Genomic DNA, 72,089 nt, shown 5'->3' on the forward strand with positions numbered 1-72,089 from the left:
ATGAAAGAGACAATGAGATTTTGAAATACTCTCTCTGTTCCAATTTAACTGTCAACTTTGAAGAAATTTTTTTATTTATATTTAACTGTCCACTTAGCATTTCAAGAGAGCATTAAATGATGTTTTTACATATAATGCCTTTAACAGAACAATAAATGAGGAGAGATAATACACACTTTAAAGGGTAAACTAGGAAAACAAGTCTCACTTTTTCTAAAAATCAACAAAATTAATTACACCCTTAATATGTGTGCCTCCACCCAAAGTGGAAAGTTCAATAGGAACGGAGGGAGTAATAACTTGGAGAAAGAAATTTATAATAAATTAAATAAGGGTAATTTAGGAAAGTGAATAAATTCTTTTACAAATTTATTGCTTGTAACTACTTTTCTTAGGGTCCACCTAATATGCACCACTTTTTAGTGGTGTAACTTTGCACCACTATATTAATTGACCATTTTACCCCTGTTCAAAAAATTAATCCCATTAAAATCCACCCGGTAATACCAATATTTTTTTATTTTTATAAAATAATTTTTTTAACAGGGGTAAAATGGACAATTGGTATAGTGGTGCAAGGTTGCACCACTAAAAAGTGGTGCATATTAGGTGGCACCCTTTTCTTAAACTAAGAGAATTAAGTAAAATGAACTTATATATATATAGAAACTAAATAATGACCTGCGAGAGCCAATGCAAACTATTGGAGGAATGAAATAAATGAATGTAATTATTGGGAGAGAGGCTCCCATAAAAGTTCAAGCATGGTCCAATATTGTCTCCCTTCTCTTGTGTCCTTTGGTAGAAATTAGGAAGTAACTTGAAGATGCCATTAAAATCGTTCCCAAATAAATCATTAAGAAAAACTTGGAGTATAGACGCCCCACAATTTAAGCTCAATTTAGTTTTGTTGATGACAGTCACTATATTGTCCACAACCAAAAGGGTATTTGGTCTAGAAGAGCAGCCTAAATCAGCCACTTTCAAATTACTTTTAAAAGTTGTGTGATGGAAATCGAGTGATACTTTCTTCTAGCAAAGGCTTTATTTCCAATATCATTTTTCTCTAGAATAAAAAAACCATTTAGTAGGAACAACAATAATAATAATAATTAGCTAAATGTTAGCCAAACATCCTTAGGATAATAAAACTTCAAAAATAATGAATTTTGTGTAAAGCAATTTTTTTTTTCAATTTTGAATGTAATAGATATTACTTTTTAATAAATAATTTATATTTTTAAATTTCTTAATCCCTGCCCTAATAAAGTGAAGTACTTCAAGGGAGTATTGAAGTAAGAAGAAGGTAAAACAAAACAAAAAGACAATGGATATAACAGAGTATAACATGCATGATTATTCAAAGAATTCAGAGAATCTAGAGAGAAAGGTAGAAGATGAAGTAGAAACGTTTATTTGATTATTCAATCAATTGAGTTCAATACACTGAGTTTGGTGATTTATACTATGCTAATCCTTTAACTGATTTGCCAGATGTATGACAGCTAAGATAACAAACTAACTAATCAGATGACAAACTAACTTATTAGAAACTAACTAGTCTAATTATTACAAAATGGTCCTTGTAGTTCCTTCTTTATTCCAGATCTGGTCCTTGATCTTTTACACCCACAAAATGGTCCTTGTAGTTCCTTCTTTATTCCAGATCTGGTCCTTGATCTTTTACACCCTCCCTCAAGCTGAAGAGCGAAAGATGTTGACCATGTCAAGTTTGGCAACAAACCCTTGGAAAGCTTGTGGTTGAAGGGCCTTGGTGAATATATCAGCCACCTGAAGAGCAGTAGGGATGGCAAAAGCTTGAGCACGCCAGCTTGCAACTTCTCTCTCACAACATGACAGTCAATCTCGAGATGTTTTGTTCTCTCATGAAACACAGGATTAGCTGCAATGTACAATGCACTCTGATTATCACAGAATAAAGCTGGAGTTTTGGAACAATTAATCTGCAAGTCTTTAAGGAGATAGAGCAACTATTGTAGCTCACAAGTAGCATAGGCCAAAGCTCGATACTCTGCCTCACTTGAAGACCTAGACACTGTGGTTTGTTTCTTTGCTTTTCAAGAAACCAAAGACCCTCCCAGAAAGAAACAATAACCAGATATGGACCTGCGTGTGTCAGAACAACCAGCCCAGTCAACATCTGAATAACCTTGTAGGGTAATAGGTGTGTTCCTTGAGAAGAAAAGACCTGAACCAGGAGAAGCTTTCAGAAATCTTAATACCCTCAATGCTGCCTTAAAATGAATGTCCATGGGATTACTCATAAATTGGCTTAGTTGTTGTGTGGCATAGGATATATCTAGCCTTGTAGTTGTAAGATAAGCAATTTACCTACAAGCCTTATATAAGCAGCTGCATCTTCATAAGGTGTGCCTTGATCAGAAACTAATCTAGAAGATGGATCTAGAGGGGTAGAAACTGGTTTACTACCAAGCGTTCCGGTGTCTTGTAGTAAATCTAGACAATACTTCCTTTGACAGAGTGAAATACCCAGAGTTGAGTGAGCTACTTCTAGTCCAAGAAAGTATTTTAAAATGCCTAGATCTTTAATGCCAAAGGCCTGATGCAGGGAATCATTTACCAACTGAAATTCTGCTATCCAGTTTCCAAAGAGTATCACATCATCAACATAAACTAGTAATCCAGTGAAATGATCACCTTGAAATTTGACAAATAATGAATGATCTGAATCTGTTTGATGATAACCAAGACTCTTAAGATGCAAAGATAATTTCCCATACCATTTTCTACTAGCTTGCTTGAGGCCATATAAAGACTTTTGCAGCTTACAAACTTGATTAGGCTTTACTGAATCTACTCCTGCTGGAACACTCATATACACATCTTCATCAAGAGTACCATGTAAGAAAGCATTATCAACATCAAGCTGATGTAAATGCCAGTTTTGTGTTGCTCCCAAAGCTAAGACCATTCTGACTGTAGTTAACTTTGCAACTGGGGAAAATGTGTCAAAATAATCCAAGCCTTCTATCTGTTTATAACCCTTTGCTACAAGTCTGGCCTTATATCTTGCAAGGGTCCCATCTGCATTTCTCTTTATTCTATATACCCATTTACTTCCTGTGGGCTTGACTCCTTCTGGTTGATCCATTAATGTCCATGTTCCATTCTTCTCCAAAGCTGATATCTCTGCCTGCATAACTTCTCTCTAATGAGGATACTTGCTTGCTTCTGCAAAAGTAGCTGGTTCTTGATCTGTGGAAATATTCAGCACATATGTATTATGAGCAGTAGACAATTTATCATGTGAATAATGTTGTGCTATACTGTGAGCTGTGCTGGTTCTGGAAGGTAAAGAGTTGCAATGAAAATCTTGTAGATATGCAGGCCTCTTGACAACTCTGGTAGCCCTTCTAGGACTGTGAACATCTGCTGTTACTTGGTGATCAATTGCCCCATCCATAGCTGCAGCAGACTGTTCAAGTTGCTGGGTTGGAAGAATTTGTTCTGCTGGTTGTGATTGTTGTATAGCATCAGATTGTAGCATAGTCTCAGAACCAGTAGCAGGTTCTTGTGTTCCTGACTCTGCCCCTAGTGTCTCTGTCCTGATGCTTCTCTCTGAAACATGATCTTGTGCCTGTAGATCTAAACATGTCCAAGAGGGTGAAACTGTTCTTCTGTAAGGTAGAATGTGTTCATGAAAGACCACATCCCTAGAAACAAAAATTTCCTGAGAGTTCAAGTCCAACAACACAAAACCTTTTGTTCCTTGCTTAAACCCCAAGAAAACACACTTTCTTGCTCTTGGTTCTAACTTAGACCTGTTAAAAGCTGTGGTGCTGGCAAAACTTAAAGAACCAAAAACCTTGATTATCTCAAGTTCAGCTTGCTTTCCAAAGAGTAACTCATGAGGAGATTTATTGCCTAATAACCTGCTTGGAATTCTATTCATAAGATAGACTGCATGAAGAACAGCATAAGACCACATTTTCTTAGGCAAATTGGATTGAAAAAGTAATGCTCTAGCTATATTAAGTATATGTTGATGCTTTCTTTCCACCCGCCCATTCTGCTGAGGTGTGTAAACACAACTCCTCTGATGAATGATACCCTCAGAAGAATAAAAATTTGGTAGAATAAACTCTGGACCATTATCACTTCTGACCACTTTAACTGATTTTCCAAACTGTGTCTTAACTAAAGCAATAAAATTCTTGACTTGCTGTTGTACCTCACTTTTGTTTTTAAGTAGAACAATCCATACAAAACGACTATGATCATCTAATACAATCAAGAAATATTTATGATGATGAACAGAAGTAATAGCAATTGGTCCCCAAACATCCATATGCACAAGATCAAAACATGATTTAGCATTATGTAAACTGTCTGAAAACATCTTCTTCTTTTGTTTTGCCAAATGGCAGATATCACATACAAGCAACTTGCTTACATCAATAGAAGGATAAGAATCATGTAACACATTAATTCTCTCCTGTGATAAGTGGCCTAGCCTAAAATGCCATAAAGCACTAGGAGGAATAACCTGTCCTGTGCTTTTTATTTCAGTAGGTACATGTGTAATGGTGAAACAAGTACTAGAAGGTCCAGAAACCATTAAATGGTACAGCTCGTCCTCTTGCAAGCTGTCCAAACCAATCCTCCTCTTGGTTTGAACCTCCTGAAGAAAACAAGTGAATTCACCAAAAATCACTTCAAGATTATTCCCTTTAGCCAGTTTATGTACTGACATCAAATTGTATGAGAATTCAGGAACAAATAACACATGTTTGAGTAATATCAAACTAGTAATCTTAACTATGCCTGCATAAGATGTCTGTATAGAAATACCATTAGGAAGCTTTACACTGACAGGTTTTATCTTACTAAGTGTATCAAAACACATCTTGTTAAAACAAATATGGTCACTAGCTCCTGAGTCAATAATCCAGTCTCTACTATCATATTTTTGTGAACAAGACAAAGCCAAATGCTTACCAATCTTTGTAGCCTCTGCCTCACTGATTGTGGATTTGATAACATGATTTACAGAAGCCTTTCCTGTATCTGCAACTTTCTGTGAAATTCCAGCTTGTTGAATCATGGCCATGATTCGTTTATATCCAGAAATATTTTTAGCATGACTCACACTATTTGTACCATACTTTGGCTTAAAAGTTGTTGGATAACCATGGAGTCGATAGCAAACTTCAATAGTATGCCCTAGTTTCTTGCAATGAGTGCAAAACTTTCATGTACTCTTGTAACTGGAACTAGCAATTGTTCCTCTTCCATAAGATTTCTTTCCTTCCACTGCATTAACCAGAACCTTAGAATCTTTAGTTTCTTCAAAATCAGATTGCCTTTCATGTTGTATAGCCAGAGAAACCACTTTAGTTATCGGAGGAAAAGGATTAGACATCAAGATTTGTGACTTCACAACACCAAAATTCTCATTCAATCCTAACAAAAATCTTATTGCATTATCTTGTTCCCTGAACAATTTGACTTGTTCTATAGCCTCACATCTACAAGGCACTGCACATCTGCACTGAGGAACAGGACGATAGTTCTCTAATTCCTCCCAAAGCATTTTCATTTCAGTGTAATAATCATTCACTGAGAGTGTATTCTATTTCAGAATGCTTATTTCATTTTTCAATTTAGAAACCCTAACCAAATCTCCCTGAGAGAATCTATCACGCAAATCCTTCCAAGCATCACATGCATTTTCAACAAAAACAATGCTATTTGCTATAGAGGATGTTACTGAATTGAGAATCCAAGAGTGGATTAGATGTTGCAGCGATCCCAGGCTTCGAAATTTGCATCTCCAGGTGAAGCAACTGGAATCTCTCCATTGATAAAGTACTTGAATTTGTTCTTCGCTACCAAAGCTCGTTTCATCGATCGAGCCCAAGCGTTGTAGTTCTTGCCATTGAGAGGCGGTGTCACCATTGTTGCTGAAGGATTTTCTCCTGAGTGTATGTAGTAGGGTGAAATCGGATTCTGAGCCGGTTCCAACACCACTTGCTGTTGTTGATTTCCATTGTTGTTGTTGCCCTGAGCTTGACGCACCATGGCTAGCGGAAGCCTGTGATGGCAGAGCCCAAACTAAGGCTCTGATACCATCAAAGAATTCAAAGAATCTAGAGAGAAAGGTAGAAAATGAAGTAGAAACATTTATTCGATTATTCAATCAATTGAGTTCAATACACTGAGTTTGGTGATTTATACTATGTTAATCCTCTAACTGATTTGCCAGCTGTATGCCAGCTAAGATAACAAACTAACTAATCAGATAACAAACTAACTGATTAGAAACTAACTAGTCTAATTATTACAAAATGGTCCTTGTAGTTCCTTCTTTATTCCAGATCTGGTCCTTGATCTTTTACAATTATTGAGCAGGCTCATCATTTGAAGCGGCCCATCTTCTTTCTGGTTTAATAAATGAATTAATTGGATACAGTGCGCGCTGACCATGGGCGAAGGATTAGTCTCACGGCTGTCGGCTATGGGGATACCTTAGTCAAGACAAAAAAAAAGTATCAGCTCACTTTACTTACTTACCAACAAAGATTAAGGTGGCTTGAAATACAGAAAGAAAAATAGAGAAAGAAAAAACAGAAAGAAAGAAAATACTTGAAATGTAGAGTTGTTTAAGTAGCTTTTTTCTCCTATTCCACCCTTCATGTGAAGGACTTGTTCGGTTGACATTAGAAATGGATACAAATGTTGCACAAAGAAGGCCATGCATGGTTTACATTTTAAGGGCAATGGGTAATGATCGGAAAGAGGAAATAATAATATAATAAAGTACAAGTCACAAGTGGAAGAGACCAATCTTCATAAGGGGAACTAACGGAAGAGACGACAAAAACGAACCCCAGCTATCATTATGCTAATCATGCAGGAACTTCAAAATCAAATCACATAATTATTGGGCATCGTTTTTGTCAGATCCCCAACTTTGGAATGAAAAACAATAAAATTGCACATCCCAAGAAAATCTAAATAAAAAAAACAATTATTTCTTAGTTTGATTTGTCAATTGCAAATCCCACGAAAATCAACATAAAAAAAATATATTTATTTCTTAGTTTGATTTGTCTCTTCCTTGGCCGTCAATCCGCCAGTTTTGAATGACGCACGCAGGAACGTGGAATCAACAACAACGGATGGTCCAATTATGAGAGGTTTCCACAACAAATAAAAAATGAATTTAGGATAAGCTCCGATACCATATTAGAAATTGAGAGGCCTATACTCAACCACAAAAGCTAGCTCAAGAGTTGAGGTTTGCACTACCCTTATAAAGGTTATTTATGCTCTATCTCTAGCCAATGTGGGATTTCTAACAGGGAAGAGGAGACGACGACAGCGGGATGGGATACTAAATCATGATGTCATGTGTCTTTGAATAAGCCAAAAAAATCATTGAGTATACAATGAACATAATCGACCTTTCAACATATTGTGTTTCAAAGCTTCTCATATTTTCCATAGTTGCTTTCATCAACATTTGCTATTTCTATAATACACACTCTGTTTGAAATGGTTGAACGTGAAGGCATTGTTATGACAAATATTTGAGTTTTCCTATCATAATAATTTTGAAGAACAGTGTATGGAAAAAATTGAAAGGTTAGAAAGAGAGGTATTTCTAGTGTTGGGAGGAAAGTTTTAATTAAGGTTGTAGCACAGGAAACTCTTTCATATGTTATGTCTTGTTATCAATTGTCTAATGGTTTATGCTCGAAGGTTGAAGCCTTGAAGGAATGATTTGTAGATTTTATTGGGGTGATGACACTGAAAAACGTGGCTTGCATTGGTTAAAGTGGGGTCGCCTCAATTATTCTAAAGCTGATGGGGTCTCGGTTAATGTGACTTTAAGACCTTCAATACAACATTGGTGGCAAAAAACTGATGGCGGGTTCATACTAACCCTCTTTCTTTGGTTAGCTGAGTCTCTAAATCGATTTATTTTCCTCTTGGTAAATTTTTTGAAAACAAAGAAAAGGTATTGGTCAAGCTTTGCTTGGAGTAGTACTTACAAAGCGAGACAAGTTATGAGAGAAGGTAGTGCTTGGTATATTGGAGATGGTTGTTAAAGTTTGGGAAGATTGCGGGTTTCTACAATGAACTTCTCTAGTTTATCAAGAGGAGGTTGCCCAAGAACTAAATATCACATAGGGGCGTTTGATAGAAGGTATCCAAAAACATTTCCGGGAATGTATGTGTGGGAATGTTGTATTTCCGTATTTGGTAGAAGTTTTGTAAAAATATTGCCAGGCATAATTTATTCCTAGTAAAGTTAATACACACACTTTCTCTCATTTTTATTCCCAAGGTAATGGGTAAGTTATGTTCCCATGGGAATGGAAGTTACATTTGAAAATAACTTCTCATTTCTACAATTTCATCACATGTTTTTCAATTTTTTTAAATTTAAATTTTTTTGAATTAAACAAAATTTGAAAATATTCTCGGGAATGTAAAAAGCCTACCAAACACATTTACACAATTTACCCGGGAGTAAATTATACCTAGGAATATAGCATTTCCAAGAATATAATTTCACAACGTCTACCAAACACCCCCATGGGTTGCTGATTTAATGGTTCCTTATTTTTAAGCTTGGAACCACGAGTTTTTAGAGTTTATGTTTTGACCTTTCACAGCTCTAGGGGTAGTTTTTCCTCTATCATTACATGGTCAGGAGGATATCTTTTTTTTATCTCTCTCAGTAGATGGGCAATACACTACAAAAAACAGGTTACCATTTTATGGGCGCGCGACCTTGCCATCTTCATCGGGGTCGACCCCTAACCTGCACGTTGAAAAAAATTGTGGAAAGCATACTCTTTGCCATGTGCAAGGAGACAACTTAGTGTGCCTGTTTGGACCTCCTTCTGGTGCCATCTAATCTAAATAGTTGTGGGATGGAATGGATCTATTGTGTCCGTAATGCCTTGTCTTCCTTGAAATGACAGACCATGCGCTTTGTAGCATCCCGACTTGATTACTGGCCTCACGATAACAACACGAGTATTTCCAGCGTGCTTTGTCCTCACTCGCGCACTTCCTGGGAAAACTTCTCAGGAGGTCACCCATCCTAATATTGCTTCAAGGCAAGCACACTTAACCTTTGAGTTTTAATGAGTTGGGCTCCCAAAAAGAAGATGCATCTTGTTATTATGAGTAGTACAAATCAAATCTTATATGTCCTCCTCAACTATATAGTCTCATACCTATACAGTCTTGAAATACCTCTTTTTCGGGTGTGACATCGGTTCAATCATGTTTCCCTTCGCCTAGGTGGTCATTATGTGCCCTCGTCAGCCTCGGGTGTCACACGCTTTTATGATGTTCTGTCTTACAGCCTATTTGGTTTTCTTCATGGCTTCATATTAGAGTGGATAGTATTATCTCTATGCAGGTGTTTATGTGTGATGTTGGCAGTGCAAGTACTCTCATATATTTTTTCTATTCCATTTGGGAGGACTATAATACTATGTTGTTCCACCATCAACCTGCTGCATCGATGGTTTCTCGGCTTCAACATATTGTTGGTTTGCGTCCTTCCCTAGTGGTGACCAACCCTCCAATTCAGCCAGCATCTAGCGAGCTTCCTTCTTTTTGGGCGAGACCTCCGCATGGGTGGTGAAGGTCAACTTTGATGCCTTCATCTTTGCGTCTGATTCAGCTAGCTTTGACTTTATTGAACATGATGCTTCTTGTGAGGTTCGTGCAGCAACGGCTTCATCTTCCCTTGCAATTTTATCTCCTGTTCTTGAAGAGGCTATGTGTTTTTGATGGGCTCTTTAATTGACTTACTATCTATGTTTCCGTCGATTATGTTTTGAGACGATTTGTATGCTCCTTTTCGAGGCTTGGAAGATATTGTCTGAGGGACGCTCTGACTTAGATTCTATTGTTTGAGATTGTCATGATTTAATTTCTTCGTTTAATTGTGTTTATTTAGCTTTTATTCGTAGAACTGGTAATTCTATTGTTGATGATTGAGCTTTCTTTTTCTTCGGGTGAGTATGCTTGGGTTGAGGAAGTACTCGGTGATTTACTTGGTCCAGCTTTGATGTATTGGCCTGTATGCCTAACGATTCTTCATAATGTATTTAATTTTGAATAAACTGGCATAATGTTTTATATACTCACTCAGCTAGTTTTAGAAGATAAGACTATATTGTGCTATATTTTGCACATATTTTTCTCTACTCATATTCTCTTTTCTTTACTCTTGCTTCTCTACTTCTCTTCTCCCAAATATAGTGTAAGATGTAAATTTTTTCTAGGTTTAAAATATCATATAATTTCGGGTGCGTCTAACGGGCACCGCCCAATTAGGTGGTGTATCCATACACCACAAAAATTAACCACAGGATATAATATTAAAAAAATTAACGGTAAAGATTGAAGTAAGATAGGAGATTTAAATTACATCCATACCCTCTAATAATAAAATGAGAAAATGGTTGGGAAGAACTTCATAGGCGTTGTTGCGGTGGGAGGTGAGCGGCGGCGACATCCACTCTTCATCCGCCCAACTTTGTCACACCCAAGTCCCATCACATGCTTCCCACCCCATCAACAGTTGCTTGCTTTGTTCAATGGATTAAGAAGGTAGCAAAATCTGATAAAGAAAAAAACTAATCACACCATGATAACAAAATGAATTCTTTAAAATTCAATATAGCGTGATGATCAAAATGGTTTCTGAATCAAAGCCCGTTGAGCAAAATAAATTCAAATGAGGATATGTAGAAAAATGGTTTCTGCAGCCTCTCTTCCTCACGAGTTAAGTCACTTGACCACCTCCGCCATTGTCGACAATCTCTCCGTCGCTGACCTCACTACAGGGCTCGACGATGCTGAATAAGCGACATCGCCCAGCCCACCACTGACGGTGAATCAACAACGCCCTGACCACCTACAAGACGAAGCAGATCTGGCGGATACTATGGTTGTTGAAGTTCCTGATACTCACAGTGGTTCTCATCTTTGTTTCCACTTCTTTTCTGTTCTGGTGAACCAATCTCACCTTGGTCCTGTTTCCCAAAGTCGCGCAGTTATGGGTCGATTTACCTCCCTCGCTTCCGCGAATTGCACCAACAGCAGCCAAGGGGCCACCACCGCGAACTCCACCGCATTGACCTCGCCGCGAACGACACACTAGCTGGAGGCGCTCAAGTGGCTCTGTGTCGCAACATTGGGAGAAGGTTGGTGTCGGAGATCCGCATGAGCTAATTGCAATGAGGAAAGCTCATTATTGGCCACAGGTTTGAAGGTGAGGAGCGGTGAGAGCAATGGAGGCTGATTGGGTGGAGGCGAATATGAGATTTGGCATGATGCGACGGCGGGAGGGAGCGGTGGTGCAAAACTAGGGTTAGATGGTAGAAGACAGGGACAACCTAGTAATTTCCTACAAAAATTTGATGGTGTATGGATGCACCACCTAATTAGGTGGTGCACGTTAAACACACCCTATAATTGCGTGAGTCACATCATATTTATTTCAGATTTAAATTAAAAAGGTAATCACCAAGTTCGGTAATTTCACTGTCAGTGACATTTCCAAATATATGATTTACTTTATTTTTAATAAAAGAAATGACAGATTTGATAATTATCCATCCCATCTGGGATGGAAAAGGCCATATATACAAACAACAATGATTTATAAACTATTAAATAGTGCAGACACTTCCGAACACTTTTTTTCTTTATCTCTCTATAACCGTTTACCCTCTTTGAATGCTCATCAATCTTTATTCATATACAAATCCATTTGTTTTTCCCCTAGACAAATTAAGTTACCTTTTCAGAGGTAGCACAGGTTAATGGATATTTGGCGTACACATGTGTGATATGTATCAGTAAATAAGTCAATTTTATTTCAATGATATAATATTCCAGCAAATTGAATTTTTTTAATCATAACAAATGTTACTATTCCTACCCCCACGCTTGTATGATTGGTTTCAAATGATGTATATATATATATATTTTTTTTAAAGATTCCAAATTCATGTTTTATATATGGAAAAAACTCTCGCTAAATATGGATGTTTTCAATTTAAATAGAATAGCATTTCGTGGACAATACTTCTATTGAAAATGCTCCTTGACACAATTATTTTACACGACATCCTCCGTGATAACTTCAACAAATTCATTAATATTTATTGATTATATTCTCACATTTTTTATTTGCTAAATGAAAAACAGAGTTTAACTATATCAAATCGTATGGAAAATGTCCCCGTAGGATAGCTCAAGTAGTAGGAGCTGTGGGATATATGGGTTGGGTAAGGGAGGTCCAGGGATTAATTTCCGGCGGGTACAATTTATCTTTCCAGTGTAAAAAAAAATGTATGAAAAATGCTAATCTGTACAATATAGACGACATTTTAGGTTTTGTATAATATGTATAATATAAAACTTGATTATATTAGGTTCAAATAAAACTTGATAAAAATTTAATATTATATAACATTTGATCATATACAATATAACTTATCATATCATTTAAATGGATACAATCATCTATTTGGTGGAAGGATTTCATGGTAATGATTTTTTTTTTTATAGACAAATGTTAGCGGTTAGTTGTTAGTAAGTTAGAAAATCCCTTCAAATCTCCCTTCCAGGATTCGAACCCTGGACCTTCCCCTCCCAACCCTTATGTCCCCTAACTCTTACCACTTGAGCTAACCCTCGTGGTAATTATGATAGTGATGGTAGAGATGGCAGTAGTGGTGGCGGCAGTAGAGGGTGGTAGTTGTGGCGGTAGTGGTGCCAGCAGTAGTGACAGTGGTGTGATGGTGTTGTGGCGATGATGGTCATGAGAAAGAATGAAAGATGGAGGCGATTGTGACGGGTAGTAGAGTTGGTTATGGTGATGGCAGTATTGCTGTGTCGTGGCAGTAGTGAAGGGTTAGTGATGGTAGCAGCAGTGGCAGTGGTGGTGGTGGTGGGTGGTGATAGTAGAGTGGTAATAATGGTAGAGGCGATGGTTGTGGTGGAGGCAGTGGTGAGGATGGTGGTGGGGTGGTTGTGGTGGTGGTAGTGACGGAAGTGTTGTAAAGCGGGAAAAGGGTGGTGGCAGTGGAGTTGGTAGTAGTGGTAGTGACGATGGGGCAGTGGCAGTGGTGGTAGGGACGGTGGTGGAAGTGATGGCGGTGGCGATGTGGCAGTGGTGGAGGGTGCTGGTGGTGGTTGTGGCAGTGGATTAAATGATTTCAAATAGTTTATACGTCATAATCTTATATGATCTTATTCATCATTTATAATGTAAATTAAATAATTTATCATTTTAATGTATGAGGGTGGATTTAGAGATAAGTTTGTTTAATACAATGTTAGCATCAACTTATAGATAAACTCATAATCTATTGTGTAAGATTATACTATAATTTATAATACGACATATCAAACTAGCTTTAGTGATGTAGTTAACTCTGTTTTTTATTTAGTCAATAAAAAAGATGAGAATAGAATCAATAAATATTTACGGATTCATTGAAATCGTGCACGGAGGATGTTGCGTCAAATAGCATTTCTCCTTGCATGTTCACCTAAAAATGTTACAATTACTAATGAAATTTTAGCTAATTAATGTCATCATCATTCTTATGTCATTTTTTCCCTTCTATTATAAATCCATTGAGAAAACGCATCAACCCTCAAGCCCAGATCCTCCTCTCTTAGTGAAGATGAAGATGAGAATGAGAATGAACTTGTATTGGGGAAAAGATGCCATAGTACTTTTTTCGGAGTGGCCAAACCACAGTGTTGGCATGTACATGCTAGCTATCTTGCTTGTGTTTTTCCTTGCCATGCTTGCTGAGGTTCTGTCGAACCAGCCTCTCATCAAGCGCGGAACAACTCCCATTGTTGGAGCTTTAACTCAAGCTACCACCTATGTGTTTCGCATCAGTTTCAGTTACTTGGTGATGCTTGCTGTCATGTCCTTCAACTTGGGAATCTTCATAGCGGCTGTTGCTGGCCATGCCTTGGGATTCTTTTTTGCCCAGTCTCGTGCTCTTGCTCTTGCCAATAAACAACAACAACAACAACAACAACAACAACATTTGTCCTCTGATACTGATAAAGTTTGATTTGAATTACATTCTACTAAGCTTATAATGCTATTGCATAGTGCGTACCTTACTCTACATAAGTATTATGTTTTATTAATATAATAATATATATAATGTACCCTTCACCTTAGACTTAGAGCTTTAATAACTGCTTGCCGGTTTTCTAAGTGATTTGTTAGTTTAAAGAACGTCTAAATGCCATCAAATGTCCAGTTTGAAACTAGCACAAGTTAAATATCCAATAAATCAAAAGGGTGTTTCTAAAAAAAATGTCATACTACTTCGATTATTCCACTACTCTTCTTTTTAAGTGTATCTGAATCTTAACTTCTTTGTAAATCCTTTACTCTGGTTCTTTTATTTTGGTACATACTCTGGTTCCTTTGTAAGTTATATGAATAATTAATTCAATTATTTCACAATTATTCCATTACTCTGGTCATGTGTGGAGCATTTTCATTTTTATTGTTTTTACTCTGGTGTTAACACTATTTTTTTGTTAATTGAATTTGTAAGTTTTTATATAAGAGTAATTTTGAAAAATTAATAAAACTTTTTACAAGCTTATTGCTAACAAGAACTTTTCTAATTCTAGATAATTAGGTAAAAGTGACTTATAAAAAAAATTAAATTAATAGAATTTACAATTTTTTTGGTAGATAATATGGTATAAGTGACTAATAAATAGAAACAGATGAGAGTATTATTTAACTTTTAGGTGTGTGCTTATTCTGAATTTTAGATGCCACTTTCCTGATGCTCTTGCTATTGTTATAAGTACTTATAATTGTTAAATTGATGAATAAGTTAGCTTCATTTGTCTTCCACCATCAAATCCTAAAAACCAGTATCAACAGCTATTATCTTGATTATTGAGGGATTGTGAGACCAAGCAAACAAAAAAATCGTTCAAACTAAAGAGAATCAGAAAACCTTCATCTACTGCAATTGAACCTGTGGTGTTTGATGAAAAGATTATTATGTGTGGGCAGTAAGGATGTAAACCTGTCTTTATACTAATGTTCTAAGTGCAGCAGTTGAACAGTAATATCAATTTCACACCTCCCCAATCTAACTCTTGCTCAAATTAAAGACAAGAGCAAGACTGAGTGTGTATACAGATTTTATGCACCACATTGCATTTCTTTAGGATCCCTCATAATGTTTTTTCTTAGGCACTATACATTTTACAACAATTATTCCTTCTCTCTCCAACAAGTTACATGTCTCTCATTACAAAATGTTCCTGAAATATGAAACCTACAAGAAACAACCCCAAGATACTGAGCACTTTTACCAACTACTTCAACTGGTCATCCCCTGCTATCCTAACAACTAGATTTTACTAATAACCAAATATGTTTTAGATGGGAATGTAAAATGAAAAAGAAAAAAAAAATACTTTCAGCACATTGTGTCCGGGTGACAAAAACATTACAAATGCCTGAAACTCTCTTCTATAGTGACCAGGTATGCCTCCTTTTAGAAATTGTATTATGGCCAACTATCACAAGCTTTATGTTAAGACTATAGTATGGAACATCTTTGAAGCCCAAGAGATGAAAGAAGTCTTCTACCAGGAGTCCAAAAGAGAGAGAACCAACTCGCTCCATGTGCATCGGGTGCGGCTTCGTGTGAATCCTCTGAATTTTCTCCATCGGAGTCCCCATGTACTTCTCTGTTGTTCTGGCTTTTCCTTGTTAACTGATCTCCATTTTCATCAGCTTTTGCTTCTGCAATTTCTCCAGGCTTCTTGTCAAATAGCCCTTTAAATTGTTTCCGCGCTTTCTTCTCAACTTCCTACAAATTAATCAGTATAAGAATGAAATCTTGTTTCCTCCTATAATGTTTTCAAGAACATAAAGAGAATAACTGAATTCAAGCCCACCTGCTCCTTCTGCCTCAGCTTTTGAAGAGCTGCGGTTGCATCTGATTCAGTTGACTTGTCGACTTTAATCATCTAAAATAGAATGCAGGTGACTTTAGAAAGTGAAAGCTGATATAACTTGTATGCTAAAGCCATTATAAAGATTCCTACCATATTGAAATCAGCCCTTGCTTCTTCAAAGTCTCCAGCAGTCATGTACGCCATTCCACGACGATAAAGGCCTTTGACATGTGCAGGATTTGCTTCCAAAACCTGCATGGTTTATTGGAAAATACATGATAAGAGGTAAAATTATACAAAACATAAAACCAAATGCTTGAATGCAGATTAAGACAGAAACCAAAAAAGACCCACAAAGAGGGCCTTGATAAGCATGAAACAATAGCAAAGAGATAAATACCAACTCCTTCAGTATTCAGAAAAACCCCATGGATCCTTTGCACAATACAATGACTACTACATCACCAAACTAAAAGCACCCACTTTTTATTACTTCTGATTATATTTGAAACCCATACAGAGAAATTAATCGAGTCATTAAAATTAAAGCACTAGCTCAGAAACTACTAGTTAGCAAGGGTCATCAAGCATACCTTATTGCAAGTCTCAATGGACTTTCTGCATTCTCCTAACTTTAGATAGCATGCAGCAACGTTCAGGTGTAGCAAATTCTTCAATCATAGAGTGAAAAAGAGATAAACATTTAGTCTAAGAAATCAACCTACCAATGATAAGTTGGATTATATGCTTCATTTCTAAAGAATATAAATAATAGTATATTGAGAAAGAGACACATGACCACTTACACGTGTATCTGCAAATATTTTTCCTTCCTGGTCATCATGTGGATTAACATGATTAAATTCTCGAAGAACCTGGTGCCAACTACCACACAATGTTAATAAGTTCGATGGCATAGTGGAAATCTAAGAGCCAAAATCAAAATTCAAGCGTTCATCATGGAATGTACAACAGAATTCCAATCCAAGTAATATAAAATTCAGTCCTTTAATAAGGTTCAGATATTCCAACAGAAACAAAATAAACAGAATTGAATAGCATTCAAATCCTACCAGTGCAAATTTGCTAAAATTGGATCATAATAGATACAAATATCAGAAATGTTATTGAAGAATTCCCCCAAACCTGAGCAGTGAGCTCAGTATCAAAAAACAGAAGAACAAAGGTGAAAAAATGTGACAACAGATTTCTCCAGATGTTGAGAAACCAAAGATCTATCTCCCAAATTCCACTCCATTTATATCCTATAGATCTCACTCTCTAACTAATTATCTAATCAACTAACTAATTACTAGCCACTTTGAATGTGTGAATAAAGATAACAGAAGCAAAATGTCAAAATAACAGTAAACTATTTTACTGTTAGCTGATACAATTTTTATCAAAGAAATACAATAGGCCCTAGGGACATTGGGAAAGAAGTAGCAGGGATTTATAATGTGGGAATCAACTCCCTAGCCTTATAACACCAAGGTGTGTGCCATTACACCTCCATCTAGCTAAGTACAATTCAATGACTGATATTTTTTATTTCAGCATGTAATAATTAGCACCCACAGCTGCTGCATCTAAAAATTATGACATCAATGCAAAATTAGTTTTTGCACAAAAAGATGACAACCAAAACAGGAAAGAAAGAGAGATGAATACCTTTTCATACTTTGCCTTTGCAAGTTCATATTTTCCTTCTTTGAATAATCTGTTACCCTGAAAACAATAACAGCATAAGACATCCATCTTATTCAAAACCAAAACCAAAACCGATCATGTTGTATAAGAGGGAAGGTCCAAATAATGAGTATTAACCAAATAAATCACAAAGAACCCAGAAATCTGTAACCTATACAAGAGGGCAAGATTTAAAAGAAATTGAGGACACTTTACACAGGAAAGAATCAATCACTATCTATAGCTAAAATACTAATCTTAACAGAACTCTTTCATGGCTTTGATCAGATATGTGATATCTTTCCATTCAAGTGAATATGCATTTTGTACACAATTTAAAGATTCTTTTCAAAAGGATTAGCCAATCAGTTCCTTGTCTCATACTGTGCTCAAAACACATAAATCACGTGGACATGCATGTTTGGCAATCAGGTCTTGTACCATCTAGACACCAATAGTGGCTTATCAAAAATAAAATCTAGACTCCAGTAGTAGTAGCAAACTGAGGATCAAACAGATAGAAAATTTAGCAGGTTCATTGCATACCGTATTTCTGATATTTTCAGCATCATTCATTATACTATCAAAGTCCAATCCAGTCCAATCCTGTATAAGGAATAAAGTCCATAATGCATTAGGCATAGTAATAAGTATATCGTCCACAACATGTCAAAGAGAAACCAAGAGGGGTTAAGGGTTATAAAATGGTGTGAGCAAAGATAGCACTTAAGGTGCACAAAATGAGTTTCCGCGCATCAATACACGAGGAATTTAATAAGAACCTTTAGGAGAACCAGACCACAAATGCTAGCCATTGTAGTTGGAGAGCCCAAAGGCCTTAGGAATCTCACACCAGAATCCCATACTTCTAATATGGGACTCAAGTCTCATACCTTGCAATTGGATCCAAAAAGAATCTCACCGGCTGTATTTGGTTACATAATTTTACAAAGTGATACTGCAACAGAGCTGTAGCATAACGGTGACTCTACACCACCACCAAGTTCCTGAGCAGACCTAGAGAAGATGAAGCAGATGAACCTGGGTTCACGGTGCGAGGGTTGAGATGGAGGAGGGTTAGGGTGCTGGCTTGGCTTGGCTTGATGGAGGAAGAAGATGGAAGCCTATGTGTATGAAATGTTGCAGAAGTTCACTGATTATTGCTCTTTGCAGCACCCAGAAAATGAGCTCTAGCAAGAAACTTTGTGATTAAAAGACCCTTTCAAGCGGGAGGTTTTCCATTATGACTTTTCTGACAACTTCAACGATAACAATGGGTTTTTTCTCAATACAGCTCCTTTATGGAGCTATCTGACATGATATTGGAAGATTTCAACCATGGAGGGCGCGCTTCCTTTCCTAAATACGTCACTTTTATTTGGTAAACTCTCGTTAAATTTCACATAGGAGTTCTACAGTAATAAAATAATTTTAGAGTACTCCATTTCCAACCAACTGCACTTTTTTTGTTACGTTATTACTAGCATACAAAATGTGACGATCCTTTGCATCCAAATTTCACCATGTAGTCTAAGGTAACATGTAAATAATCCAATCCATCTGTTTCTTATAATATTAAATTGATGGTCATAGATTTTGTGGACTGATGCACAAGAATTCCCAGTGCATCAGTGCCACCATAAGCTAATTATGTATTGTTTGAAGAAGGAAATATTCAACTCCACATGAATGATTTATCATGAGCTGTTTCATATAATTATCATAGTTCACCCACGGATCACAATCATAGAGCAAGTGTACTTCATCTAAACTTGAAATCTCTCATTAGAGAATATTTAAGGAAACTAACTCAACCATAAATGCAAACATAACTTGATCAGCACTCTGCCAAACTTATTTTTGCTATTGTTGGTATTTCACTACTAACATTTGCTATCACGAACAGTCCTGGTCGCATAATTAATACATGTAAAAATGCAATTACTAAAGTAAATGCCTTGAATTTAAATAATGAATTTCTGAAGTACCTTGGGCATTTCAAAACCTAGAAGCTCAATTTCCCATTGAATATGAGCACCCTCAGGGACATTTGAAGGTCTGGTCAAAAAAGGAGAAAGCACACCAATGATATCATGAAGCATACGAATAGATCAGAACGACAATAGATGCAAGGATAGAAAACATATTCAATTGATGAATGCCTGCACTGAAATGATTCAAGAAACCTAAATTATTGGTTAGGCAGTAAAAGAAGTAAGCTCATCAGCAACCTTGGAAACTTATCATAAGCATAGTCAGGTGGACATGTGACAAGAGCTGTCTCTCCAGGAAGCATCAGACGAACAGACATCTCAAATCCCTCTGGTACCTAAAACAGAAAGAAAATGAGATTCCAGAGCCACAATCATGTATTTGCATGAATGGCATGAACATACGTGGAAGACATTCTAAACAAACAATAACAACCTAAGGAATTTACAGACTGCAAAACCTTCAACAAAATAAATGATAAAGACGAAAAGGGGGGAAAATAACAGAGCTTGATTTTATTTATGCTTAAATTGTAAACTCACGAGCCCTTCTCCAGAACAGAACTCCAATGGTTGACCATCATTATCAACTCTTGTATCATAGAATACACTTTTTTCTTCATTGAGAACAGTACCCTTGTAATGAAGGCGAAGTAGACTGTCATGGAGGGGGCAATCCATTGGAAACTCACCTATTTTTTACAAGCAAAATACAAAATCATAACAAGACGTTGAACAGAAATAATGAACTGAAACTTAAAATATGTTAATGCATGCATAAGAATAAAAGATTGAGCTCAGTCTCCTACGTACTAACACAAAAGAAAAATAACTAAAATTTGAAAACCAAAAATATGTTAACTACAGAACTCGAAATATAATAACAACATCTAGAGTATAATTCAAGCATGAGCCAAGCATTTTCCACAACTTTCTTTTCTATTCCTCTCCTTTTACAACTGTTACCATTATATAACTCAATCGGAGCTCATTTTAAGATTGTTACCAGTATATAACTCTAGATTCTAAATCCACACCTTTTCCATCACGAATCCGGCGTTTTATTAGGCGTCCATCTCCAAGCATGTCCCTGACCTGTTGATTAATTACCAGAATGAAATTTTACTCGCTCAATGTCTTAGTCAGAGAAAAGAAACAAAATAACAGAAGCACATGTTTCAGTCACCACAAATAGTAATACAATGAATAAATCCCAGGTCTCTGAATATGTCTATCAAGACAGCAATCACAGTACATACAAATTTAAGTCCCTAATCTCAGCAGAATCTACATTTCATGTTCAAAGTGATTGATAAAGCATTGATGTATTAATATCATGAATTATTCATAATTCTCACAAAAAATCTATAAACATTTAATTAGATGAAGAAAAAATAAGTGAAAAGTAAAACAAAAATAGAAAATAAAATTAAAAAACAAGTCTTGAAGATGAAGAGTCAATCAGGTAAACCCGATACCTGAGCACTTAATTTAGCTTTTGAAATATGAAAAAATTGTGAGTGGTACTCCAATATGGCTGCTACACCCATACTAAAAGCATATCTGGTAGAGCTACTAATTAAGTCACAGCATGACATGAGTGCATGCTTGGAACATGTTAGGTCTTCCTACACTAAACCACATGGGAAACACAAGGGGCGGAAGCGGGATTTGGGTTGTAGCAAGCTTGCCTCCATGGCAAGGATGGTAGGAATGAAGCTGAAACAGTTTGAAGTGATGACAAAAAAGAAGGTAACATAGGGGAAAGGACATCATTCATCGAATTTTGGAGCCTTTGGGCAGAGAGGTTTGCAGACCTTGACAATATTTTGGAACTATGGAGGATGGATAGGGATGAAATGGAGGGGAGTCGGAAGGATAATATGGTTTTTTATTGTTTTCATGGATTTTTTTAAAATATGATTGAATGGAATGGATTCCTTTACACTCAATTCCTCATTTTTCTTCTCCTCCAGTTTGGGGAGTGTGAGATGAAATAAGTCTTTTCTTTTTTCCAAATCCATCGTAGATTTATCTAAATAATAAAATGATAGCTTTATTTTATATAACCTGTCATAGCATATCCATACCCTAGCTTTTAAAAATATTTTTCAACATATTGGATTTTTCATCTAGCCCAACATGACCTTATAGTTCCTATTATACAAACTCATATGACAGGTTAAAAGAATGCAAACACAACCATGTAACATATAGGTCAGAAATCAGTTATAAATGGAGGAAAGAAAGATGAATCTAAGAATGCCTAGGGAACATTAGTAAAGCAGATAATGAAACGAGAATGCTGAGAAAAATCCATTCTTCATCATACTACAATGTATATGTGACACAAGAACAAAAAAGTTCATTAATAAATGATGATTTCTAGTGAGGAAGATCAAGCTCACTTGAATAAAGTGAACAAGCTCCACTTCAAATTGGACTTCATCATAATCTTCTACTAAAGGCATCAAAGGAGATTCAGTTAAATACTGACTGGTAACATATATAACAGCCTTTTCTTCCCGGACCATCGTTCCAATCCCCATTTCAAGACCTTTAGGTACCTGGGAGTATTAGCAGGGTAATCACCAAATGCAAAGAGCAGAAATCGATATCAATAACAAACAACAATTCCTACGAAATAATACATGCTCTTATCATTTTAATTTATTATAGAGAAGCTTCAAGGCTTACTGGCATCAGGAAATAAAACTATGGGCACAACCATATCAGATCATGGCTGAAATATTTGGCATACTAGGAAAGACAAACTAATTATCAGTGCAAGTTATTCCAAGGAAAAATTGGTCTGAAGTTATTTAACTACCTCTGATTTTCCAAATGTAAAGAAGTATGGTTCTCCTTCTGTATGTGACATGATCAATTTCCCAGAAACTGTCTTTGCTGAAATCCTAGAATATCCAAACAAAATATCATCAGAGACTTCCATCAAGACCAGTTTACAGCCTGACAAGAAATAAGTTAATAAGGATTTTTTATACCAGGCTTTCACTTCATAAGGTTCTCTTGGAGATTCCCAACCCTGCCCTTCACATACTACCTGTACTCATGAGAATTAACTGACGAATCATAATGTAATAAAACTTTCCACTAAAGGGGATGTCTTTACAGATCCAGTTGAGTTATCGAATCCAAGATATACAAATGAAAAAATAACAAAAATAAAAACATATAAAAGTGACATAAATTTTCCTAAACTTTACAAACAAGTTATGAAACAATTACAAGTTTCTCAAAGATTCCATATGAATACTTAAGCTTCAAATCATGCACTCTGTGGTGATGTGAAATACGAAGGTTTATAAAGATTTCTTTCACAAGATATTATAAGGAATATGCACTCAAAGATTCCTCCATGAAGAAGCAATTGTGGTCACAACCATGAGTGCAGAGGCAATATTGTTGAGGAGGCATCTGCAATCATATCTTAATTCTTAACCCCAATTACAACCAAATTGGCCAGAAATTTATGTAACTGCAACTTAAAAATCACAATATGAAGCATAGGCACTCCATAAAAGGGAGCCATTTCTAATTTTCCATGTTTGAGATGTATTGAATAATTCTCTTCTAAATTTGGGCTGGGTGTAACTCAATACCTCATGAGGCGAGGATTGTTCAAGCCTGCACAAGCACTACTTTGGTCATATCTAGAGTGACAGGACAGTATGGTTGTTTTTTTTGAGGGGGGCGGATCGCGGTCCCAGGTTCTGCAACGGGGAATACTGCAGGGCTAGGTTGAGTTGGGGGTCATCAAATATCAGTTATGGGATAGACATTGATACCATCTTGAATTTGGGTTGGCCCTAACTCAACCGCAAAAGCTAGCTCAGGAGGTAAGGATTGCACAAGCCTTTATAAGTACTACTTTGGTCATATCGTGAGGTGATGGAGGATCAAACAGTATCAAACAAAATACAACTCTGTTTCATCTTTTGGTTTGACATTCATATTTCCCAGTAGAGCCATCCAAAATGATAAGAACTTGTGCAAAATTAATTTACTAAATATGCAGCAATACATTTTGGACATTTATACCTTTTTCACAACTCCCAAATCATCAGTAACAACCTGCAAATACACACAAAAGCAAGAAATGAGTGTTAGATCACAGAGGTCAGGCACAAGTAATAGCTAGCTCAAAGAGAAAAATATTCATATAAATCTAGAAAACCAGCACAGCAGAACTGGGGAACACAGCAACAATATTAATGAAGATTAAAATAAGATGAACAAACACTAATAATCAAAACAAAATAGTGTTGAAAAAGATAGTTTCAAAAAAAAAAAGTGTTGAAAAAGATAACCAAATCTAAAGGTTATTTTTTGGTCCATGAGAAGGATATCTTTTTAATCAGTTAAAAGAACCACAATCAATAATGTGAAGCTATAAGTGCCAAGAGTAGATTGAAAACCAAAATTCGTCAGGATAAGAAAGATAGAGAACATAAACAAAAAGAATAAAAACAGAACTCAAAGCTCACATCCTTGCCTTGGCTTTGAAAAATTCTATCAGCTCAATTTCAAAATGAAGTTCATCCTCCTTAGGAAAACCATCAGGAGCAGAAATAGGACAATCATCCTCACCATAATGCAACTGAGGCTTCATCTTGAACTGCATGAATAAATCAATCAATAAATAATACAATCAAGCAAATAGAAAAATAATTCAGTATAGTCAGAAATTTCTTTTGCAGTGAAAATAAAAACAAATTGAAAAGATTTAAAATCACAAAACAAAGGATAAGATACCCACTTAATAGAAAGAGAAGAATAGAGAGGGGACATGAAGAAGAAAACAGCTTAAAATTGTCCTCATATATTAGTATCTAACTAGTACCTCAAAAGAAAACAGTGGCAGATCCCACCATATATAAGTATCTGACTTTCATTATTCGCACATGAGTGTTGACCACTCATTATTAATATGCTTAAGAAATAAATTCAAAGATGATCCATCAAATACATAAGAAGAGCCATAGACAGAAGTGGTCGAAAAATAAAGCAATGAAAAAAAAACTAAGGACCTATTTGGTTTAAGATAATTCTTTTTGTTTCCATTTCTTGTTTTCACTAATGTGATACGGTTGCTGATTTTAGGGCATATTTGATACATTAGGTTAATTTAGGATATTTCCATTTTATTTTATATCTTTATTAGTTAGGAATTATTATATCTTAATTAGTTAGGATTATATTGTTTTCCTTTATTAGATAAGATTTGGTTGTTTCTTATTTTATTAGAAATAGGTTAATTTAGATTACTTCTCTTGTACTCAGCCCTTATTATAAATAGGGTATTTCAGTATTGAATAAAATCAAGCAAGTATTTTCTAAAGGAACCATAAAGTTTGAAGATGCTCTGTCAAGGACGAGCCGCTTCTTCTTTATTCAGTCTGGGTTGCAAGAAGAATACTCTTGCATCTAGACCCATGAACAGATCCTCCGCTGGGGTTCATAACATAATGATAAAATAAAATGTCATATTGTTATATTTTGTTTCCTGACTTCAAATATTGGTACAAGAAAGATTGGTGTTCTCACTATTTCCAATAAAATGTTGTAAAACGAAGAGGAGAAATAAAAATAAGGTCGCATTTTATTATGAAAACGTGAATTGGGGAAAAAAAATAAACAAAAAAATAAATGAAGGTGATAGGAACTGGATATGGTTGCTGAGTAACTTGAGAGACTCAGCCACTCTCCCTAAGCCCCAAACCCCGAATGATCCAAAAGATACCAATTCTCACCCCAAACTCTATTTATAGGCAACATGCCTCGCTCACTAAACCCCCCACTAATTAACCCACTCTCACTAATTGAGTGTGTCTAACAGAAGATAATAAAAAAAATATTTCACCAACGTAGAAGTATCAGATAGCAGTCAATTTTCCTCCTGTTTAGTGGTAGAAGTAATAGATGATGATGAAGGTGATGACAAAATAACAGTTTCATTGTTAGTTCAGCACATTAAATGCAATGTTATGTTAAATCTACGAACGAAAAAATTTATTATTTTCCCTGTATTGCAGTATGCAAAAAATTATGGTCCTCAGTCCAAAATCATAACAAAATGATATACAATAACAAGCACTGATATAATATGGACTAAGCATGAGACAAGGTGGCTTGAGCTTTAGTCACCAACATATTGACAACAAAAATAAGTAATTAGTAATAGTCTGTTACCATTGCCACTTCACCCTTTAACATTGATGGAATTCCTTCTAGCAAGCCCAATAGCATCTTGCTTTTGCCCAAAACCTGTCTAATCGGAGTACCCTTGCCTGTTGAAATGACATAAAAGGTTAGCTAACCCAACAATTATGTCTTAAACAAAGACAATAATTTGGCATCAATACTATTTTACTTAAAGCCTAATTACTAAAGCTGAAGTTCCTACTTCCAACATTTCCTACAGCAGGGTTTGTTCACTACAAAATTGGTAAGTCTCAAACTCTGAAAGAAAATGAACCCAAGTAGTTTTGTAATCACTACGGGGTATTTTTTTCAAGGATATACTTATATTTCTAATGGTGATTTTCCCACAAACAATATAACCAGGAATGTTATTCCAGAGTAAATTCACAAAAATCTGTAGTTAGCATTTAATATTCTTAGAAACATTTTTTAAATTTATTCAGTTCTAATGATAATAATACTCAAAAGTGGTAGAAGGAAATAATGATTGCGAGGATTTCAAAACAACATCCATTCCTAAGGGAAAGCAAGAGTATTGTTAATGGCGGATTATGGCGGAAAGCCAAAAGCAGGCCATATTTGACAAATATTAATGGCGCATGGCGGACTTGCTAGAGATTCGGCCATGGCAGCACCATGGCGGATATTTCTCAACACTACTCAGCCGTCATCATGGGAATAAAAAAGCAAGCAAAACATAGGCATGTTCCTTTCTAAGAATTAATAATGCCTAGCAATTACTTTATCAGAACTTGCTGCAAGCATAACAATGTTGTATTCCAAGTTCACTTTCCCATGGATAATTTTACAATCCTAGCAACAAACTCTTAGGATTTTCCAAATAAATTCACTTTTTTGGTATTTTCTGAATGAGAAAATGATATATATTAAAAATAGGAAAATAAAAGGCACGAGAAAGAAATCCTTCTTTCACAAGGGAAAACCCCTTTCTAAATGTAAAAACCTTTCACAACTCAATAATCAAAACTTACCTCTAACCTAATGAGAGACTCCTATTTATAATAAACTAATCCTAACAATGATAAACATAACCCCTAAGAAATAAAGATAAACTAACAAAGAAAAAAGATAACCTCCTAATATAAAAGATACTCTAAATCTAAAAGATAACCTAACCAAAATACAAGATCAACTCCTAAAGTAAACTAGATATTTAGAATCATAACATAAACACACCCTAGGAAGTAGACAGCAGGCTGCCGATAAGTGGTTAATCCTGTCAACTCTCATCCTGGGAATCAAAACTCAAAGGACACCAAACAGGTACCCAAGCAGTTAAAGCACCTCACCTCCATGATCAGATCTGGTAGATTCCATGATTACTCCATCTAATGTTCGAATTGTACAATGATAGATAACCTGAGACACACGACATAATCTTAATAAACATAAGCCCAGTATAGAACGCATTACAACCTATCTTACCAAAACATATCCACCTAGCCCATATCTAATAGAAAAATGCAAATCCACACCAGTCAGGAAAATCAGAAATAACCTGGTCACCATCTGAAGGTCCAGAATCACCCCCACCAGGCCTCATCAAAGCTTTCATCAAACTCCCAGGCACAATTTTCTCCTTCCTTTAATTTCACACAGGAACAATAGTTTAGAACACAATCTCCATCCACAACAACCAAAAATAAACCACCATAACCAAATTAGGAACAAAAGAATCTACCTCTTGTCATCCTCAGATGGTGGCTTCTTCTTTGGGGGTGCATAATCCTGCTCAGCAACTTCATTTACAGCAGCCATAGCCACACACAATATGCCAAATCACTGAACTTCCTGCCCACAATTACAAACTACAATCAATAGATTCAATTTCCATTTATAAATTTAGAATGATTTGTTGTTACTCAGAGTTGTTCAGGTGGGTGCTACTTGGTTTATAGTTGAGTTTGTTGGCAAATTGGTGACCAAACAAAACATTTGGGAAATTTCTAGAATGCTGAATTAGGTACTAAATTTGTTGTTCACCTGATTTGAAGAGGAACCGGCCGTTGACTCTTCTTGTTCTTCAGTGATCGTTTTTCAGAACGCAGACGCCTGTGGGAAAATCGAAGAACCTAACTACAAGCTCTGCTCAATCTTAAACAAATGAAAAAAAAATAATTAATACTGTACAAATATATATGGGGAAATTACACTCACACCCCTGAGGTTTTGCTCAATGACACACACATCCACTTCAATTTAACGGACGTTAAATAAAAGGGAAAAACTTAAGTACAGTACTAATTATATTATGTTGTTGGTACTGTTTTCCAACCAAATCAGGACACATATTTTTGTTTTCAACATCATATCTGAAGAAAAACTTCACGTTTTCCCCTTTCCCTAACCTTTCATCTCCAACCCCTCGGCCCTCACAACATGCGACCTTTCTGGGCCCTCTTCCGCCATTGTCAACATTGAAGCTTCCAGCCTTGACACTACGACATGGATGGCCAAGCCTCCTCGACATCGCGGTGGTGTAGAGCAAGAGCTCGGTGACAGTGGTAGGACTCTGAAATCATGGTGAAGTAGAGAATCAATTTCACAATTTCAACCTGCATCATTGCAATTTCTTCATACATAGCCCTCTTTTGCATTCATTGTGGTTGGGATTTTGAAATTTTACATTTTCATTTCCAAGGTGTCTCACTAGTCGCTCCAGAGTAATGCTTCATGATTGTGTAGAAATATAGAGAAGCAACACAGTCCAACATGATATTCTCGCCAATAGCTTAACTTGTGATGGGTTTTTACTGTCTTTAAAATGGAGCAAAACTCATCACAGGAGAGAGGATATATGTTAAATTTTTCCATTGAAACGGAATGGGGAATTTGAGGTACCAGAAATAAAAGAGCCACTGTGAAAAAAGTTAATGGAGTGTCCACGTGTAGTTTTTTGATTGAAGAGCAGTACCAACTGCTCATATCGTACTGCATATAAGTTTCTCCCTAAATAAAACCACAAAATGACAGCTGTGTTCTTGTATCAATTAACAGCTTTGTTCTGCCAGGATAAAAAAACAAAATCTCACCTTAAATCTCAAATCAACATGGAGGTTCGGCCAAGATAACTAGTGAACACTAAATTCAAAGCAAGAGGTGTAGCGCAATAGAGGAACGGGCATGAAGAGAGGAATGAGGAGTGAGGCATGAAGAAGAATGAGGAGAGAGATCTGAAGTGCACGAGAGAACAGAGGAACGAGGTGTGGAGCGACGAGGACTAAGTTACTCAGTTCAAAAAATTAAGTCTGTTTAGTCTATGTTTATACAAGTTAGAGGTGAGTGCAATTACCCAAAAATGAAAGAGTGTGTTTAATTTTTTTGTCACAAAAAATTGTCTTGTTTAAGTTCATGGTGCAAAAGGGATTGTCTTGTTTTTATAAAGTCGACATTTTAAAAAAAAAAAATTATTAGCTTTTTTACAGTCTTTAAACAAAATTACAATAAACAATTGTAGGGAATGTATGTTTCAAAAGGTGTTGCTTACCCTTCTTTTTAAAATGCTAGCAAATGAGAAAAATCATCTTTATATTAAATTATATGAGGAGAGGAGGTGGACTGATTTTCAAATGCACCTATTTTTTATAAATTAAAAATGTAAGATCCAAATTGTTCGTTTTTTTACATCAGAAACACAAATGAATAATCGTAATATATCAGAGATTAAAAGTGCAACTAAGGCTTAATGCACAATAATATGTAACATATTAAAATTAACCTAAATGAATGTTTAATATACATTAGCAAAAAAAAAGAATGTTTAATATACTTACCCAAGTATCTTTAGATCTCTCGTCGACCTAAGTCTAGTCCTTCTTCTAAATGTGGATACGCTTGAAGACCTCGTGGATATGTACCTCCCTACCAAACTCTCACGCATAATATATAGAGCATAATTATTAAACATACATATAAAAAAAGTATAGTGTGGATTTATAAAAGTTAAAATTTAATTACAATTCATTTAACATGCTTAATTGTTGAGATAGAATCACATGTATAAAGTGGCCCCCTTTCTCCAAGGCTTTCTTTTTATTTCCCTTTGATGAGATTGTCAAATATTCATCTAAAATTCAATACTACTGAAGAGCGGACCAAGTCATGTCATTAATCCAATGAGGTCTCTGATTCTTGATGTGTGTTGTGTAAAGCATGTTGGACAAGCGTTTTGAGCACTTGTGATAAAAAAAATCTCTTCACTTGCTGATCAAGCTCAATGGCCCATCCCATGTGTTCCTGGATGTGATTTCATAACATGTTCTATATACATTACATAAATGAAAGTTAATACCTAATAACAATCAACATACCCTCAAAACATCAATCCAATCGTGTCGATCGGTGGCTTCCTTCATAACAATATCATCATAAGAAATTATTTCATCCTGATATTTTTCCACGATAACAATAGTAATGGCCCTTGAGGCCAACCGAATAGGTTGCAACCTACAACCACAGTTATAAGTTAATCAAAATCACTATAACTTAATTAATGTATATTAAGTGAGTCCAATTGACATCTTACTCATTGCCCACCAAGCGAATCATTGGTTTGTGGTGTATCAATGCTATATATAAAGAGCTCAATACTATCAATACTTAGAAGTTAGATCAGTATTGTCAGAACCATAAACCAAGGTTGTGTTGTATCACTAACAACATCGATGCCCCGATCCCTACTACGAGTCTTCTTCCTATTTGAAGAATGTGACTTACCCTTCCCCCGGTAGGGTCTCAGCCATCAAAAGGAACAACATATATATGACACTTTTTAAAAATTTATAGCAAAAACTATATCTAACAAAATTTATCATGTATATATTTTGATCACGCAACTTACACCCTAAAATTAAAATTCGTACGATCATGTATATAAAAATTAAATGACTTACTCAACATAAATTAAATAAATAAATATCAATTTCCAATGGCTCTAATCGCCATATGGTTTTAGTCAGTGACGGATGCAAGTGCATAGGTATGAGGGCACTTGCCCTCACCCCTAATTTTCGGAAAAACATTAGAAGAAAAAATTGAGTAGTAAAAATATGTGATTTTTTTTCCCTCTTTAATAAAAAAAATGTCCTCACTTATGTCCCACATTGTTAAATGCCCTCACTTGTGTCCCACATTGCTAAATGTCCTCCTTTGAGTAGTAAAAGTATGTGATTTTTTAAGGTTCCTTTGGTAAGAAATGTCATCACTACTATTAGTATATATTAATTTTTTTGTTACGAATTTAATTGTATATATTCTCCACACTACATCAAATTTCTGGATCCGTCACTGGTTTTAGTCGTGTCTACTTGTAGCTTATCGACAGCTCTGACATCAAAATATTACCGACGACTTAAATTGTCAGTATTTTAATAACTTATTGACGGACATGATTGTTGGTAACTTGGTGTGTGTTTTTACGGCTTTTTTACCCAAATGGTATAGTTTATTTTGGAAATTACAGCTTTGGGGTACTTTTTTTTATTTACCAAACTAGTATAAATCGCCACTGACAGTGGCGATTCTATTTCTTTTTTTTTTTTTACTTTTTTAAAGAATCGCCAATGCTATTGGCGTTTTTGTTTTTTTTTTTTCATTTTTTAAATAAATCGCCAACCATGTTGGCGTTTTCTTTTCTTTTTTTTTAATTTTTTTTCCTTAAAATCGCCAACACAGTTGGCGTTTTCTTATTTTTTATTTTATTTTATTTTTCTTAAAATCGCCAACACAGTTGGCTTTTTCTACTTTTTTGTTTTTTTAATTTTTTTTTAAAATAGTAATTAGAATGATATTTAATCAATTGATACTCACACACAATTTTGTGTAATTACTCATTTTTGCAACACTTTGATCATAAATATTTGAACTGATATTTAAAAATAAACATATGCATTACATAATTTAGTTCAAGAGAAAATTATTTTTTATTGTGGAGTCGAGCAGCAATGAATTTTTTTCCGCACACGTTGGGGTCGTTGCCTTCGAGGTTCTTCCAACACTTGATTTTCATTTCCTTCATTTCCGGTTGGAAGCATAGGACGATAAACATCATTATTTTGTTGTGGAAATGTTGTGGTAGCTGGGTGCTGATACGATGGTGTCAGATATGATGGCGACTGATACAATGGCGTCGGGTGTGATGACTGCGGGTATGATGACATTAGATAAGATGGCTGTTGATATGCAGACTGTGGGGTGATGAATGATGTCGCAAACATTAAGGATCTTGGGTCAAATTGTGTGTGAGTATCAATTGATTAAATATAATTCTAATTACTATTTTAAAAAAAAAAATAAAAAAAAACAAAAAAGTAGAAAAAGCTAACTGTGTTGGCGATTTTTAGGAAAAATAAAAAAAAAATAAAACGCTGTGTGGGCGATTTTAAGAAAAAAAAATTAAAAAGAAAAGAAAAGAAAACGCCAACATGGTTGGCGATTTATTTAAAAAACGAAAAAAACAAAAACAAAAACGCCAATAGCATTGGCGATTCTTTAAAAAAGTAAACAAAAGAAAAATAGAATCGCCACTGACAGTGGCGATTTATACTAGTTTGGTAAATAAAATAAAAAAAGTACCCCAAAAAAGCTGTAATTTTCAAAATAAACTATACCATTTGGGTGGAAAAGCTAGTTTTTACCTTACTTTTCTCACCAATTTAACTACAGCTATGGACCGTCGGTAACTTTTATTTTTTTGAAAAATTGTCATATCTATGCCCAAACCATCGGTAGATTTTAATTGCAAAGATTGAAGTTGTCGGTAATTCAAATTCTTTTTGTAGTGATGCTATAACATGGGTCGGATCCATTTCAAATTAGTGTTGGTAGTCGGCCGGTGACATTAACATTGACCAAACTGAGTTAACGTACAATGATGTGGAATGAATTTGATTTTTGGTGCTACGTGTCGGCTTGACTGGCGTTAGCTGTCACTATTTTTCATCGGTGGCAAGGTCGATGCTAAATTTCGATGCTAAACAAGTGTTTCTTGTAATGGAGCTCATAACTCATTCCAAAGAAAGACACTTGAGGAAGCATTATTAAAGAAGCTTTGATGAAAAGTTTGTTCACATTCCCAACCGAACAAATTGGCATTGATGAAGAGAAATGAGAACATGTTTCGATTAATACATTGGTTTGTTTCTGGTCAAGACTCTCAGGGAATGGATCTTAGGCTTCTTTTCCTTACACATGCGCATTAAACCATATGTTCATGCAAGTGAACAAGATATTCTAATTTGCATTGTTGTATGCATATCTACTATTACTATATATGCTACCACCTAGAAAAGTTTCACCCTTTGTTATCTTTAATTTCCAATCCTTGGCATAGTCACCAATACAAATTCAATTACCATGTTCCACATAAACACATGTAACTATGACCTTAGCTAATAATATCAATCTCTAGAGGTATGTAGAGATCTTCCCTAGCAGCTAGAAGAATCTAAAAGAAGAATCATTATACAGGTCCATGTCAAAGAGCATCTCATCCCAATCCCACTGGCTGCTACTATTCTGTCCATTACTCATTGCTTTCACTTCATCAAATTGAAGCTCCATTGGCAGCATACCAACAAGGCCCTGTTGGTCCAAGTAAGAACAGATGTTATGATCTTCCTCTAATTCAAGCATCTGGCTCTGTCCATGACCACCATCAAAAGTTGGTGAAAAAATTATGCCAGTACTCTGGTGGTGTGGTGCTGCTGGTGGGGGACTTGGAGATAACTCTCCCAGCTGGCTCCTTTTGCTACTAATTGAGCTTGTACCAATAATGACGTTCCCTGCAGGCTGGGGCTTAATAACATCAATGTTTGTGACCATGTGTTTCTCTTGATCAACTACTTGAGCATTCAATTTCTTACTCAGATGGCAGTTCCAGTAGTTCTTCACATCATTGGCTGTCCTTCCTGCTAGCCTTCCAGCAATAAGTGACCACCTGAAGAGAGAGAATCATAAGTATCAAGATTTTAAATCATCATTCCATCCTTGAAATTGTGAAATTTTATGATTTTTATTTAGGATGGAGGGGGCTACGCCCCACTATGCCAAAGGCTCAAACAGACACATATGACACCGGCCGCCTCACTAACATCCAGCCTAAGGAGACAAGGACGACTACCAAATGGACAAATACACTCATGAGCGTCAATGGCACGCCAAATTAAGAGCGGTCTCGGCTGCCATCTGTGAAGCACGGGTACGCCAATTTGGCCACCGCACCGGCACCAAGTGCGTACCGAGTGCTGGTACGTCGTGGGTACGCCCCGGTGCGCACCAAAAATCAACGGGTACGCCGCAGGTCATTGGGTGCGTCGGCGGTGTGGCCCAGGTACGCCGCTGGGTACTTTAACCTAAAAAATTGATATTTTTTTTACTAATTAAAAAATATTTTCTCAGATAGTAAATAAACCTAATTTACTTCTCAGTCACGTTCTCAATTCTCACCCTCTCCACTTGAGCCGTTTTTCTCCTCTCTTCTGCACTGACGTTTCTTCTCCTCTTCTCTCTGAGTCTCTCACAGTCTCACGTAAGTTCTCTACGCCTCTACCTCTCTTCTACCTCTCTTCTGCTCTTCTCTCTCACGTTTAAAGCTTTATGTTAGGAGTTGTTTATGAGCTATTCTGATTTTGTGCTATTGTCTATGTTAGAGGATTGATATAGCCTTTATTTTCTATTTTTACTTCACTATATACATAAATATACATATATCTATATTAACGTACCCAGGCGTACCCGCACCTAGGATTTTCTGAAAAATGTCGTACCACGTACCCGGTACCGCACCCGTACCGGTACCCGTGCATCCTAGGCTGCCATATTATGATTTAATAAGCAAGTGTTTGGGAGAGAAGATCCAATTTTATGGATAGGAGCTGTTTTGATTTAATAAGCAACTCATATCAATTTATGAATAAGTATTTATACATACTTAAAATATATTTTGACCTTATTATTTTAATAAGCTCCTCAAAGGCTTATGTCGAAATTATTTATTATCATCAACGTTTAATTAAACTGTGTACTTCACTAGTGTATAGAGAGCCCTAAAACCTTAATGTTGCTGTTGCGAATCAAAATTAGAAACATTGATTAGGATACATTTACATACATGCACATTGCACAAGCACATTAGGGAACCTACTTTTTGTTTTAACCAATTAAGTGAAGGTTCAAGCATAAAGAAAATATACATGAGAAGAAAAACAAAGATCAGAAGGTAAAAGCTGACCTGTTGCCCAATAGTTTGTGGAGTTTGACAATCATATCCACTTCTTCGTCAGTAAAATTTCCTCTTCTGATGTTGGGACGGAGATAGTTCAACCATCTTAGCCTACAGCTCTTCCTGCACCTGTTTAAACCTTTACCACAATGTTAAAGATTAACCAATCAGTCATAAAAACAATATCATATATATAAAAAGTAGATAATAAATAATATACAAGGTGCATGCAATATGAACATGAATATTGAACTTTTCAGTTTACCAGCCAAGTGAGGAATGCGATGCCACTTTCCTTCTCCATATTGTTCTATGCATTTCTTAAGAAGGTGGTCTTCTTCTTCTGTCCATGCAACTCCACCCATATTCTCTGTGTCACTCCTCTTTTTCTTGGCCTCCAGCTTCAACTTTATAGATATATAGCAGCACACACACAAAAAGCTTCTTGATGTACTTTGTGCCGAACATGCCAGAAAGGCATAGTACATAGTCATATGATATGCACTTTCAATAGTGATGATATTTAAACATACAAATAGTATAGATACCTAATAAATATCTCTCTTTTTTTCTTTATTTCTCTTCTTAATTATCATATTCATCATATATCACATCAACTACTCTCTTTTTTATCTTCTTTTCTGACTCTAAGTGTTCAAGTGTTTATTAAATGTGAGCATTATTTATTTGTAAGTCTAAGTGTATTACTATGCTATTTTACATGCATGGAAATTATAGTAAATGGACATTTGTCTTTCTAAAACTCTGAGGCCACATTCCATGTTTTTTGAATAGACATCATAAGTATGCAAGGGGACCTTATTTCCGAAAGGGACAACTGCCCCATCTATAATGTGTGTTATTTGTCATCTCATTGGAATTAACATTAACATTGTACCTAGAGAACAACTTTAGAAAGAGGCCAAGACAATATAAATCCATTCATCTTATTGTCTTCGGCACCTTTAAGAATTAAAAATGATTTGTGTATATCAATTTTTTTTAGGCTTAATCCAGTTTTTTATCCCTATCCTTTGTCATAGATATGACTTTAGTCCCTCGTCGGAGCAAAGGTAGGGATTAGTCCCCAATTTTTGGCAAAATAGTTGGCTTTGGTCTTTCCGGCCGGTTGGGTCAACGCCGGAGCTCCGCCAGCTGTTGTGGCCCTTGCCACATCAATTAATGAGTCTTGTTGGATTTTTATTTTTTTTCATTAAATTAAAATAAAATTAAGACACACAAAAATTAAAACATTAATTAACTTTCACTAATTAACCTCATTTTTAATTAAAACCCTCACCCACCCATATTTCTTCTTCATCATCTTCAACACCATCATCCTTCCTCATCTTCTTCTCCTTTACATTCCCAATTTCCCATCAACCCAGAAATTTACAGACACTCCATCCCAACCCCAACCCCATTTTCATCACTGATTCTTCACACAACACCAACCCTGCCACCACCCTCAACCATTGTTGTCAATCTCTAGAGATATCTCTTAATCTCTTACAAGATTACGATATCACGTACCAAAAACGAGACTAGCGGGGGGTAATAACTATTTTTTCAAATCTCGGCTGATATCTCGAGATATCTCTTAATCTCGTGTAATATCGCGAGATTACCACGAGATTACGAGGTTAGCTTGTTTTGTTAAAAATGTCAAAAAATGTTTTGTCTAAGGCTATTTCAGTCATTTAACCCATAAACTTTAGGGTTTTCACTCATCTATGTCGTTCTTGCCACTCAACTATGTCGTTCTTTCCACTTGTTCTCTCATCTCTGCGTGCGCAACCTTCACTCATCCTCTCGCGCGACCACCAGCGCAACTTCCTCCTCCTCCGACGCGACTTCCTCCTTCTTTTAATGAAATCCAATATGATGATAAATGGATAACTAAAGAGGTAGATGTAGAGGAGAATGATATTGATGGTCATAATGATCTTGTGGATATCATTGAATTAGTTCAAGATAACATTGAGAATTTGGTTCTTGATCCTATTGTTGGAGGGTCTAAGTCTATCTCATCTGAGGAAGAACTTGATGGTGATGATGGAGATGATGATTCTAGTTGTTCCAAATTCAATGGTGTTGTAGGATTTTAAATTTGGATGACTAGTGACTTATTTGTTCTTGTTTTAAGTTTATCCTAACTTGTATTGATGTTTTGTTAACTTGTTATGACTTATATACCTTAGGTTTGGATATTTGGTAATTTTATACATGATTTTAATTGTGATTGTTGGATAATTTGGATAATTTTTAGTACTATTACACTATGTTTGTTTGAAGAGAGTTTGGCAAGAGAAAGATAGGGGAGAGAGAGATAGAGAAGAGATACTCAAACCACCCTTGTTTGGTAGCTACATCTCTAGTGAAGAGAGAGCTTTTTAACGCGGACCCCACTCCTTTTTTTCCTCTCTCCAATTTGAGAAGAGATAGCATGTGGATGATGTTTACTTTTTTGTTTCCTATTTTGTCCTTGTCTTCTCTCTCTCTCCAAGGCCATTGAAAGTTGTAATTTTTTTTCTTTTGCTGGACAACATAGTCTTTTTCTAAAAATTAAATTTTTTAGTTTTTTATTTTATATTATCCACCTCATTCTTTCTCTCATCTCTCTCTTTCATCTCTATCATACCAAACAATCAACAAATCTATTCTATTTCTCACATATTTCTCTCTACTTAACTTCTCTCTTCTCCACTCTCTCTTCTCTATCTCTCTCTATCCTACCAAACAAAGTGTTAGTGTGACTTAATCATTATTATAGTTTTAAAAGTATTATTTTTTGCACGAGGTAATCTCTTACGAGATTACGTTACGAGATTACCTCCCCTGCACGAGATTAGGTAATATCTAGAGATTGCCAACCGCCCCCAACCCCATATTCCCTTTCTTTCTTTTTCACGCTCTCTCTGCTTCTGTTACTGTTTCTCTCCTTCTTCTTTTTTTCTCTGAAACCCTAGCCATCTCTCCTGCGCCGCCAGCCTCTACTCCGCACGTGGCTACGATGGATAGCCCGGAATGGACCAGATCTGGGTTTTTCTTCTGTGGATTTAGATTTTGCGGCGAGGCGAAGCTCCGGCAAGAGATCTAGCAGCTCCTCGACGGAAACTTCGGCAGCCAGGCTCGCCACTGCACTTTCTTGACCTGGCGATAGCGCGCTGCAGTTGCGCTTGTAAAGACGTCGTTGTGGCTTCCTGCGACTTCGCCTTCGCCTTCCAAAGCTGCGCCGCGCGCTTTTCTGACTCAGCGTTCCTGCGTTTCACTTTCTCCATCTCGGCGTCCTTCTCCCTCAGGCGGCGCGATAATGTCCTTGTCTCGTCTCTGCTAATCCCTGTCGTAATTGTTCTTCCTGATACATTTCCAATTTTCCACCAGCACAATCATATTTCAATTTCATAACCTAATTTTTCAATTGATAATGAAAAAACTAGATTGAATAAAAATTCAAAACTAACCTGTGTTTGAAGTAATTGGTTGATTTCATCTCATTGTTGTTTGGTCACAGTGGAATTTTGCTTAACAGTAAGCATGGTTGTCGAAGCACAAGGTTGGACCAGATATGGGTATTGAGAAAATTATAGCATTGGACTGCACTATAATTGTGTCTTTGGAACAAATAGCTTCTGATATAGTTCTAGAATTTAGGAAGAGTTTGATTTCAAAAATGTTTTGGATGAAGATGAATGTGTAATCAAGATGAAGAATGAAGTTAAGTGTATGTTTTTGTTTCAAGTTTGTTGAGTTAATTACTTTGGATATTTGAATATGCATCCTGGTTGGGTTTTTTTTTTATGATGATGTTGATAATGATGAAGAAGATGCAATGAGTTTTTTTTATAGGCAAATGTTAGTGGTTAGTTGTTAGTAAGTTAGAAAATCTCTTCAAAGTTCCCTTCTTAGTGGTTAGTTGTTACTCCCTCCGTTCCAGAAAGTTTGTTGTTTTGCACCATTTTTCAATATCCCAAAATGTTTGTTGTTTTAGAAAACCAATGCATTTTTTGCTAATTTTTTCCACCTCTACCCTCATTTAATACATTTTCTCTCACTTATCACCTTTCATATTAATCAACCACAACTCTTCTCTATTAATTACATTCTTCTCTATCTAAGTATAATTTAATAGTTGCACATCATACTAGTAAAATTAAATAAGGGCAATCTAGTCAAATTATGCTATCAATAATTGTTTTCTTACTCTTTGTGCCACAACCTTAAACTACAAACTTTCTGGAACGGAGGGAGTAGTAAGTTAGAAAATCCCTTCAAAGTTCCCTTCCAGGATTTGAACTCTGGACCTTCCCCTCCCCACCCTTATGTCCCTAGCTCATACCACTTGAGCTAACCCTCAGGGACAAAAGATGCAATGAGTGAAGATGATGTTGTTAATTAACTAATTTAATAATTTGTGTTTTAATTTTTTTTTTAATGAAAAAGAAAAAGAAATCCAAGCGGACTCATTAAATGACGTGGCAATGCCACATGGGATTCCCGGAGCTCCGGCGTTGACCCAACCGGCCGGAAGGACCAAAGCTAATCATTTTGCCAAAAACAGGGGACCAATCCCCACTTTACTCCGGCGAGGGACTAAAGCCATATTTATAACAAAGGATAGGGACAAAAACTGGATTAAGCCTTTTTTTTTACACTAGTGATACTTGCCGTTGCTAGCAGTCTCTAATCACCACAAATTGTAAAACTTTTTTACTATGTGTCAAAAAAAAAAAGTGGTGTACTCCAATAAACAACCTTAAGGATTGGGAAAATAACAATTTCTTATCATTCTTTTAAAAAAAAATTGAAAGTGAAAATACTTGGATGCACGGGAGGAAGCCAACGAAAATCCCCACAACACAACATTATAGGCAAAGTACAATAGTTCCTTTTTCTTATTTTGGTACAATCTTTACAAATTTATTCTTCTAAATCTTGTCCAGTAACACCGAAAAAGAATGGTCTGTAAATGAAAGATAGTGATGGAGACCAACTTCATGCTTTGAAACGTCCCTCTCAAAATAAAAACAAGCTAGCAAGATAATTTCTTATAATCATAAATATCCATACAACTGGTTTAATTGTTTGTAAGTTTATGCAACCGTTGAATTGGTAACTGCGGATTTTTTAGCTAAACTTCCTTCTCCATAGATACTTTTATTTGGCTTGAAGAAGTTTGATGGGATTCTTCCTCGATCTGCTTGAGACTGATGTATTAGCCTATGCATCTGTTTCTGTGTTTAGTGAATGAGTAAGCCCGTTTGAAAAGAAAATCTGTGATTAATTATATCTGTGAGATCAAGAAACTAAACTATGCTCAAATAATAAATGATTGGTGGAATCTAAGTTTAGTTTTGAGTTTTCATAGAACTAACGGCTATTATGTGAGATCTTATCAACTTAAATACAAACTAACAAATATGTGAAATCATATATATCCACGTTAAACTCTACACTGAAAATTCATTACGCTTAGTTTGTATCTACTTAGATACTAACAGGAAAAACACACTAATTAAATAATTGTTTGCAAGCATATTCTAATTGACTAATTGTTCTGAGGTTGATATTTGTGACTCAAAACTCGGCACGTATAACACATTGTATATAGATTGGTTGTACCAAAGAGTTGGCTGAATACCAAAACAAAGGAAACTAACTGCATTGTAGTTTTGGATAGCCTTTATTGATGGATTGGCTCCTTTAAGTTCGCTGTTGGGGCAGATCTGTGCTTTGCGGTCCCTTCCAAGATAATGACAACAATTAAATATTAGACATGGACAAGTTCATATCAAAATGGTCCTTCAATCTTTGTTTTTTTGTTGTTGTTGAAGTGTTAACTCTGATATGCATATATGGCTTCATTAATTGGACCACCACACTGGTGCATCTTCTTTTGCAGATCACTGAGAACGCACATGCAACTACTGCTTGCTACGTATTCACTGTGTGAGTTATCATGAGATCGAAGGCCATAACATGTGACAGAGAATACATCAGTTTTGATCATTTGTAATCAGCATCCACTACTTGTTTCCCCTCTGCAGTAGTTACTCCCATTAAGGTAATTCATACAAGTGATTCAAAATAAAAATGAGATTTCAGCAATGCCAATTAAATCTCTGCTTTAAATAACATTACTTCCTCAAATTAGAAAACATTTCCTATTATTTTATAGTCATATGGTCAAATAAGTTCTTGCAAAGAGTAGAGTAATTCTTATCCAAGAGCTAGCATTTAGGTAGAGGTCCTCACCCAATTTTAGGATGATATCAAATTTATCCAAAATCCAATGGTTTGGGTCACTCATATAAAAGCTAGGAGTGGCAAAATTGGTCAACTCGCCCCTCACTTACTCGACCCAATTGAACCCTTCTGAAGCTTGGTAGGCTGGCCCGCCAACGATGGGGTAAGAATATCCACATACTCCGCTTAAGGGTGAGTTGGTGGGTTGGACCACCAAATAATTAAAAAGTGAAAATGATAATTTACGAGTCATTGCAGATGTTCAGTTCTATAACTTTTACATTCCAAATGTTCAGTCGTGAATATGAGTTACCCTTCATTACAAGCAATGCATACGCAAAATGCCGATTTAAAATTATGGTCCACTTAACTAACTAGCGTTGAATCATTGTTATTTTGATTTCGGTCACAACCACGTTAATATCATCGACCAACTTAGTGTTTTCCCTCCGTTCATTAGAGGTTCACATCTGACGCTAACACTACCGGTGGTCTGAATCGACGCTAATGTGATGTGGAACAGACCCATTGCTTTGTTCTAGAGGTTAGGCTCAGTCTGACCTTCGTTAACCTTCAGCATTTACTCTGCTTGATAACAATTTTAAGCATCACTCTCTCCACTCTCACTCTCACACGCTTCACTCTCAGACCTCTCCACTGAAGGTATGAAAAACGGTAGAAAGGGGGGGGGGTTTGAATAACGTTTTCAGTATAAAACTTCCACCTTAAAGATTTTGACAAATCTTTCGAGAACTTAAGTGCTAAAGATAAGAGATAGAAAAGCACACAAGGATTTTATCCTGGTTCACTTGATAAATCACTCAAGCTACTCCAGTCCACCCGTTAAGGTGATTTCTTCCTTCTTAGAATGAAGGCAATCCACTAATCAGGTAAGAGTTACAACTGCACTTGAAACCTACAAGTGACTAACAATTACACTGACTTAGCTCACACTAAGATTCACTCTCTTAGTCTTCTCTAGGATCCGATCAGCCTTGATCTCCTAAAGGAACTAAACAAACTGTTTATCAAAGAAATGTTTACAAGAGATTTGCTTCTAAAAAGCTAATAGTAAACTCAATGAATTTCAGATGAAAGAAAAACTTAGAAGAATTTAAGATTGTCTTGCGCGTATGTGAATGCTTCTTCTTGTTTCTTTCAGTCTTCAGCCTCTTTATATACTCCAAGGATTAGGGTTGAGCGTTGCATGGGAAATGCTACCGTTGGAGGGCAGTTCTGGAAAATCCAGCTTCTGCTGTGTCTGAGACTGTTAGGTAGGTCGTCAGGATAGTACATATGCTTTTGTACTTGGATAGCGACGCGACCTTTAAACCTAGGAGACTTCTGATCAGGGGAATGCTTCATATTGGAACTTGTGAAGCCGGTTGATCAGAGTCAGAGGGAAAGCCCAGATCCTCTGACCATTGTTTCTTCTGATTCTGAACTCAGAGGGAAGAACATGGTCTTCAGAGTATCTTGCTTCTAGACATCAGAACTTCACTAATCAGCTTCTGGATCTTCAGAGTCTTCTACACCATCAGAACATCTGAGCCTTCAGTGTTTCTTGGTTATCAGACTTTCTGGATCTTCAGAGCTTCTCGTGACTGAGTCCACATCAGAGTTTGTATAACTTCAGAACTTCTGAAGCTTTTCCACTGTTCATACTGAACATGGTGAATGCGAAAGCGTTGCTTGGGTAGCTCTTTATACGCAGTGCTTCTGATTTGTGTGAGATTGAGTTGAGGTCAGAGCCTGCAAATAGCACACTCAGAAAAACACGTTAGAGTACCACAATTGTTCATATCAAAAGGTTAACTTGTAATCATCAAAACATCGAGTTGTACTACTAGATCAAAACTTGATCTTACATCCACTCTGTCGCCCAACCCCTCAACTATCTACCGCCCCATTTCTCCACGCGCTCCCAGCTCGCCCATTAAAATGTCACACTCTAAAACCCTAACCCGACAACTTCTCTACTGTCCTTTCCTCTCTCCTACCACCTTGGCCTTGTATCGCTCGCCCTCCATGTCAGTCGTTCTTCACGACCACCTCACTTATCGTCGTATGTACGTATCCCGAGTCTATCCTACTGTGCCACCCACTGTACCTTTAGTCGATCGACCCCCAGTCCTCCACATCTGCCGTGCCACCCACCTTACGTGTCGTCACTCATGGCCCTAGTCGAGTGCCTCCGCTCCTTTTATGCCACCATCTGCCTCCCAAAGCCATGCCTAGAAGCCCAAGCCCAGCCCGTCGTCCCAGCGCCACCACTGCCAAATTGGGTAATTTTAGAGTTAAAAATTAGTGATAGAATATTTTGCGAATTGGGCTGTCAAAGTTGAATAAAGGAGATCCATTAGGGGCGACTTGGCAACAGGTATGATTGGTATGTATTTGTGAGTTTTATTTTCTTAATTTCTTTAATGAATACTTTGAATTTTTCCAATTATATATTTAATATAAAAAAATAATACTTGTTTATCATTAAATATTTTCATTGCATGTATTCTTATATAAATTTATATCTCAAACTATTAAGAAATGTTTGAGTATCAAATTATTTTTAAATTTATTTTTCTTTACATTTTATGAAAATACAGATTATCATCGTACTTGATGGTTTTTTTTATTATTTGGGAGACCTCATCAATCGATCATGAATTCTTACATTCTGTTTTATTGTAAATTTTGGATGCAACAATAGTGTAAAGAGTTTTACATACGCATTTAGTTATATCACTTTGTTTTTCATTTTATATATTGTAATTTTAAATAAAATTATAGCATGATATATTGATGAATTGTAAATAAATGACAGTGTCAAATTCTCGTTTGTAAAAACGACTTAATTAAGCGCTTATGGTTATAAGCAACTACAAGCGCTTATGACATAGTGATTATTTATAATCTATTTTAAAAAATTATTAAAATAAATTGAAAATTGGTTATATATAAGCATAAGCTTTTTTTCATAAGCTATCCTGAGTAGATTATGAAAATAAGCTCAAAACAGCTTATGGTGTTTGCATAAGATCTCTCAAATACCGGCACAAACGCTTCTGCTATAAGATAAGCTCAAATAAGTTCTCTCAAACTGAGAGTTATATATCAATCCAACAGTAGTTAAACTCTTCCACTTTTGTCTATTTTAACACCTTTGCTAATACTAATAGCACCTTACACATAGCAAGCCCAATAAGAATTGCTTTTGTTCACGATCATTGTAGTCATCCATTAATATATCAGGCCCAAAGAATAAACGGGCTGTCCGAAACAAAGTGCAACATACCCTTTCGTCCACAAACAAAACGAATTAAATATTTCTACAAAAGAACAAGAAAAAGGGCAACGTATTTGAATTAGAAATTGAATATTTCTTTGTTCGAAACAAAACAGACTGAGGCCTAAGGCATAAAATGCTAACATGAGTTTTCTCTTTTGTGAGAATTTTTAAGAGACTTAATATATTATATAAAATATCAACTTTTATATTAATCTTCTAGTTTTTTTAGTAGCAAAATCATTTATCAAGAGTTTTGTAATCAAACAATTTTAATTTAGGTGGTTGAATCACGTTTTCACAGTTGTCAATATAATCTATAGATAGTTGTTCCATCACGTTTTCACAATTATCACTATTATCTATAGGTAATTATACTATCATGTTTTCACACGTTTTTTATATTTTAGTTGGCTAAAGTTTGTTAATAATTAAGTAGTAGCTATTTTTTAGGCCTAAGTAAAAAAAAAATTGGGGGCCTAAGTAAGTATTTTTTTGGGTGGGGGCCTTAGGTCATTGCCTATTTGGCCTAAGGCTCTCCACGACTCTGCAGACATTGAAATTAATTTTTATGCACTAACAGAAAAAAAAAAAATATATATATATATATATATAACGGTTAAAAGTCAAATAAAACAATTAGAAGGTTTGGTGATGTGAGCGAAACCTTAGATTGTGAGATACTAAAACATATTTTCTATTGGTCATAAGTTTTAATACCATCCCCACTTGATCTAATACCATCCCTATTTTCCATAATTCCCTTAATGCCCCCTGTTATAAAATAAACATAAGTTTCACATTAGTAAGTGTGAAAAAGTTTCACAAAAAACACAAATTACATTCGTTTTGCATTTACAAATTGCAAAAAGTTTCACACTTATTGAGTGAAACGCTTAAACCCATAAAAGAAGAGGATGAAGATGAGAAAAGAGAAAATTTTATTCACACACGCACTCTCTCATCACACCACGCACTCATCACAAATCATCTCTCCCAAAATCATTTGCACCCAATCTTCCCCTCTTTTTCCTTTACACCCAACCTTCTCATCTCTCTGTTCTTCCTCTACACTTCAGGTGGAGTAGGAACTTAATCTTTACTCAATTTCGTACTCAAGAGTGTGAAACGAATTTCATTTTCACACTCAAGAGTGCGAATCCATTAACTTTTGTGAAATTTGAATTTTTTATTTTTAAATTTGTTTTAATCTTTACTCAAATTTGTACTCAAGAGTGTGAATTGAACTTCATTTTTACACTCGAGTGCGAATCCACGAACTTTTGTGAATTAAATTTTTTTATTTATAAAATCATTTTAATCTTTTGTAAATTTCGCACTCAAGAGTGTGAAACATACTTCATTTTCACACTCAAAAGTGCGAATTCACCAACTTTTGTGAGTTTAAATTTTTTAATTTTAATTTTGCAGTCAAGAGTGTAAACATACTTTCATGGTATACACTTCATTATCTACTTCTTTCACATTATAACAACCCCTTTAGTCACATTATCGCTATCGACTTCCTCAATGAGCACAGGAAACATGACTAGTTATCCTGAAATGGAAAAGAGAAAGAATCAAAAAAGAAAAATTTGCACATAAAGGTGTGAAATTCGCAAACAAGGAAAAATTCGCACTTTAGACTGTGAACTAAACAACAATTTCGCACTCTAAAGTGTGAAATACAAACAACAGTTATAAAACGTAAGTTTCACTCTCAATAAGTGCGAAACGTTTCACACTCACTAAGTACAAAACACTTAAACGCAAGGAAGAAGATGAAGAGAGAATGAACATACTTTGGTTCGCACTTACAAAAAGCGAAACGATTCACACTTATATTAAGTGTGAAACATATCAACGTAGAAAACCAGGAGATGAGTGTGAGAGTGAAGGATGATAAGAGATACAAAGAGGATGGTGGTGGAGAGTGGTTGAAAGGTAGGAGAAGGGATATGTTTAGAATGAAATTAAATTTTATGGATATTTTAGTCATTTTGGTGCAGAAAAGATGGTATCAAAACAATAGGGAGAGGTATTAAAACTAATGTCATTTTCTATTAGTTTCAACTTGAAAGTATTTACTACATTCAAAAAAATAAACTTAAAAGTATTTACATGTAAATGTTATTTCATGTATGGAATTTTAACTACATGTAACTTAAACATAAATAAATATAGACTATATATTAATTTATTCCAATTCCTGTGGACAAATATTTGTATCAAATATATATATATATATATATATATATGGGAAATGCTAATGCACACCCACTTTTTTTTTAGAAGGAGTGCATTAGCAACATACACCTTTTTCTTTGGACAAAAAACTCATCTATCACTTTTTAAATTAAGTCACTTGATAAGGATACTAAAGTAATTTTCCAATCTACACTCCCTCTCCAATTCAGACTTGTACAGAAGCTCCATCACTCTCTCTCTCTCCCACTCAACCTTTTGTGATATGTACTCTTTCTCTCTCTCTTAGACTCTAATTCCTTCCATTGCTGCACACAACCTCCATCACGTCTTCTCTCTCTTAGACTCTAATTCCTTCCATTGCAGGACCACAACCTCCATCACTTCTTCATCTCTGTCAATCTCTCTCCTCTAATTTGGGTTTGTACCCGTTTGGAAAATTTGGGCATTTGGTATTCATGATTAGATCTAACGGTCGTGATTTATTCTCATTTTCTCACATAAGATCACCTTTCTCATAATATACATCCCCTACATATATATATAGAGGATGTAACTTATGAGAAAGGTAATCTTATGTGAGAAAATGAGAATAAATCACGACCGTTTGATCTAACAATCAACGGTTAAGATTAAAAGAATTTAATGGTCATGTGATTGTCACATGATCACTTAAAAAAGTCACATGACTTAATGTTTTAATCTTGACCGTTGATGGTTAGATCTAACGGTCGTGATTTATTCTCATTTTCTCACATAAGATTACCTTTCTCATAAGATACATCATATATATATATATATATATATTTTACTTCTAAACAAAATTCTAAAATTATGTTTACTTCTAAACTTATAAAAAAATTCTAAAATTATATTAAAAATTATTTAAAAAGTCTTGCCTATTTCTAATTGGTACTATTCACTGCCTCATACTAATTGCATTATTTTCATCTTCCCCATTCCCATCATTCAAAACAGCATATAGGCAGTTCTACAAATTCAAAAAGTCAACCACCATCATATACAACAGAATTGAACTGCATCACCGTCTTTTTGAACTGCATGTTTTCAAAGTTTTGCAAGTCTAGCATACAACAAAATTGGGTAGTTGTAAGCAATTTAAAGCAGTTAAGACTTGAAGAACAAACATAAACAACGTCATCTTCCCACCTCTTGTTCAATGGCATCCCTTATGTTGTAGACAACCTGCACAACCCTGGCAGTGCCTACGGTGGCATCACTGGCAGTGGCGGAGGCACAGGGGTGACTTCCCCCTGCTTAGTCACCCCTGGTTTTTTGTATTTTCTCAGCAAAAGATAATTGAAGCAGAGAAAGTCACCCCTGTGCAGGGATGTCTTCAGATTGCATCTTCTTGGACGCCATGGAAGTTGGAGTTTATGGGATGAAGGAAAGGGTTGGAATTCAGGGAAGGAGAGAAGTGTTTTCCAGGGAAGGCAATAGAAGGGTGAAGCAGATGCAGAGAAAGGGGAAAAGAAAGTTTGAAGGGAAAGGAAAGCGCGGCTTGCTCCGGCGGTGGAATCAAGGAGTGAGTTGGAGGATGGAGGTCGGCATGGGGTTGGAAGAAGAGGATGAACGGAGAAGAATCTGATGCAGGAAAAGGGATATTTCATCTTGTGAGAAAAGCAATTGCAATTTGTGGGAACAACAATCTTTTTTTTTTTTTGAGAACAAAGAGCTTATTATTAGATAACAGCGAAAGTCTATGAGAACACCTCTCTCATAGTAGGTAAAACAGGCAAGAGGGAAACAAAATAAAGTGTTTACACAAGTTCATAAACAAGCCTCATTAAAATCTCTCTTGGAAAAACCAAATGGGAAAAACCCAAGAGAGGAAAAAGAGTACTCATTTACAAACAAACACTAACCAAACATTACACAGTCCTCTGCCAAGCCCTGCACGTGAATAATATCAACCAGAACAAAAGCAAGAGGCAAGGGGCAGCAAGCTTTAAAGAGACTCTTTGAAGTACACAAGATCCTTTGTAAACTCTGCTCCCCTTTTAGCTAATCTATCCGCTTCTGAATTCGCTTCCCTGAAAATATGTTTCACTTTTAAACACCTTACGTCCCCAATCCATAAGTCAATCTGATTGAGGACATTCAACAATTTCCACGGCCTGTTATTCCTGTTATTAACCCACTCTACAGCTAGGGATGAGTCACTTTCAATGATTAAGAAGCTAATCTGCCTTGATACACACAGAAGGAGCATTTCATGAATTGCCCAGACCTCCGCCTCAAAAGCAAAACCCTCCCCCTTGTTTTTGGAAAAGAATCCTAGTATCTCATTCTTGCTATTTCTTAGAATCCCCCCAATTCCACACTGTCCCGGGGATCCTCTAGCAGCCCCATCAACATTTGCTTTAATTAAACCTGCATCAGGGGGAGACCAAAAAGCAAATCTCGAAACCTGCGGTTTTGGAGCAAATCTGATATGAACAAAGTTCCGAGAAAGCTGGTCCATGTTGTACGAATTTTGTTTTAAGAGCTCATGCGACCACCACCCCATATGAAGGAGGTGAGAATCCCACACCTCAAAGCTATCAAAAGATTTCTGGTTGAAACAAATATTGTTGCGGGCAATCCAAATTGACCAGAGGAGAGAAAATGGAATCAGCATCCAGAGTGTTTTATCCGAGGCAAAAGGAAGGTGATCCCATTCATGAAATAGACCAGCCAAAGAAGCGGGAATGACCCATGAAAAACCTTCACGGGCCACAAGATCACACCACAGATTCCAGATTAGATTACAGTGTAAAAACAGATGATCACATGTCTCGTTTCCTTCATTACAAATCAGACAGGAAGCTGCCCCATTAAGATCAATTCCCCTCGCTAATAAATTAGCCCTTGTTGCAATCCTGTTCTTCCTAGCCTGCCAAACAAATAGAGAAACTTTTGGAGGTAAAAATTTTGATATAGATTTAGGAGCATGACAATTAGTATGCTGGAATAATTGGTCTTCAAACCAAAGACAGAGATCCTTTACTGTGAACAACCCATTCTGGTTTAAGCACCAAATCAGATTATCCTCATTTCCTACTGCTGGCGTAACCCCATTGATTGTGGCACTGAATTGAGAAAATAGCTCTTCCTCCCAGCTAAAAAATTGCCTCCGGAATGATATTGTCCAGTGCCATTTGCCATTCGAGAATACTCCCACATCTGAGATTTTTGCTTGGTTATTATCACAGATGGCAAACAATCTTGGGTACAGGTTACACAGAGCTACATCAGAAACCCAAGGGTCGTGCCAAAAATTAACTCTTCTCCCCTCTCCTACTGAGATCATTAAGTGCTCCCTGAGGCCAATGGACAACAAGTGATCATCCAACAAAACTCTCATGACATCTTGAATGATTCTAGACCATGCTGAGGAATTGATTATCTCTTTGTGCCACAGTAAGGAAAATGCATCCAGCTTATATTTCTCAGTAATGAAAACTCTCCAAAGGCAATTGGTTTCTCTTCCATAACGCCATGCCCATTTCAGAAGAAATGCTCTATTTTTCCATTCTATAAAGCCAAGACCCAATCCTCCAGCTTCTTTGTTAAGACAGATTTGATCCCATGCTATCCAATTTATCCTCCTTCTACCATGATCGTTGCCCCAGAGAAACGATCTAAAAACTTTCTCAACTTCCTCTAATACACCTCTCGGGGCTTTAAAGATAGCCATTAGATAAATAGGAATAGAGAACAGAACTGATTTGATCAAGACCAGTCTCCCACTGAGAGAGATGAATTTCGAGTTATATGACCTTGCCTTGCATCTTAATTTCTCCAGCATAGGTCTCCAAAATTCCATCCTCCTTGGGTTGCCACCAAGAGGTGCCCCCAAATAAGTGATAGGGAGAGTTCCCACACTCCAACCGAATATGTTTGCAAGCCTCACAACTTCATCTGTATGAACCTTAATACCAATCAGTTCAGATTTCTGGTAGTTTACCTTCAACCCCGAGGCATAAAGAAACGAAGACAACACATTGCAAAGGGTTTCCAATTGTACTTCACTATTCTCACATACTAACAGTGTATCATCAACAAAAAGTAGATGGTTCAAGATGAGATTCCTTCTTAATTTCACTCCACAGTAGTTATCTTCATCCAAGAACTGATTCAAGAGGCATGAAAGTCCATTGACGCACAAGTTGAACAAAAGTGGAGAAAGGGGGTCCCCTTGACGTAAACCCTTTTCTATAGAGAAGAAATCAGTAGGGGATCCATTAACAAGTACAGCGAGAGATGCAAAGGAGAAACAATTTTTCATCCAGGTTACCCATTTTCCACCAAAGTTCATTTCATGAAGAACATTTATCAAGTAATTCCAATCTACTTGATCATAAGCTTTCGCGAGGTCCACTTTGAGCAAAAAACCCCCATCTGGTCTCTTAGAAAGAAAGTCAACAATTTCATTAGCAATTAGAATACAGTCAGCAATCTGACGGCCTTTGGTGAATGAAAATTGATTGCTTGATATTAGTTTGGGCATCATCTTCTGCAGCCTTGACGCCAAAACTTTAGCTATGAGCTTATAGGTACTTCCAATTAGGCCGATTGGCCTGTACTGGGAGAGGGTTGAAGCATTTTCCTGTTTAGGAATCAGAGTAATGAATGCTGCATTCATGCCTCTCGATATCTTACCAGTTAAATGGAATTCCTCAAATAATTTGCAAACATCTCCTCTTACTATGCTCCAATATTCCTGGAAAAATTTCAGATTGAAGCCGTCGGGCCCCGGGGATTTATTCCCATCTGAAGATTTAATCGCAGACCAGATCTCCTCTTCTGTAAATTCCTGTTCAAGTTCCTCTTTTTCCATCCTTGATAGCTTTTGAATATTGTGGCAAATTAGTCTCGGTCTCACTTTCTTTTGGCTGGTGAAAAAGGACTTAAAATGGTGGAAAATGGCTTGCTTGATATCACCTGCATCATCCAACACAGAACCATTTATAGTTAGTTTAGTAATATTATGTTTGGCAATCCTGATCTTAACCTGCCTATGAAAATAAGCAGAGTTTCTATCTCCTTCCTTCGCCCATCTTGCTCTTGATTTTTGTCGCCACCGGCTTTCCTCAATTCTGTAAGCTTTCCATAACTCATCCATCACCTTCATTCTTCTGGATCGCAAAGGAGTGGAAACCCCATCTCTCATCATTTGTTCCATCACTTGTTGAAGTTCCCCTTCGAGATTATTGATTCTAACAGACATATCGGTTCCTCTGCTCCCTTTCCACCTCTTTATTTCAGACTTTAAGGCTTTCAATTTCTCATGAAGTGATGCACCAGCCCAACCTGCCACAAGTGGTGAATTCCACCAAGATTCGACAAGTGATTTGAAATCTTTGTCTAGCATCCAAGAATTATAGAATCTGAAAGGTTTGGGACCATAATCCACTGCCCCCATACTCAGAGATATAGCTCTATGATCAGAAAAACCCCAGCTCTCTGCTGATTGATTAACACCATCCAGCTCTCTGAGAATCTCCTCACTAATCAACCAACGATCAATTCGACTCCAAATCCCACCATTCCGTGAACTGAACCATGTGAACTCCGCATTTGCCAGAGGTAAATCTATCAAATTTAAGCCTGAAACAAAATCATATAAATTAGTGTCGGTTACATCCAGCCCTCCTCGTCTTTCTCCAGGATTCAACGTTCCATTAAAATCACCTCCCAGAATACATTCATAGCCGAGTCTAATTATTTCATCAGACAGCTTAGATAATGTATCTCTTCTCTGAGACTCCAAATTGGGGCAGTATATATTTCCTATCACCACGGTATTAGGCAAGAAAGACACCTTTGCTACCAAAAGAATAAATCTCTGGTCATAACTAATATCTATCACTGATATAGAATTTGGATCCCAGCATGACAATAGCCCACCTGCTGACCCGACTGCTGAGACTTCTGCAAAATTAAAATTGAGGGACTTGGTAAAGAGTTCACCTGTTCTATATCTGTTATTGCTCAATTTGGTTTCTTGAATCAAAATTACCTCCAGTCTAGCCTTTTTTAATGCTTCCTTAACTTCTCTCCTCTTCTCCGCGCTACCTAGCCCTCGGACATTCCAAGAGCTCCATCGTCTGGTACGACCCATAGAATTAGATAGCTGGAGGGATGGGATGGTCCTCCTCTAATTCTTCTGCTAGACCTCTGATGGCCTCCTCGTCACTTCCCGGGTAAGCCAAACCCACTGATTTCCCTAACATCCAAACCTTCGTCGCCCTCGTAAGATATACATTTGCTCCACTACTTGCTGCAAATTCTTGTAGTCTTGAGAGATTCGGATCAACGCCTCCTGAGCCCTCCGTAATTTCTCTAAGGATTGACGGGCCAACAACTGATTTAGGTTTCCTGCCCCTCTTTTGCTTAGTTTTGCCTGGCCTTGCACAGTCTAGTTCCAAGCCTTCAAGAGATTTGAGCTTTGATGTCCTGCTTACACCCTGCTTCGCCTTCTTCAAAATCTCTTCATCATCACCATGAGATGGGCAAATATCCTCTTGACCACTTCCCTCAAGAAGGTTGGGAATATTAGCCCAGCAATTAGATTCTGTATTTCCAATTTCTGTCAAAACGACCCCGTTTTTACTGTAGTCATGAATCCAGTAATGGATTAATTTCCACAAATCCAACCCAATCCAGCTTGGGCGAAGGCCCACCACTTCCAAGGGGCAGATTGGGAAACTACAGCCAAACATTAGAATATTGAGGGCCTCAGATGGGAAATTGATTCTCAAATGATTATTGAATACTATATTACTCCAACCACTGATCTCCACATTAAACGGTCTCCATACGTTATTATTAACCGTCCTAAAAGGATTGCTGGGCCAATCACATCTCATTAATTCAAACCAATGTCGGCCACCTCACCGCTATCGAAAACCCTCTCATCATTGTCATTAATCAGGTTCAAAACGTCAGCATCGTTTCGTATTCCACCGGCCTTGCTGAATTCGTCGGAATACCTCGCCGGAGAAGTAAATTCCGGCTCAAAATAATCCTTTGTCTCTTCCACCAATGAGGTTTCAATGTCCTCCTCCCCAACATATTCAGAGGCAGAGTCTTCTTCATCATTCTTCTTGACATCTTTACCCAAGTTCTCATCAAAAATGTAGTCAATTTCTACAAGGACATTACTCTCCACCGATCCAATCGTGATTGGAATGATCTGGTTCTCAAGAATGGGATCAGGAGCCGCAATTAGGACTCTAGCAACATCATATCTTGAACCATTTGATGTTGCCTCATCTATACAAACTACCGAACCCAGTTTTGAGGCAATCTTCGAAATGAAATCTCCTGACCATAAACCTATAGGGATTTTCCAAATCTTTAGCCAGATCAAGAATTCTTTAGGTTGTTGAGCCATCTCCAACGGAGTCAACGAATTAAAGAGGCTCTCCTTGCCCTCCAAGCTTTCCATAAACGCCTGGCGATCCTCCACTGATGCAAAGTCTAGGATTTTTTCCTTGGCACCAAAAGGTTTCACCAAGAGGTCTGGAAAACCCTTCTCCACAAACCAATGCCTAATATCCTCACAACACAGTACCTCTTGCGTAGTTGCTAGTAGAAGCCTGGACAAGTTTTTGTTCAGACCAACGACTTCTGGGATCATCTTCATATCAGCTAAAGATGACACCCCAGCATTTTGCTCAGGCTTTTTCTTAACTCTCCAGACTTGACAGGGCCTATTCTTCTTCTCCGGCTTCGTCTTCACCTTTTTCCTCCAGACCTGCTTCATCTTACGACTTCTTTTTCTCCCTCTGAACATTGCAGATGATGGCCTCCGTCTGGAGCTATTATCAACATATCTTGCTGGATTTACTGAGATAAATGTGTTAGATAACCTTTTGCCATGCAGCGCCTTCATAGCATCTAGGCCATCCTTCCTTCGGTTGAAAAGGACAAAGCCAAACTTAGCCCTTCTGCCTCGCTTAAGATATCTCGGAACAAAAACACTTGACACCGTACCATATTTCTCAAAGATTTTTCTTATCTGGGTATGGTCCATGCTCTTCTCAAGTCCATCAACGAAAAGTCTGATTCCTTCACTATGGTGACCATCTCCTTCACTCCTTGACCTTCGAAATTGGGATGAAGCCCTAGCAGAGCCAGTGGGACTCATCTTTTATAATTACAAAGATAAATTAAGAGCACTTTTGATCGTGTAAAAGTTTTAACAAAGTATTCTGTTTCACATTTTTTCAGAAAATTAAAGTGTCTTGTTCATGGAGTCTTTTGTCATGGTCCATTCTCCTCCACCTTAAAGAAATGTGGGAACAACAATCTTATGCTAGCTATTTGCTATGATATGGGAAAAGCAATTGCAATTTTGGGCGGTTTTAGGATTAGAACAGAATTATCATAGCTAAGCTAGTATGCTAGGGCTATGATAATTTTCTTATTAATTGCCAAAGGAAGTAGGTGGACGTGTCGTGAACTTCAGCTCCCAAGGAAAAGTCATAATGTTTCTCAGTCTTCAATTATCTCTCCTCTGTTTTGCACTAGTTTTTGTCCTAGTCACATACAATGGTTTATTACTTAGGGCCCGTTTGGTGGTCAGGATAGGATATGATAGGATATGATATGTGAACATGATATCAACAGGATAGGATAAGAGCAGGATAGACTCTTATCATATCCTGTGTTTGAGGTGCACATGATAAGGACAGAATATGATAAGGAAAAATGTATCAGATTTATATTTGAATAAAAAATACATTTAAATTTGATCATTCTATTAAATTTAATTTCTTTACATTTTCATGAATGAGTATATTTTATTATAAATTAAATTAATTTAAATTTTAATAATTAGCCTATTTTATTGTTTTGAAGATACCCTATATTTCAAATAAAATTATGCAGTTAACCGATTGGTTTTCACTTAGTTGTGAGACGTGATAATTAACAATAAAAGTTAACTTAATTAAGAATATTATTATTTCAAAAGTACTTTATATTTGAATTATAAATTATTATATAAGTAGATAAGTAGTTTTAAATAATAGGAGATGAAAATAAAAAATTAATCTTTTACTATTAAAAAAATCAATATTTATAATCAATGTTTTTCACTTAGTTGTGACACGTGATAAACAATAAAAATTAACTAAATTAAAAATATTATTATTTTAAAAATACTTTATATTTAAATTTTTATATAAGTAGATAAATAATTTTTAAATAATAGGAGATGAAAATATTAAATTAGTCTATTATTATTAATAAATCAATATTTGTAAGTGAGTAGTCTATTTTACTATTTATTAATAATAATTTTATTTATTTTTTATTTTAGTTAAATTAATATTTTTATATTTATTAATTAATATTATTATAAGCTATAAATTATATAATAATAAAATAAATTAATTTGGAGTTAGGATACTGAAAGAAAATATATAACTGGTATCCTATCCTGCTCTATCCTAGCTCCCCCCTCAGGATAACTTTTACACATGACTGACAGGATATGATAGGAGACAGGATAGTGTTATCATATCCTGCTGGCGCAACAAACAACAGATAACAACAGGATATGATTATTATCCTGTCTTATCCTATCCTGTCCTGGTCACCAAACGGGCCCTTACTGTCCTAGTTTTATTGACCATTACTTGTACTTACAATGTATTTTCTCTTCAGAGCATTGAGTGACCATTTGTATTGGGCCCTGGCCCGTGGATGTAGTCCACCTTTTGGCCTTTAAGCCTTAATGATGCTTGCTTCTTTGACAAAAAAACTCAATCTCCAACAAGGCAAAGAGAAAGAATTAGGAATTTTGCTTAACTCATATAACATTTAGAACCTCTTTATTTTCTCTCTCATTTATGGCTTTTTATGGATATTTAAATTTTCATAAGTTTAAACTCAATTGATTGGTTCAATTCTCTTTTTTGTTGCTTAATTGGTCTGATTATATGATATTGAATTTGTGGTGCTTGTGTTATGCTTGGAAAAAAAGTGATAGAAATTATGCACACCAACTGTTTGTAAAAAGTCTTATTTAAGATTTAATTTTCAATGAAGGAGTTTGAAATTTTCATACAAATTGCACTCATTTAAATCCCAGTCCCCCCTTTCTCAAATTCCTGCCTCCGCCGCTGATCACTGGCATGCTCAGTTCCAGTCATCAACAACCCCATCAACTTAGACCATCTCCAATGGTTTCAACATTCAACACCCTCAACACTCCACTTTTTCTCTTCCCAACACTTCACATCACCTTCTCTCTCCAGTTCAACACTTCATTCAACTTTTACCCACTCCAATGGTTTTTCATTCAACACCCTACCCCCTACCCCACAACTTTTTTTATTTCATATTTTGATTTAATTTTATATTTTTCTTTTTATGATTTCATAAAATTAAAATTTTCTATAAAAATTAAATTAAATAAACTATTATCGATTTAATTTAATTTAATGTTTTTTTTATTTTTTTAAATTAAATTAAATTAACGTAATATTTTTTTAACGTAAATTAAATTAAAACACTTAACAATTTAATATTTTTTTAAAAAAATATAAACAATAATTTATTTTATTTTATTAACTTCAAATGGAAGAAAATAAACTAAGCACACAATAATATATTTTATTTCAAAGCAAAGGGGATAATAGAAAGATAATAAGATGAATAAGATGATGGAAAACTTGGTTTTTTTTTTTCTGTGTCCAAATCAAACGAACCAAGTCTCTATTTATAGAGATAAAAAAAATCATGAATTTTGGTAAAAAAATTATATTTTTAAAAAAAAAATTTTGAATGAAATAATTGAGTTGGAAAGATTAGGATAAACGAAAATCGCCCGGACCAATCAAACGGAGCCACGTGTTGATCTGCAGCCCCTCTCTCTCTCCACTTGGTCCCACACACAGGTTTCAACTATGTTGAATTTTTTCAACTCCTCTCTCCCTTTCAACTTTCAACACTTCAATTCAACACCATTATTTACCCCTTTCAACACTAAACACCCCCCTTTCAACACCATTAAAGATAGTCTTATGCATTGTGATGACAACCATCTTCTCTCAGGAGGAAACTGATCAAAGTAAGGTGAATAGAAAATCTTCTTCTTCCCGTTTCTGTACATTTCCTGCTCCTTGGCAATGACATCCTTCAGAGGCTTAAACCAGCCAAGAAAGAGGGACTTCATGTATAGCAAATTAGATGCCAGCTTCTGCTCACACATGTCCATCAGAAGCTCCTTATACTCCTTAGCAGCCTCTTCCCACATCCTAATCTCAATTTTAACCTGCCTTCTTCTCGGCTACTTGTACTTCGACTCTACAAGATATGAAAAAGAAAAAGCATCATTTACCAATTAAGAAAACAAAAAAGGACATATTTCCTCTCTCAAAGAAAATGAAGTAAACTAAAAAAAAGGACATATTTATCAATTAAGAACAGAGGAAGTAATTTGTAATAAATCTAGTATATATAAACTCTAAACTTGATTTTCATGTTTTCCTCTTACACTAGTTTAAAACAGACTTTGTCAACTCCAGGGTAGTAGTAATCCATATGCTTAAGAGAGCCAGTGGATTAGTTCTTCAAGATGCATGCTTTTAGTGTTGTCTGAACAAATGATATCCATCATTCCCTTGCTTTTTTCTAATACTTAGCTAACTTCCTAATAACTCAATAACCCATTCACATATTAGATTAACTATGATAGAATATAGCAACTTGCAGTTGTCAGCAGAAAAATGAAGCAAGCTTTATTCTCTCTCAGGCTCGTACTTACTTTCATATTGCATTCACCCAAAACATCGGCACAAGCACCTGCATCAGCCCCAACAAAACCGATTAGAAGGTGTGAAAAGATCTGGAAGAAATCAGCAAATATCAAAAGCAAAAGATGCAACAAAAAAAATATCCTTAGTGCAAAATTGCAAAACCCCCAAGAAAACATAAGAAAAATTGTTGAACCCTTCCTGATAGAAAACTCAGTAATGAAACGGCCCTAGATGATAGCAAGGATGTGGGCCTAGATGTGAACAATCAGAAGCCCAAGGTTTGAAGAGTTTACAAGAGGAAGTGTGGGAAGGTTCTACAAGAGGCTGAGCTGGCAGTTATTTGAGGAGGGGAATATTAAGTTTGTTAGGATATAAGAGGGAGAGTAGAATGAGGAATCATCATGATAGATCATTATTTTTCTGTTATAGAGAGAAAAGAGATATATGCTCACACTAGTGAGAGGGAAGCCGTTAGTGCTTTTGGGGTTGATAATATCCATTATCAACACTTTCTTTATTCTCTGTTACCTTGTATTTCCTTTTTCAATCAATACAATTGCAGACTGTTTCTTTCTTTATCTCTAAGTTTACTCTGGTTGGTTCATCTAACCCATCAATTGGTCCGACCTGCCAGATCAATACACTGCTGGAACCAGTGAACGTAGATGCTAACGAGACTCAAAATGGAAGATCGAATTGATGCATTGGAGACACAGATGGGGGACGTGACCACCACGTTGCAAGAACTTGCAATCCAAATGCAACAACATGCTCAGCAGATGCAACAACAGAGTTTGGTTTTATCTGAACTCAGCAAGCAGATCAGCCAGAAGGGAGTAACCCAGGAAGGTGAGACCTCTGTCGAAGCATCATCGCAGAACGAGTCTCGTCTTGCCGGGAAGAAGGTGAAACTTTCAGTGTTTGAAGGTGAGGACCCTGTGGCATGGATCACGCGCGCTGAGATTTACTTTGATGTGCAAAATACCCCGGACGAGATGCGAGTGAAGCTGTCTCGATTGAGCATGGAAGGCTCGACAATACACTGGTTCAACTTGCTGTTGGAAACAGAGGATGATCTTTCGTTGGAGAAATTGAAAAAAGCTCTGATTGCGAGATATGGAGGAAGGAGGTTGGAGAATCCGTTCGAGGAGTTGTCTACACTCCGTCAAACCGGATCCGTGGAGGCATTTGTTGAAGCGTTTGAGCTGCTCTCATCACAAGTGGGACGTTTGCCAGAGGAGCAGTACCTGGGTTATTTCATGAGTGGTTTGAAGCAGAAAATCTGACGACGGGTAAGAACCTTGAATCCTCATAATCGGATGCAACTGATGAAGATGGCCAAAGATGTCGAGGATGGGCTGAAGGATGAGGACGACGACGGAGCCCGATGCTATGGAAAAAATCGCATGGGCCGCACTGAATCAACCGAGTTGCAGCCCAAGCCTTTTACCCGACCTACCACGAGTTGGAGCAACCCGACCCTGACCCAAAAAACGGGTTTCTCGGGTTCCACTGGGTCAAACTCAATTTCGACGTCATCGATGAGTTCTACGGGCAGAAAGGTAGAAAACACCAGCCACACACTGTCGTCTGAACGGTGGAAAGGGGTTCGTAGCATCCAGAGCGATGTAATCGCGGATCGTCGAGCAAAGGGGTTATGTTTTAAGTGCGGAGGTAAGTATCATCCCACTCTCCACAAGTACCCTGAACGCTCGATGCGAGTCTTAATTCTGGGTGACGATGAGGGATTGAACGATGAGGGGGAGATAATAGCTCTCGAGGCCACTGAAGCTGAGGAAGAAGATGAGGAGATTGAGGCTGAGTGCAAGCTGATAGGGGTGTTGGGCAGCATGGGTGAGTGTCACACGATGAAGATTTCTGGGACGATTGCTAGCGTCGACGTGATGGTTCTAATTGATAGTGGCGCCAGTCATAATTTCATTTCGCCAGAAGTCACGACAGCTTTAGGATTGCCGGTGACTCGTACAACAAAGAAAATCAAATTAGGCGATGGTCACAAGGTTCTTTCTCAGGGAATCTGTGAAGGGGTCAGAATCGATTTAGGACCTCAAATCTTTGCTGTGGATGCTCTGGTGTTGGAGCTGGGAGGATTAGATGTTGTGTTGGGAGTATCTTGGTTGAAAACTCTGGGGAAGGTGGTGTCAGATTGGAAGGAACTTTCAATGCAATTTCTGTATGAAGGAAAAATGATCAATCTGCAGGGTCAGGGAAGAAACCAAGAGACACAAAGTGGATTGCACTCTTTCTTAGAGGATAATCATAGAAGAGAAAAGGAAGACTGGTGGTGGACTCAACCTGGAGCTGAGATGACTGCTCAAACAGCAGCAGGTCATCATGAATTGACTAATCTACTAAGTCAATTCTCTAAGGTGTTTCAAGAGAAGATCACCTTGCCTCCTGAAAGAAGTCAAGTGCACTAGATCAAGTTATTTCCTGAGCATGGTCCTGTAAATGGAAGGCCATACAGATACCCTCACCATCAAAAAGAAGAGATAGATAAACAAGTGGCAGAGTTGTTAGCCGCAGGAATAATCAGGCCCAGCATGAGTGCATTCTCTAGTCCTGTTATCTTAGTCAAAAAGAAAGATGGCTCTTGGAGAATGTGTGTGGACTATAGGGCATTGAACAAAGCTACAATCCCAGATAAGTACCCCATTCCCATTGTAGATGAATTGTTGGATGAATTGCATGGAGCAACTGTCTTTTCTAAACTAGATTTGAAGGCGGGATACCATCAAATTCGTGTTCACGAAGATGATATTCAGAAAACCGCTTTTAGAACTCATAATGGACACTATGAGTATCTTGTAATGCCTTTCGGATTGATGAATGCACCAGCTACTTTTCAGGCCACAATGAATGATATTTTCAGACCTTTTCTCAGAAGTTTTGTGTTGGTATTCTTCGACGATATCCTAGTTTACAGCAGGTCTGAAACAGAGCACTTGGGGCATTTGAAGACAGTTTTGTCAGTCTTGGAGAACCATTGCTTTGTGGCCAACAAGACCAAATGTAAGTTTGGCTGCAGTCACATAGAGTACCTTGGCCACGTCATATCTGGAGATGGTGTGGCAGTAGATCCAGACAAAATTCGTTGTGTCTTGGAGTGGCCTGAACCTAAAAATGTTAAAGGAGTTCGTGGCTTTTTGGGGCTTACAGGGTATTACAGAAAATTTGTTAAAGATTATGGCAAGATTGCCATGCCTCTAACTGAATTGACTAAGAAGAACAACTTTGTTTGGGGAAAAGAAGCCTTAGATGCTTTCAATTTACTCAAGCAGATTATGACTACACCTCCAGTGCTCGTGTTACCTAATTTTTCTGTGGTTTTTGAGGTGGAATGTGATGCTGCAGGGAGAGGGATTGGGGCTGTCCTGATGCAGAAGAGGCAACCAATAGCTTACTTCAGCAAGGCTTTATCTGAGGGAAATCTGGCCAAATCTGTGTATGAGAAGGAGCTTATGGCTTTGGTGCTTGCCATTCAACATTGGAGACATTACCTCTTAGGCAAACCTTTTGTGGTCTATACTGATCATAAGAGCTTGAAACATTTTTTGCAGCAACAGGTGACTTCTCCTGATCAACAGTGTTGGTTGGCTAAGCTTCTGGGGTATCAATTTGAGGTGAAGTATAAGCCAGGTCTAGAGAATAAGGTAGCTGATGCCTTGTCAAGGTGCCATGGAGATGTGGAGTTGACTGCTTTGCTATCTTATCCTACATGGTTGGATGGAGAGAAGTTGCTACAGGAAGTTAGACAAGATCCTATGCTGCAAGAAACAGTGGCGGCAGTCAAAATGAATCCTGGAATTAAGCCAGGGTTCACCATCCAGCAAGACATTCTATTCTACCAAGGACGCTTGGTGTTGTCCCCTAATTCTCCTTCCATTCCCTTACTACTGCAAGAATTTCATGCAACACCTACGGGAGGGCACTCTGGGTTTCTTAGAACCTACAAAAGGTTGGCAGCTAACCTATATTGGCCGGGAATGCAGAAAAGGGTCAGAGACTTTGTCAGGTCTTGTGACATTTGCCAAAGACAGAAATATGCAGCAACATCTCCCGGAGGTCTTCTTCAACCTTTGCCTATTCCAAATGCTATTTGGGAAGACCTTTCACTAGATTTTATCACTGGATTACCTAAATCCAAGGGATTTGAGGCTGTGCTGGTGGTAGTGGACAGACTATCCAAATATAGCCATTTCTTACTGTTGAAGCATCCTTACACTGCAAAATCGGTGGCAGAGCTATTTGTGAGGGAGATAGTCAGGTTACATGGTGTTCCTTTGACAATCATTAGTGATAGGGACTCTTTATTTGTAAGCCATTTCTGGATGGAACTTTTCAAACTGCAGGGTACTCAGTTGAAGATGAGTTCAGCCTACCATCCAGAGACTGATGGGTAAACCGAAGTCACAAACAGATGCTTAGAGAGTTACTTGCGTTGCTTTGCTTCTGAACAACCTAAGACATGGTCTCATTGGATACCATGGGCTGAATTCTGGTATAATACCACCTTTCATGTGTCCATTGGCAAGACTCCTTTTGAGGTGGTCTATGGTAGGCAACCACCAAGTATCATTCGTTTTCTGAGCAATGAGACAAAAGTTGCTGCTGTGGCTATGGAGTTGAGTGATAGAGATGAGGCGCTGAATTAGCTGAAATCTCATTTGTTGAGGGCACAACAGCAAATGAAAAAGTATGCAGACGAAAAGAGAAGGGAGGTTCACTTTGAGGTTGGGGAATGGGTCTTTCTCAAGCTAAGACCTCACAGGCAGCATTCAGTAGCAAGGAGAATTAATCCTAAGTTGGCTGCAAGGTTTTATGGACCTTTTAAGATCATAGCACAAGTGGGAGAGGTTGCTTACAAGCTTCAGTTACCTGTTCAGTCCAAGATACATCCTGTATTTCATGTATCCTTGTTGAAGAAAGCTATTGGAGATTACTCTGTGCAAGGAGAACTTCCTAAGGAGCTGGAGCTCAATCCTGTGGATGACATTTATCCAGAGCAGGTTGTGGGCTCAAGGATTATCACTCAGGGAGGGGTCTCAGTGCCCCAAAGTCTTATCCAGTGGAAGAACAAATCTGCTGATGATGTTACTTGGGAAGATGATGCTTTCATTCAAGGACAATTTCCAGACTTTAGCCTTGAGGACAAGGCTGTAACTAAGGAAGGTGGAATTGATAGAAAACTCAGTAATGAAACGGCCCTAGATGATAGCAAGGATGTGGGCCTAGATGAGAACAATCAGAAGCCCAAGGTTTGGAGAGTTTACAAGAGGAAGCGTGGGAAGGTTCTACAAGAGGCTGAGCTGGCAGTTATTTGAGGAGGGGAATATTAAGTTTGTTAGGATATAAGAGGGAGAGTAGAATGAGGAATCATCATGATAGATCATTATTTTTCTGTTATAGAGAGAGAAGAGAAATAGGCTCACACTAGTGAGAGCGAAGCCGTTAGTGCTTTTGGGGTTGATAATATCCATTATCAACACTTTCTTTATTCTCTGTTACCTTGTATTTCCTTTTTCAATCAATACAATTGCAGACTGTTTCTTTCTTTATCTCTAAGTTTACTCTGGTTGGTTCATCTAACCCATCACTTCCTTTTCAAGTTTCAGAACTCACCAGAAAAAAAACATTACTTTTTGAATGGTCAATAGTTTGGGTTCCAAACAATTTAAGAGATAAAAGCCTAAAACTATTGAGCAAAAGGGATAGCAGATTTAAAGTTCCCAAAAGAATGCAGGTAATAGTTCCAAACAATTTGTGAAGAGATTTGCAGAGTAGTTTAGACAAATCTTCTAAATATCTAAGAGAAGGATGATGACAATCACAAACCTATTCATTAAAGAAAGCAGTGATAATGCCATCCCAAAATATGCTTTGGAAAATGCTAACATAACCTCATACCAAGCCAATGAAGTGAGCAATAAAGGCCTCCATTACAGAAGAACACTGATAATAAGATATTACAATAAAATCTGTGAAAATTCATTTGATAGAGCTTCAATTTTACCTTGTTTAAATCTTAAGATTTCTTCTCTCATGGGTTAGTAACCTCTTCACTGTTTTATATGACTTCTAACCTCATCTGAAACTGCAAGTTAATATTATAAGAATCTAAAAGAAATACAGAAGATGATACTTTTAGACCAAAAAGTTTACAGAGATGAAAAATAGAGCACGCTTCATCAAACCCACCGCCTCCACTGTTAGCAATCTCCCTGGGTCATGCTCCATCTCCTCCTAAAACAATTATTTGATTATGGAGAAGATGATAACAACCTTAGCATTACAGAGAATGGCCTGCTCCTCCACAAGCCATTTCCTTGAAAACCTAGCACAAATTCAACTCACAAACAACCAAGGGGTTTCTTATATATATATATATATATATATATATATATATATATATAGAGAGAGAGAGAGAGAGAGAGAGAGAGAGAGGGAGGGAGGGAGGGAGAGAGAGAGAGAGAGAGAGAGAGAGAGAGTAAATATAAAATTTGAAACAATACAGATAACGAAGGAGAAAAAGAATTTGTTCCCAGCAGCTAACAACGGAGGGTTAGGATTCAATCAAATATCAAAATCTCTTGCATATGGGAGCTGCAGAGTAGGGGTACTGTGAATCTAACATCATTGCCCAAATCCATCACACCAAGGAACAATGAAGCAAGAGGCTCAGAAACGAAAGTTGATAGTAAACTTTGATTTATCAGTTTCAGTGACCAAATCATCAAGTGCATAAGTAAAAGAAAAAGCCAATAATGAAAGAATAAGTAAAGCCACTAAAGAGAAAGGAAAAGAGTAGCACAACTTGATTGATTTAGTATAGAAACATAAAACTGACATGCTGTGGGTGAGGGGAGACTAAAATGAAACATAAATTGTTTGATTCAGTAGAAAATTAGAATATTATTCTGCATAAAAGAAGATTTAGCCACTATATTATTGGCCGTCAGTTCAAGCTACAGCAGCTTCATTTTATTTTTGTTACACAACAGCTTCATTTAGTTCAAATTATGCAGGACAGATATTCTAGAAACAAATGATGGAAGTTCTCCTAAGAGATGCTTTGTATTAACATTCCTAGTCTACACAGCCAAACAAAGTAGAAATGAGAGTCTGGATTAATCAATATTCTCACATCACTAAGCAACCTATTTGTTATCATCAACACACATTTCCAATTAATCTCCAATAAGATCACCAGTTGCATTAAAAGAGACATTTGGAAAAAGGTTGGACCCCCCCCCTCCCCATTAATTTAGGTACAACTGAAAGGAACTCACGAATATTGAAAAAAAAAAACCAATAATCCTTGAAACTCACATCATAACGAAACTCAAAACCATAGTGTTGAACCCTTCTTTTTGAAAGGCTATTCCAAGGCCTACAGGTCAACATTATCTAATGAAGTTCCACTTGTCGGAGTTGCCACTTTTTTATTTCGAAAATAGTATATAGTATATGAATGGTTCAATGAACCTCTTCTGTGTTTAGCTGATATGTGATTGTGGCATTTTGGCATTTTTTTCCTGCTGTATTGTAGTTATTGCAGAGATAACATCGCATCATGATGTTTGGATTATTCCGTGGTTACTCATAGCGTGGTTGATTTTGTGGATGGAATTCTCTACGCTGTCATGAGGCTTGCAGGGGGTGGATCGTTATTAAAGTTCACTGGTTTTGGTGGGATGCGACTTACTGATTATGCTGTTACTGTCATGGAATTTGTCGGATGTCCTGTTTTCGCGGTGTTACATTTCTGGTTGTCTAGTTTGTTTTGCTTTTTGCTCACTCTTGTTTTATTGAGTCTCTCTTGATTGTATTAAGGGTTGAGTACCCCCCCCCCCCCCCTTTACTCCCATTAATGCAGTTCATTGCAAAGAAAAAAAATATAGTATAGTATAGAATAATAGTTTGAGAGTTGTTTCAAAAGATAATATCAGAAATAAGTCAGTGCCTTCTAAAAATATAAGGTGACTTGTGAAAAAAATCCTTTCTGTAACACCAAAGTGAAAAAAATCCAATAATTCATATAAACTATAAACTGCGCAAACCAATTTGCGCACTGTGTATACAATTCTGTAAAGAATGGGTTATAAACAATAAACTGTGCAACCAATTTGCACACTGTGTATACAATTCTGTAAAGAATAGAGTAAGTTAAAAATGAAAGAAAATTAACGATTTTATACAATGCCTACCCCCAATACCAATGATCTTCAGCACTCCACAAAGTTTACATGTAATCTTCAACGGATACGGTTGAAATCAGCGAAAGGCTCGCGGTTTCGCTTTGGAGATGGTTTGCTTGCTTCTGGAGTTCCAAAAACATTCCAGAATCGAAGAGTCTCATCAGCTGCTGCAGAGGCCACAGTACACCCATCTGGACTCTGAGCCATGTGCAGCACCCTGGAGGTATGTCCATTGAGCTCTGCCATCTTCAGCATAGAAGGGTATTTCCAGAGAGTGAGCTGGTTCTGGGTGAAACCGTGCGAGCTAAGCAACTCCCGCTCACTCTTGCTCCAAAGAAGGGCACACACCTGAGAGCCAGTGTTGATAGTGTTCAAGCATGCACCAGTATGTGTGTTCCAAAACTTGATGCACTGGTCACTCCCTCCTCCACCAGAAGCTAGAAGATTTCCCTGAAATGGACACCAGGCCAGTGCCTTCACAGCAGCTACATGCTCCTCGAACCGGTGTAGCCAACGGGTCGGCGAGTTGGAAGAGGCCCTTGACCTGTCCCATATGTGAACAAGATTGTCATTGCCTCCACTTGCCAATTGTTGTCCTGAGGGAGACCATTTGAGCCCACACACCTCCTGGTTATGTCCTCTGTAGGTTTCAACAATGTGAGACCTTATTCTCACATCATTGTTAACCACCCTACCCTCCATTCCTCCTGTTGAGAGGATGTGATTGTTCCAAGCCAGTGATCCTACTCTTCCTCGATGTCCACCCCTGAGTACTCTCAGCTGCACACACCAAATCAAACCATGTTAAAATCATCAGAATGCATCATCAGCATTTTCAATTTTACAATAATCAACAACAGTTCAGCACAAAAGATGACAAAAGTAGCATGTTAAAACCATCAGAATGCATAAGGATAACAAATGAGAAGCATGGCATTTTGTATTTACCAGTTTAGAAGTAGTAGAATCCCACAACTGGACAATGGAATTGTTCAAACCAACAGCTAAATGGCGTCCATCAGGGGCCCAGCTAACACTTGTAATGGGGCCTTCTTCCTCATTCACAGTAACAAGTTCTGCAGTGGAGCTATCAGAAGCATTCCAGAGATACACAATGTTTCCAAGGGCAATGCACAGCACATTACTGCTACCCCAGTCAAGTAGATTCAAGTAGAAGTCATCTTCTATATCAGGGGCATCCAATGTCCTCTCAGAACTCTGAAAAACAAAAAGGAATTTTCACAAACAGTTAGAGTGCAATTCGAAACATTTGATTAGAATCAAGAATCAAGCACAGAAACACAAAGCAAATCAAAATACCTGAGGAATGTGTCGTCTGGGCTTGGAAGATTTGGATTGAGGAGGAGAAGGGGAAAAGAAATCACTGGGTATGGCTTCAACAGGTTGAGGCGGCTTGTTCTTGAAGGCCAAGATTCGCGTCCGGTTCATGTTGAAAGCCTCGGCGAGTTTCTTGCGGTATGCTTCTTTGGACGGCGACGTCACCACCGGCTCCTCCTTGTTCTTCCTTCCCTCCGTCAGCATGTAGTGAGCGTAACTGAAATCCATGGCTGACCTGTTCGGAATAAACCTGTCCAACTGTTCCAAGAAAACACCAAGATTGAGTGAGTGAGAACTCAAGAAATTCAACAAGAAAATTCCCAAATCGGTAAAATCAAGGGTTTGAGGGGTTACGTTTTCCTGGGAACTCTTCCTGTGATGGAAGAGGGATCGGGATTTGAACTTGATCGGAGAGGTCCACGTTCCCGCCGCGTCCATGATCGGAGACGGAAGAAGATGATCCGAGAAAAACCCTACAGTACAAGAAGATGGAGACAAAATCAATGGAAAAAGATATGATAAAGAAAAAGAGAGAATGTTGAATGTTAATGGCGGCGTGCGGTGGTGATCGATGGTGTCAGAGAGAGAATGTTGAATGTTAGTGGCGGCGCGCGGTGGTGATCGATTGTGAGCCTCAGAGCTTCGAAGAACGAGAGAGATTGAGAGAGAGAGAGAGAGAGAGAGTCAGAGAAGATTGTATGTGATCTGAAAAATAAACGAGAATGTTCAATTTATATGCAAGTAGCCGTTGAGATTTAGTCTGACGGAAATACCCTCGCTTCCTTACTACGCCGTTTTGCGAGTGGGGCAGTCTTTTTTGGCTTTTTAGACTTATCCACCAGCTTTGACTTTTCACTCAAAGATTGGTATAAAGTTGCTATTTTAAATCAAATGAAAAAATTAAGATTGTGTGATTATTTGATTTAAATATTTTCATAAAATTCATTTGTTATTAATTAATCTTTCACATTCTTAATTAAAATTAATGAATTTAAAAAAGAGTTTCTCAATTCAACATTGTTTCCCATTTGTGCAATTTTTCCAATTATTTGACATTCTTTAATTTCCCTTTCTATCTGACAAAAATCTAATACATGTCTCATCATCATTCATTCTAGTATAAATATTTAATTTATAATATTTGGAGTTTTAGTTGTGTGATGTGTTGGGCACACACTACAAATCACCTGCTAACGGAGAAGTATTATATTGTAATTATGATTCTGAGGTGTAATATGGATTCTAAATGCGCAACCAAACATGACATCCATTGAGTATATGGATTTAAGCAATTTTTTGAGATTAATTAGTGTTTGTTCTATGGGCTTTCTATTTTGATTTTAGAAGATCTACTAAATGTTAAAGGCATTTGTGGATACTAAGGCTCCAAATGAGCATCTTCAATTGTTGGCTCTTATGTCAGGGGCTCAGGGCAGTGGCGTTTGATATATCACATGCACCAAATATTCGTCCATTGGGCTTGATCTCATCCACTATGTAAACCCATAATTTCACAACAGAGTTAACAACTATTGAGATTAAACTTTGTAACAAAACAAAAAAACTATTGAGATTAAACTCATATATATCCCCTCAAACTTGTTACGCACAAATAAACTTTGTTGTTAGAATTACATTAATATGTGTCAAGTAATTCAATTAATATTTAATTATACTTACATATGTATTCTCAAACTCTATGCCTACCAAAATATGATATTTTTTGTGATGTGAGTGCATTTGAAAACCTCTTAAATATGCGATGGTCTTCCAAACTCTATGTATAATGACATATGGATAATACAAATTTGTAATGTGAAGTTATTTTTTCACAAAACTTAGAAATCATTTATCATTTGTTCAACTTGCTCAATAGTCGAAATAGAATCACATGAGTGGAGGGGACCCTCTTTCTCCGAGTTATGGCCGAACTTTGTATAACTTATCGACGGTTATGGTCGTTAGTTATGCCGCCAAAAAAAAATGCTTGTGCTGGTATATCCAGTAGTGGAGGCAGGTTTTTGATTTGGGCTGGTGAGACCAAATTAATGTGTACATGACTTTTTTTTTTTAAAAATCAATTTTACACCTACATAGCTTGTGTAACAAATTTGATATATGTTTAATATTTTTATAAATAAATTGAGTACAATGAATAATAACTAGCATATACATCTTACTTGAATACTGACAATTTCACACATATATATATATATAATATTTCTATAATATTAAGGGTGGTGTCACGTAGGGGTGCACATGGGTTGGGTTGGATGGATTTTTGTCAAAATAAAAACCGATCAAAATTGTCTGGGTTGGGTTGGGTTGGATTTCACGAATTTCTTCTTCGGACCCGATCCGAACCAACCCGACGAAGTTCGGATTGGGTTGGATGGATTGATTGGGTCACTATATTAAAATAATAATATATCTGAAATATTAAAAAGTCTTGCAAAAATTATTATAAATTCAGAAAAAGTTATAAAAAATACTAAATAGCATGAAAAAGACACAAAAAATCATATCAAATAGCATGAAATAGTACCCCATAAATGACATATAGCCAAATATCATGAAAATAAAAAACTTCATTATTAAATGACATGAAACAATCTAACGTAAATAGTACCTAAAAAATGAAAAACAACACTAAATGTCATGGCATGATACTTAGAACTTAGATAATAGATGTCTCCAACATGCCAAATAACTATATATAAACATGTAACAAATAACTACGAACAAATACTCTAAGTTCTAATATGACAAATAACTACAAATACTTAAGTCTCAAAGTTTCAAAATCATCACTCCGACACTAGCACTCCAAGTATGAGTAAAATTACAAAAAAATTATTATTATATGTATGGATTCTGGGTTGGGTTGGATGGATTTGAACTGAATCCGAAATCCGATCCGAACTTGATTGGATTGTAGTAAAATCCATCCGATTAACCCGATTGCCCGATCCAACCCGTATTTTTTCTATTGGATCGGATTGGGTTGGACGGATTCATTGGATCTACCCGACCCATGTTCACCCCTAGTGTCACGTAAAATGTTATATGGTATTATATAACAAACAAAGCCAAGATGTTGGAGGTGACTATGGCATGACCATATCTCACCTTGTATTCGCCACTAAGTATACTGACGATCAAAAATTGTCGATAAGTAACCTGTTGAAATCTTTCATCAAGTTATCAATAGTTTTCAACCGTCGGTAAATTTTTATTTATAAATTATTATTTTAGACCACACTCGGCCTTAATTATATATAAGTAAAGCACACTTGAACCATTACATTAAATACATTAGTAAAGATTACATGTATTATAGTGCATTAAGTAATAACAAATTATCTTTGTAATAAATATATTAAATAATAAGATTAAAAACTGAAAAAAAAAATTGTATTGTCAAAAGCTATTCAACTACCTACATTAAATATACACAAAAATACCTATATTAAATAATAATAGTTATAATTTAAAAAAAAACTTGAGTTGACAAATATTAAGAATTAAAATTAATTAATTATAAAGGTGTAATAGCTCTTTTGGTCCCTCACTTATCACGATTTTGCACTTTTGGTCCCCAATAAAAAAAATTAACAATTTTGATCCTCCACATGGCTTAATTCTTTGCAAAAATATCCTTATTTGAGACTAAAGCGGCAAAAGTGTGTAATTGTGAGAGACTAATTTTGCTAATTTTTTTATAAAGGGACCTAAAGCGCAAAATCGTGATAAGTGAGGGACCAAAAGAGCTATTAAGCCAATTATAAATAATATTTATAATTAATTAATTAGATAAAGTAGATTTAAAATAAAAAATATTTTTTGTTAAATAATTATTGATAGTTAAAATTATCATAGAGT

At 36.7% G+C, this 72,089-nt stretch overlaps 4 protein-coding genes across 5 annotated transcripts; 1 reads left to right on the forward strand and 3 right to left on the reverse strand.

Annotated features, from left to right (window-relative positions):
* The first annotated feature begins 13,572 nt into the window (after positions 1–13,572).
* LOC130749484 (copper transporter 6-like) lies at positions 13,573–14,538 on the forward strand. The gene has a single exon (XM_057602852.1). The coding sequence runs from the start codon at positions 13,638–13,640 to the stop codon at positions 14,121–14,123; it is 486 nt and encodes a 161-aa protein (XP_057458835.1). The 5' UTR covers positions 13,573–13,637; the 3' UTR covers positions 14,124–14,538.
* A 596-nt stretch (positions 14,539–15,134) lies between these two features.
* LOC130749482 (peptidyl-prolyl cis-trans isomerase PASTICCINO1) lies at positions 15,135–28,016 on the reverse strand. Of its 2 annotated transcripts, none has more exons than XM_057602851.1 (21): positions 27,903–28,016; positions 27,601–27,701; positions 27,418–27,502; positions 27,209–27,278; positions 25,887–25,984; positions 24,190–24,312; positions 23,736–23,768; positions 22,679–22,737; positions 22,504–22,588; positions 22,082–22,240; positions 20,711–20,768; positions 20,217–20,365; positions 19,914–20,011; positions 19,671–19,740; positions 18,229–18,288; positions 17,665–17,721; positions 16,800–16,868; positions 16,587–16,664; positions 16,144–16,245; positions 15,994–16,065; positions 15,135–15,905 (listed from the first exon to the last, which is right to left on the reverse strand). In XM_057602851.1, the coding sequence occupies exons 2-21, from the start codon at positions 27,675–27,677 to the stop codon at positions 15,633–15,635; spliced, it is 1,875 nt and encodes a 624-aa protein (XP_057458834.1). In that variant the 5' UTR covers positions 27,678–27,701; positions 27,903–28,016; the 3' UTR covers positions 15,135–15,632. The 2 variants fall into 2 exon arrangements, with proteins under 2 accessions (XP_057458834.1, XP_057458833.1); XM_057602850.1 differs by having other exon boundaries at positions 27,601–27,710; positions 27,903–28,015.
* A 5,064-nt stretch (positions 28,017–33,080) lies between these two features.
* LOC130749485 (transcription factor MYB1-like) lies at positions 33,081–35,630 on the reverse strand. The gene is made up of 3 exons (XM_057602853.1): positions 35,405–35,630; positions 35,149–35,278; positions 33,081–33,855 (listed from the first exon to the last, which is right to left on the reverse strand). The coding sequence occupies exons 1-3, from the start codon at positions 35,625–35,627 to the stop codon at positions 33,354–33,356; spliced, it is 855 nt and encodes a 284-aa protein (XP_057458836.1). The 5' UTR covers positions 35,628–35,630; the 3' UTR covers positions 33,081–33,353.
* A 31,057-nt stretch (positions 35,631–66,687) lies between these two features.
* On the reverse strand, positions 66,688–68,914 carry LOC130749491 (cell division cycle 20.2, cofactor of APC complex-like). Its single transcript, XM_057602858.1, has 4 exons — positions 68,562–68,914; positions 68,190–68,465; positions 67,818–68,087; positions 66,688–67,649 (listed from the first exon to the last, which is right to left on the reverse strand). Exons 1-4 carry the CDS (start codon positions 68,643–68,645, stop codon positions 66,927–66,929), a joined length of 1,353 nt encoding a protein of 450 aa, XP_057458841.1. The 5' UTR covers positions 68,646–68,914; the 3' UTR covers positions 66,688–66,926.
* Between the last annotated feature and the right edge of the window lie 3,175 nt (positions 68,915–72,089).

This window comes from Lotus japonicus, chromosome 3 (assembly GCF_012489685.1).
Source record: "Lotus japonicus ecotype B-129 chromosome 3, LjGifu_v1.2".
In the NCBI taxonomy this organism is placed as follows: domain Eukaryota; kingdom Viridiplantae; phylum Streptophyta; class Magnoliopsida; order Fabales; family Fabaceae; genus Lotus; species Lotus japonicus.

Bases quoted from the DNA above. Each gene is read 5' to 3' on its own strand.
- LOC130749491 (XM_057602858.1), bottom strand. From the start codon at position 68,645: ATGGACGCGGCGGGAACGTGGACCTCTCCGATCAAGTTCAAATCCCGA. The intron at 68,088-68,189 runs GTATTTTGATTT...TTTGTTTTTCAG, and splicing joins CCAGACGACACATTCCTCAG to AGTTCTGAGAGGACATTGGA. The intron at 67,650-67,817 runs GTAAATACAAAA...TGGTGTGTGCAG, and splicing joins ATTCTACTACTTCTAAACTG to CTGAGAGTACTCAGGGGTGG.
- LOC130749484 (XM_057602852.1), top strand. From the start codon at position 13,638: ATGTCATTTTTTCCCTTCTATTATAAATCCATTGAGAAAACGCATCAA.
- LOC130749485 (XM_057602853.1), bottom strand. From the start codon at position 35,627: ATGTACTATGCCTTTCTGGCATGTTCGGCACAAAGTACATCAAGAAGC. The intron at 35,279-35,404 runs GTAAACTGAAAA...ATTGTGGTAAAG, and splicing joins TCGCATTCCTCACTTGGCTG to GTTTAAACAGGTGCAGGAAG. The intron at 33,856-35,148 runs GTCAGCTTTTAC...CTCTCTCTTCAG, and splicing joins CACAAACTATTGGGCAACAG to GTGGTCACTTATTGCTGGAA.
- LOC130749482 (XM_057602851.1), bottom strand. From the start codon at position 27,677: ATGGCTGCTGTAAATGAAGTTGCTGAGCAGGATTATGCACCCCCAAAG. The intron at 20,366-20,710 runs GTGTGGATTTAG...TGTAAAAAATAG, and splicing joins CCGGATTCGTGATGGAAAAG to GTGAGTTTCCAATGGATTGC. The intron at 18,289-19,670 runs GTACTTCAGAAA...TTCCTTATACAG, and splicing joins TAGGTTTTGAAATGCCCAAG to GATTGGACTGGATTGGACTT.